Genomic DNA, 69,256 nt, shown 5'->3' on the forward strand with positions numbered 1-69,256 from the left:
CTGTCTTGATAGTCGCAGCAGGAGTCCTCAAGTCATTTTGTAGGGCAGTTGAGGTTGTATATGTGTGTGTGTCTTTGACACAAACTGCAAACCTCCAGTTCACCCCTGGGTCTCCCGGAGTCAAAAATTCATGAAGGCCATTGAGCCGCAGAGCCTGGAGCAACAAGAAATTTCTTTACCAAGAGGAAATGTTATTTTAGAAAGAAATCCCAGCCAAGGCTGCCAGGAGCTGTGGAACACAAACCCATAAAACCAAGGTCCTTAGAGCACTTAACAAGATTTCCACCTGATGATAGGAAAACAATGATTTTATTGAGATTTCCCCAGGAAACTGGTTTTTCCCAATCTAGCTGAAAGGCTGAGATCATTTTAGTAATAATAGTGAGGATCAGAAGCAATGCTGCATCTCCTGTGCATATTAATTAACTCATCAATTTCCTTCCCAAGGGCAGGGCAATATGAGCTGCTCAGAGGCAAGTCTTGCAGGCCTTCCTGTCTCAAGAATGCCAAGAACTCACTGGTATCCTCTCTTAAATGATTTGCCCCCTGGATAAATGAACCGATCACTTCTGCAGGCTGCTTTCAGTTGCCGCCTCTGGCATTTTCCACTAAAAGGCTCCTGTGATAGTCCAGGAGACTGCCAAAGGAGTGATTTATGCTCACCATTAAACCCAGGACCTTCTCACCCACCTCCCTGGGCAAAACGCCTTTATATGCACTGCTTAGAACACCCTGGGGAAACATGAAGGGGAAATTGAGTATCGTCTCTTTATCTGCAATCTAATTCAAAATTAGTGCGTGATCTAGTTGTAAATCTCAGATTAAGCCGTTCTTAGCTCATTATGTTTTCGCCATTTCATTTTATGTGATAACAATAGTATCAGCATTAAGCAGAATTTATAGTTTTCAAAGTGCTCTCTTGTGTGTGAGCATATTTGATGCTTACCGAAACACTACTGAAAAAAAAAGAAGGGTCACCAGTCCTATTTGAGTAGAGAACCTGTGACACAGAGGTTAAAGGGCTCCCTGTGGTCAAACATCAATTCCTACCATCAAACAACCCTGTGCAAGGGTTGTTATTTATTTATTTTATAAATAAATTATTCAATATTACAAAGATATGTTAAATATAGAAAATATAAATCATGCTGTCTCCCAGTTTCAGCAACTGTTAACATATTTCCTTCAGATGCTTTTAAATAAGAAATAAAATGATACGGATAGTTAGCATCACTCCACTTCCTCTCTTTCTTGCTAGAGGTACAGGTTTTCTAGATGTCCAAGCTGACTAATGCAGAGCTACAAGTTAATTGATCTCTGTATTTGTTCACTCAAGTATAGTATTTCATTGCATGAATAGACCACAATTTACCCATCCTCCTACTGAATGATATTCAAGCTGCTTGCATGTCTAACTATTTTCAAACAGTGCTGCAGTGGACACTTTTGCTCATTCTTCCTGGCGACCACATATGAGAACTTCTTTAGAGTATGTATCTAGAAAGAGGGTTGCTGGGTTGAAGGATATACCACCTTCAGATTTATTAGATGTTGTCAAATTATTCTTCAAAGGGACTACAGCAATTTATACTTCTAATGACAATGTCTAAGAATTCCTGTTTCCCCATATCTTCACCAACACTGGGATTATTAATCCAGTTAACTTTCCAATTTGATGGGTGTGATTGCTGTCATAATTGTTTTAATTACATTGTCCTCATGACTGGTCAGTTTGGCCATCTATCCTAAGTTTATTGGCCATCTGAGTGCCCTTTTCTGTGTATTGCCTGGTGATACCTTTTCCTCAATTTTCAAGATTTTTGTCCTTTTTTTTATTGATTTATACAAGTTTGTTAGGGGCTCTAGATATTAATTCCTTGTTTATGATATGCATTGCAAATATCTTTTTCCAGTTTTTAGCTTGATTTTAACTTAGCTTATGTCACTTGCCTCCACTGATATTTTAAAGTTTAATGTTATTGAAATTATCTTTTTATTTGTGCTTTTTGTGTGTTGTTTAAGAAATCATTCACTGTTCTGAGGACATAAAGATATTCTCCTCTACATTTTCTTGTCTATTGTTTTTACAAGTTTTTCACATTTTTGGTTTTAATCCTAAATGCAAATCATTTCTGTATGTGGTATGACGTTAGAAATTAATTTTATTTTATTTTCCTTATTAATGTTTTCATACATATGTTCCAGTTGTCAAATGCCGAGACATCCATGGTTCTATTTCTGGGCTCTCTAGTTGACTCTCTCAGCATATTTGAACATCTCTATGGCTATCCCACACAGTAGTAATTACCAAAGCTTCAAGATAAACTTTGATATTTCATAGGGAAGTCTCCTTCCTTAATCCTCATAATTCTCTTGAGTATTCCTGGCTTTTGTCTTTCATATAAACTTTAAGATCAGTTTGCTAAGTTCACATGAGAAAATCCCCTGGCTTTTTATTAGAATTGCCATAAATTTATAAATTAACTTTGGAAAGTTAACATTATAATCTTTCACCATTAAGTATAATGTCAGCTGTGAGTTTTTTGGTAGACACCTTTTGACAGTTTGAGAAAGATCCTTTCTACTCCTAGTACGTTGGGAGTGATCATCATGAGAGGGTGTAGAATTTTGTCAAAGCTTTTTGTTACCTATCAAATTGACCTTGTGGGTTTCTTTCCATTATTCTATTAATATGGGATATTACATTGGTTAATTTCTAGATTTTAAATCAATCTTGCATTCCTGGAATATATCCCTCTTTGCCATGGTGTATAATCCTTTTAGCACACTTCTGGCTTGGGGTTTCCTTTTTTGTTGTTGAGGATTTTTGCATCTATATTCATAAGGACTGTTGGTCTGTAGTTTTCTTTTCTATAATATCTCTGTCTGGTTAGGGTTAGGGTTAGGTTTAGGGTTAGGGTTAGTTGCATTCACAAAAATTTTTTTTTCACAGCTATATTTAAACTACCAGGCAGAAAATGTAAAACATTGTTATGTTTAGGTGGTAACTGGTTAAATTTTCTTCTTCTCCCTATTTTTCTATATATTTATGCATTTTGAAATATGGAAATGGAAGAAAACCCCAGTCTTACTAGCAGGAAACATCCTGCTGCGTGTTATCTGTGTGGGTAGCACAGATGTCTGTGTCAGTCAAAGGTGTGACCTGCCTGGCACCAAGCAGCCAGTAATGAAGTAAAAATTTCAGCTTGAGTGAAGTCATTACCAGTTCCTGTCAGACACAGGGGGGCAGAAAGCTCCCATAACTGCAGGGCCTAACAGGTGACATTAAGGAAGTAAGCAGGTGAGCTGGGTACAAAAATATTTCACTTTCCTCTTTCCTATTAAAAAAAGATAGGGTTGATGATAAAGGGCCTTGATGACACTTACCAAAAGGAGAGGTAGGCCTAGGTTGGACTGGACCCAGCCCTTCCTACAGGGGTCAGTGCTTTTCAATGGTGTGCACGCTGGCCCGGTGTTCAAGAGGCAGGGAAATCCCAGATTTCTATGTGAATATTTTCAGTCTTGTAGACAAGTACTTCAAAATTTTAAAATTCTGTGAGAGCCCAGTTAACACTTCTGTGCCCCCATTTGGTCCCCTGGCCACCAGTTTGCAAACCCTAGTTCCATGGTTATTTTCTCAGCAATTTTGGCTGTTTTCTGAAGCAATAGGGTAAGGTTGGAGCCTCAGTCTACCCGTGTATACAAGGAGGATTCCTGCAGGTAGTTCTATGTGGGCGCTAATGCACAGTGAGTCCCTGAAGAGTGAGCCTTTGCCTCCTTGAATTCAGGGAGAACAACTCTGCGTGGTCAGGTGACTGGGGTCTGATCTGCCAAAACACAAGCTATAGGAAATGTCACTGTGAAAATGAGGGCTTCTGCGTGATCACCATTTGTGTCCTTTGGGTCAGGCAGCCCCTCTTGTGCCCTGCTCAGCCAGAGCAGTGGGACAAGGACCAGGACAGAGAAGTGGACCCGGGTCTAGCTCTTAGTGCCTCACCCCGCACGGGTAAGGCTGGCTTGGGCACTAATACCGGGCCCTACCCCAGCACTGAACACCACGGGGGCTTGGGATCCCGGAGCCCAAGCATGCAGCAGGAGAGGGAAAAGACAGCGAGCTCCTGGACTGCCAACCTCCACAAGCTGTTGCCATGGCCACAGGGGACTTTTGATGTGAAGTACTGTGACCCCCCTCCATTTCCCTTCTCTGCTATCCTTCTGAATGACGTCATGGACGTCCGTGGCCCTGACAGGCCACCTGTGGGTTGGTCTCGGCTTAAAAGCAGCTGTTCTCCACTGGCCCCCGCAGCAGGGGCGATTGTGTCAGCACCGGGAGGACCATGCTGGGACTCTGAACCCGCCTCTCGCCCTGGAGGAACGGCCACCGCTCCGGACAATACTGATTACCCGAGAGAGGCAAGTAAGTATTCAAGGGGTGCTTCACAAATTATCTTCCTTAAACCCCAACCCCCTCCCACCCCAAGCCAACACCCCCGCTTCTGGTCTGCAGCTCTTGAGGGACAAGCGACAAGCTGGCGGCAAGGTGGTGAGGGAACTTTCTTCCAGAATGAAGTGGAAAGCAGTGGTCTTTCTTCCTGGCTGTGGCGACCCATGCCAGGTAAAACCCCAACCAGGGTCCCTCGTCCAATTCTCTGTCCCAGGTAAAGGGGTCGGGATTGGAGGAGAAGCCTATTGGAACCGAGGTTCGCTGAGCCTGGGGCTGCTTCGGAGGGCCGTAGGAGCGGGTAATAGGGCTTGGAATCTGCCAAAGGTTCCGAGCCCGCCGCCAAATTCACGAAGAAGAAAGGAGGCAGTGAGGGCGCCTGGAAAGCGGCAAGCGGCTTCTCAGCCCGGAACCTGAGAGCTCCTAAGGGGTACTCGACCAGCTCGAGCTGTAGGGGCGTCTAGTTTTCGTACCTACCCGCGGGGCGACGCCGAAACCCAGCTTGCAGTTTATCTGGCTCGGTCTGACGCCGCGTCGGAGGTGGGCAGCATCACAGATTTGAGAGTGCGCGCTCTCCGGACCCAGCCTCTCCAAGCCCACCACCGCCGCCTCGTCTCCCGCACTGCTCTCCCTTCAGACTCTGGATGCCGCCGACGAGTTGCATGCAGAAAAGCGGCGGGGTTAGGTGTTCCAGACCTCTCCTCTCTGATTTGTCCGCCACAAGATCCTGAGCGCCAGGAGTCCTGGGATTCTGCCTGCAGAAGACCAGAGAGCTCAGTGCCGAAAGATAAAATCTGAAAAGTGCCGGGAGGCAGCTGGGTAACCATCCCAGTGCAAAGGGCTCTGCGTACCCGCTGCAATTGAGGCAAATAACCCCACTAATCCGGGAAGGAAAAGGAGAGGCTACGATGATTGCGCCCAGGAGGGAGCCAGGTGCGCTGGCAAAGCGCATCTGGTGCAGACACGTCCTTGTCTCGCCTTTTACCCTGGCGGATGAAGCGCCTGTACTTCAGGGCCCTACCTCGGGATTAGAATCAGGCTGCTGAAGGTCCCCAGAGCCCCTCCACGGCGAGTCCGAGACTCCAGCTTCAGCACTAGAGGCTGGACAGCGCCCTGGTCCGAGAGCGCCCAGGGTGGGTTACCGCGCGCTACTTGGCCTCCTCGCCCGACGACGCTCGCAGGCCCTCAGGTCCCACGCGGAGGAGGCTAGAGTTCACTAAGAAAGGAGATATTCATCTTCCCCATTTCTCCAGGAGTTTGGGTATCAGATTCTAGGAGGGCATTCTATCTCCCCTTCGCAAAAAGCGGTTGAAATAACTTGGTCCTAAATGCTGGCAGGTTGCCGAAGAGAAAAGAGGCGCACCTGTGAGTGATGATCTTAGGGGCCAGCGGGGCAGTGGTTCTACCGGGAACCCCAGGCACAGGTGAACTGTGAAAGAGCGCCACTTCCAAGTCGTGTTCTCTCTCGCGACCGCGGCCCCATCTCCCCTTCTTTCTCTTTCCACAATCTCCATACGCCTTATCGCCAGTGAATGAAGGGAAAAGCGTGGGATGGTGGGAGAAGATATTGAGATATTGAGGCTGAGGATAAAGAGCACATTTTATCAAGGTTGTAATATGTCCAAAACGAACATCAAGGTCCGCATTTTTAGCCAAAAGAGCCTAAACTGATCCTTTGTATGAGGAGCAGAATGACTGTTTTGATGGGAAGGAAAAAAGTCACAGAAGGGAAGACGTTATCACAAAAAGGCTAGCAGGGATGGGGGAGGAGAAGAGGGGGACAGGACCCCCGCACTAGAGTGTGATTACCAGGCAACCAGCCCCAGCCTCTTGTTGCCTTGGTTACACTGAGTGGAGGGGCTCCAGTTATTGATTATCCGTGAGCACCTTTATTCTTTAAAATAGCTTCTAGAGAGCCTGGGCCTTCCCAGGTCTCGATGGGTGTCAACAGCCGCTCCTGCAAAATCCCTCGGGGTTAAGAAGAAATCCTGGAATGTGAATTTTTCCTTTTAAGTCAAGGTGAAAGGCGAAGTAGCTACCTTTCCACCATCGCAGTCCTTCCCACCCTGTCCCCGGCCCCCTTCAGAGAGGCAATCATATCCTATTCTGTTCTTTCTCTGGGATTTACGATTAAGGCTTTTCCCCCCATGTGGTTCTTTAGACAGAAGGTCTGATTCTTACCTCCATCCCTCACTTTTTCCTCTAATGAGAAAGACATATTTGTTCTTCATGGATGAACCAGAGAGAGGAAATTATCTAAAGGTGTCTCCAGTTAAAAAAAAAAAAAAGGCTTTCTCCTTGGTTTGGCAGTGTTTTCTCCCTCCCTAAACACCCCCCTCATGTTGGAAAGGCTGAATTCTAGATCATCCCTTCTTTTCACCTCTTCGCACAGACCACACAGAAAACACATGTACGTAGAAATGGGATTCTCTTAGCAAAAACCACTAGCATCACCAGTATCTGATTCCTCAGAATTCTTTTATCTTTTCTTCCTCTTCAGCTCTGCCTTCAAAATTAGTAAATGCAGCACTTAAAGGTCCTAATCCTCTGAACTTTTCCATTTCCCTTGATTGACAAATGTTGAGTCCACTTTTCACTTGTCAGATTTGTCTGCCTGCATTCATTTGTAGTATCTGGGTAGAAAATAATTTTACCCATAATTTTCCAAAGACAGCTGTAACATTCTCAGAATGATTTACGGGAAAATCACTAATAAGTTAAACGAGTAACCTGTGTTCTGTGCACTGTTTCATCTAGAACACTTCTTAAGAGCCATGAGCTTTCTCTTTCCAAAGCAAAACCTTGTTTTAAACAAGCTCTTACTTGACAACAGAGGAAGGGAAGAAAAGTCCATTATAGGCAGTAACTGTCATATTTTTATCTTTGTTGCCCTGCATCAACAAACACACATATCTCTCCTTTTCTCTTCTTCAATTTTTCCTTCACTCATTGCTAATGTAAAACTTTTTAAAAATATTATTATTATTTCAGGTTAAGTTAAAGGCCAAAATTATCCTGCATGGGCTGGACAGATATAGTTTTAGAGACATTTACATTAAAATGCTTTTCCTGCACGTTATTATAAAAACTTTTTTTTAAGCCCAAACTAGACAGCTGGTCTGCTTTTTGTACTTTTTTCTTTGGTGCCTTCCTTTATGAATTCTCTGGGGCAGCTATCATCACATCAATAATGTCCCATAGCAACAATATGGTTTTTTAAACATTATTATTCCCTTTCTTTTCATTTTCTTTATGGACAAAGGGTCTACTTTCCTTTCAAGAAGAGAACTGAGATCTTATTGACAAAAAAGGAAGATGCATCCTTTCATTGGTTGGTATGTATTGCCTTGTTAACCAATCAGAGGATGCCATTTATTCTTTTCTGACTAGCTAAGTGAGCAGGGTGCCCAGAATGATTGAATCTGCCTTAGTTCCATCAAGTAGCAAAGGATGAACTCAGAGTTCTGAGACCCAGGATTTGCTATTTGCTTTGGCTAATCCAGATTGTATTTGACTTGTAAGGATGAATTTAGCTACCTAATTATTTTTAGCTTACTTGAACACATCTGGATTACACATTATTCTATGAATTTTTTTCATTTAAAAATATATTATGATTATCTTTCCAAGTCAGTGCAGATTATTGGTATCAGCACACCAATGGTCCAGGGATCTTTGTGATTTCCTGTAAAAGTATAGAATTGGTCCCCACCCTTAAAGATTTAGTGAAAACTTGGGGGGATAAGGATTGGAAGGTAGAAGAGTGAAGAGCTATGTTACCCTTGATGAACAAATATTTCAGCTTTTGGATTCATTCTGTCCAACTTTGGTGTCCCTGGTAGTTTTGTCTGTTTCTCTATTTTGATTCTTCACAGCTGCCCTTCTGGCCCACATTTTCAGTGACAAGTAGAAAAGCTGGATGGATGGAGACAATGCCCTCTAATTCCGTGTAAGAGAAGACCCATAACTTCCCAGGAAGGCTGTGCCGGTAGGTGGCGGTGATCCCTGGAACTAGGGATTACCCTAGTGTGTCGTGGCACTCGGGTTGGACATGTCTTTTTTTTTTTTTTTCTTTCTCCCTCCACCAAATAGTCCTATTTAGGGATGCTGGCACTAGTCTCCACGCCTCTAAAAGGAAGAGGGCATCAAAGTTCCTTCCCTCTTATAACAGAAAACATCTGACCACAGCCTGAGAAAATGTAACATAAATACAGACCCTCTTGGCCAGTCTTTTCTTGTTCTTGGCTGGAGGGGATGCTGCAAGGGGACGGATGCTTGACTGTGATGGTGCTATCAAGATCCACCTCCTTCAGTGACCCCATCTGTGCCAGGATTTGAGTGGACTGTGAGCCCCAGTGTTAGACTATAAGCCCTTCAATATTAGGGGCAATGTCGTGTACACTAGTAACTTCCTGAAGCTTAACGTCAGGGCTCAGCAAATATTTGAACTGAATCCTACAGGCTAGCATTAAGACAATTCCCTTAACTTCCTTTTTATGACAATGACAGCTCTAGCCCTGCCCCCTCCCCCACCTCTCTCTTCCAAAAGCTTCATATTCCCTAGCTCTCTTCACAAAAGATAAATGAAGGCTCAGTTAATTGTTACCATGGTTACATGGAGTGGCCATACTGAGGATCCCTATCACCCCTTACTGTCAGAAGGAAAAAGAGAGGAGGGGTTTGGGGATCTTTGTCACAGAGGGAACCATGGAAACAAGCGTTGCTAGGGGGATGGCTCTAAATTCAGGGGAAAGAAACTACAAGTGGGGAGAGGGAGTTGGTGGGCTCAAGGGCAGGTCATTTTTTCAAGGTACATTTCTCTGAGACTAGAGCAGCCTCTTTCACTTCTTGCATCCTCCCCCAACCCAGATAGAGCCCAGAGTTAAAGAATTTTAGAAAATTGGGGCCACTGTGAGGTTCAAATCCATCTTCATTGGTCCTGCAAGGGAAAAGCCAATGAAAATGGACTTCTTTTGTTCACATCCCAAGATTATACTCTACCTCTGAACTCTGCCTCTTTTCCAATCAGTTTTATGTACTATAAGCCAGGCTCTGTGCTAGGCACTGGGATATAATAGTCAGCAAAAGAGTCCCTGCTCTCACGGTGAGCTGATAGCAGGACAGCCACTTGGCTTGAAGGCCAGAGTTGCTCATATAGGCTAGATTGGACAGTCCTGCAGGGCAGTGTCCAGAGGGCTGCCAGGAGTCTCTCCAAACTCTCTTTGTAATACCTTTTAGCTTATCTATTACCACCTGAAGTTTACCTGAGAGCTTGCTGATAAAGGCCTGTTTTCCATGGGAACACCTAGAGTTCTAACCCCTCGGGTGAACACTTTGAATATACCTTTGGTAGTCTTGTCCTGTAAAATTACACTGACATCTTTTTCTCTGAAACAGTACACCAAGGATCACGAACTAGTCCTTTCTGAAAAGTGCCAAAGAGATGAAGGGTTGTTATTATTTTTTTTTATTTTACAAGAAATTAAAGACAACAAATCCCTCTCTCTTCCTTGATGGGTTAGGTGGGGGCTGAGTTATGTTCCAAGGTAGAGTATGATCATGGGGTGTGAACACAGTAAGTCCATTTTCATTGGCTTTCATTCCCTGAAGCTTGGAGTTGCACTCTGTTGGGGAGTGGAGAGGGGTACCCTGAAGAGGGATACCCCTCTCTTACATCCTCCCAGAAGCAGCTGTCTGAGGCCTACCTGTCCAGCTGACAGCTGGGAAGGGGTTGGGCCTTGGAGCTGGGCTCTGCCAGGCTTCTCCAAGATCCCTCTCTAACCTTCAGTTTCTCTGGGCCAGCTCTTCCCCACTCTGGGTGGAGAGGTCTGGCCCAAGGATGGAGGGCTGGGCTACAGAGGAGGAGTTTGTAATTAAAAAGAAAAAGAATTAAAAGCAGCACCAAAAGGGAAGGGTAATTATCCTTCAGCTGCTGCAGAAATACAATTAGGGCCATGCTCTCTGAGCCGCCAGGATATTGTGGCTTTTGCTAATTAAGAAGCGGATATGCCCTGCCAAGCGCAATTAGAGGCCGGCCGGGCAGCGAGGGCCATGCCTCTCCTCCACCAGTGCCTAGGCCTGGGGAAATTAACCCGTGAGCCCAGCGCTGGGCCAGGCTGGGGGTGGGGGGTGGGGGGTGGGGCAGGAGCAGGACTCCACGCTCCCCCTGCCCACAAACCTTTCCCTTTTTCCTTTCCTCTCCATTCTGCTTACACCAGCACCCCCACCTCCACTGCATTCTAAGCTGTGGCACTGGGAGGATTTTTCACCCTGGGCCTGGACTGTGAACTCTGGGGCGCGGGCGACCTGGTAAAGAGGGGTCACCATAACCTGGAGCTCTTCCTTTTTCCCTTCCCCATGATAGTCCAGGGCTTTAGGATGCCTGGAGAAAGGCGGAGAAATGAGCCGCCCGCTGCTTCTCTTTAAAAATAAGATCCTCTTATTATTAAAGGAGGTATGTTCGCTATAGAAAATTGAACACTCCGAAGAAAAAGAAAATAAGGAAATAATCCCCACCCCCGTCTGCACCCCCCATACTGAGTGGAGGTTCGGGACCATGCTGGGGTCGGGGAGGGGCGGCCGGAGGAGACGGGCCGGGAGGTGGGGCGCAGACAGAAGCCGCCCGGCAGGACCCTGGGGCTGGCTGACCGCCGGGTGGACCTGAGGTCACGCACCGCCTGGCGGCAGCGGCCCGGGCGCAGACGTGGACCAGCCAGCCCCATCTGGAAGACTAGTGATTTTGTTGTTGTCTCACTGCGCTCAACAACAAGTCCCAGTCTGCCGCATGGTGCCGGCTACCGCAGCCTGGGAGCGGGACTGGGGCTGGCTCTGCCCGTGCGCCCTTTGGGGCTCTCCTTCCCGAGTGCCTTTCTGTGCTTTCTCTGTCCTCTAGAAAGCACCCCTGGAAACTATCCTGAACAGCTCCCTGGGCAGCACACCTCAGGCAAACTCTTGCAGAAACAAGGACAGACTACAGTGTGGAGGGGGGGAGCATGAGGGTGGGAGGGGTGGACAGGGTCTCAGTCCTCCGGGAGCGGTGGGCTGCTTCCATACCACTAACAATGAGGTGGGGGGCGGGAGAGAGAATCCCTCTCACTGTCACTCACCGACTCACCCAACAGGCTTTTCTGATTGGGTTCCCTAAGTCCGCAGTACCTCCCACCCCGGGACCTGAGGTTTGATTGTTTTTGGCAGGAGACAGCCAGGGTGTGTGCCAGGCTAGGGGTTGGGGGTGGGGCAGGAAGGGGCATGCGTCCATGACCACGGTGCCTGCCATGCTTGGTGCCCTGGCAGCCACCTGAGGACATGCCTGATTCTGGGCAGCCTGGACCTTGCCTCGCCGACCCCAAGGTTGAGAGAGTGGACTTGACTGTATAGAACTTCTTCGTGGCCCCAGAATCTGCCAGTCAGTGCTGCTGGGCCCAGCGGTGTCACCAAAACTGGGCTGAGGAAGCCCAGTCCTCCAACTGACCTTGGGGCCACCCCACCAAGATGGCAGAAGCACTGATCTTGAAAACCACTTCCCAGCCTGCCTCCATGCCTCTGGGGGGCGGGGGGCACTTTGCCCTAGCATGGTCTCCAAGTCCCAATGATGAGACCCTCAGTGGAGACAAATTTTTCAAGCAACAAACTCGAATGCTCTCCCCAGTGTTTTCTACTGTATTCCCACCCTGGAGAAGGAGGCATTCCTGGGACCCTTGCACCACAGAAGGGAAGGGTTGGTCAGCCGCCTTGGGAGGCAGAAAAGACTGGGAAAGTCTTTTTTCTTCTTTAGAATACTAAAACATCTCACTAAGTTTGGTTGGGAATTTTACTCCTTTAGGGAGCCCTAAAAAAACGCAACCATTGCTGAGCTCACCCTGCCTCTTCCGCTTGCTGGCTGTGTGACCTTTGGCAAGGTACTTAACCTCTCTGATCCAATCAGTCATTCACTTCCATTCAGAGGCTGCTTCTATCACTGTTTCAGCTGCTCTTTCAGCTCCTCCAAACTGATTCTCTTCTTCCCCATTTCCTGCTTCTTAAATTTCTCTTTACTCCAATTCTGCCTAAAGCCAGTGGGCAGCCAGTCCTACTAGAAATCTCATTTTCACTTGAGAAGGCTGCAAATTGGTGTCACTCAGCAGGTGCTGGCCCTTCACTGGAGGAAAGGGGCCTGGATTGGGCCAGAAGGGTCAGCACTGGGGAACAACGGGAGGGAAGGGGAGTCAAATCTCTCCTAGACAGTCTTCAGTATCCAGGGCTGCTGCGGAGACAGAAGGGAAAGAGATCTTGCCTAAGTGAAATAAACATCTGGGGAGTGGGGAGGGATTCCTGGCTTTGAAGTCAGACATATCCCAGTTCCAATCCTGGCTGCATCACTTACTAGCTGTGTGACTTTGAGGCAGTTACTTAACATCTCTGAGCCTCAGATTCCTTTTTCATAAAATGGAATTGATCACATCTACCTTGCTAGGTTGCTAAGATAATTAATCAAAAGTGTCATAATATATAATGGCACATGTAAACACTCAGTTGTAATATCTTGGGCCTCCTCTTTCATAGTTTTTCTCTTCCCTGATCTGGGGCACCCACATGTCCTCTTCCCTGAAGACGGAACAAATGAGAACCACCTTCTCTCTATCAGTCTCTCTCATCACATAGAAGTTTTATCCCATTTAAATGTTTATCCTTCCCCTCCCAGATCAATATCTTGTCCATTTCAAGAGGCTCCATATATATTTAAAGAATGACTATAGATCAAGTCTTCCCCTCCTACCCCCTCGTACCTCCCCTTTTTAAAAATTCAGAAACCAAGTCTTATGTTGTATGATCTACCTCTAAGTCACTCAGCAAGATAGACTGCTTACTACTTGTTAAGGTAACTTTCTAGGATCCCCAGAACACAAAAGGGTTGGTGATCCAAGGGTCAGCCATCTGAGTCCCCCTACCTTAACTGCATGTCCCAGTTTATGCAGCCAGCAGCCAGGCTTCTTGCGTCCACGTCTCCCCTGATGAACAGGGAGGCAGCGCCCTCTGCTGGATCCTCTAGGTAGCTGCTCTCTAGCGCCCGTTCTCAGGCCTCCCTACCAGCTAGAATCACCTGGTGAGCTTTATGTAACTCTATGTTCAGGTCACACTGCAGACCAGTTAAACCAGAAATCTTGGGGTGTGACCCGAGTGTCAGTATTTTTTAAATCTCTGCAGGCGATTCCAATGTTCAGCCAAGATGGAGGAATAATTGCAGATTAATTTTCTATGTGAAGAAACTGTAGTCTAGAATGGAAAAAGTAACAGAGTAGAATGAAATTCCCCTGGATCAAATCTGGCCAGTTTTCCGTACAAAATTAGTCATGTGAGACTTGACATGGGTCTAAAAGCCCTGGAAAATCTCAGGAGTTGGGGGAAGGTTTAAAAGTATCATAAATGTCATGGCGATAGGCTGTGTCCAGGTAGGTCCAAAGTCAGTGTTGGATCAAGGGCGCTAATAGAGGGGGAATCTCCTTGAATATAATGAGTAAATCATCTACCTTGGCTCCCAGAATTGCGTCATCTTCACACCTTATAATACATCAGATTTTAAACTTGAGAGTGCATCAAGAAGCTGTTACTTAGCTTATTAAAACAGAGATTGCCAGGCCCCACCCACCCCTGAGTTTCTGAGTCAGTAGGTCCAACACATTTCCAGGGGATGCCTAGGCTGCTGGTTTAGGACCACACTTAGGGAAGCGCTGCTATAAAAAATGACCAAAAATGATCAGTATCTGCCTTTATTTCTGTACCTGGTCCAGCAGCATGGGAATCCCCACAGCATCCCAAATAGTCCTCAAAACAGGCACACCAGGAAGGCAGAATGGTGCCTGGAACGTGGCATAATGATTTTAAGTGCAAGCACATGTCAAGTCCTCTGTACTCAAGTGCTTCCGGATTGACAATGTGGAGGGAGAAAGGGTGGGGTCCCTGGAGGCCGGGCTTGGATCATGGGCTTTCCCTCACCAAGCCCCAGCTTCAAGGGATCTGTTATAGAGAAGCACCAGTCTTTGTGGAAGAAGATAGTTTCACTTCAGGCATCAGAAGTTGAGGTCCCTAAAGCTTGAGGTTGGAGCTACTGCAATTCACAAGTGAAGATGCCAACATTGGGTTATCCATATTGCGTACGTGTGGACCTTCAACTTTTTTGCTTGATCATATTTTTTATCATAAGTCTCAATAGTTACAAAGGATATATTGTAAATACCAACGTCCTTAAAAATAAATGTACCCGAGGTGGGTGAGGAAGAAAAAAAATGTGTCCATAAATGAATGCAGTGGAGTCTAAATATCCTAGCAATTTGATAACAACATTAGCCATTTTTAAAGTACATGAAACAACTATTACTGACAATGTTAAATTTTACCTGCACCCTGTGCACTTGGAAAAGAGGAATGGTGAACAAATTTCCCCCATTATTTTGTGTTTCAGAAGCAACTTACTGCGAAGAAACACCCTGCCCCATAAGACCAAGAAAAGACACCTGGGTTCCCCCATTGTGTATCTTTGATGAGGTATGGACATTCCAAATTCCCATTCTTTGCTTCTTTGGTGATTAGCTGAACTGGTGGGCTCACAGATCAATTGGAATAAAATGCTGTTTAACCAAACTTTGGTTAAGCTTTTTTCTTCCCCCTGGTCCCTGAACTATGGCCCACCCTCAACCAGAGCCAGTTTACAATCCTTCCTTAATGACCTCTCCAGGGAACAGGCTGGCCTCAGGGTAAAACAATCTCCATATCTAATATCTGATCTGATCACTTGGCTTCCACATCCTAGCCTTTATAGCCTTGATTACTCCCCCCTATAAAAGAAAACCTTTTCTGCTAGCTACCTTTGAGAACTAAAAGAGCATTCTCCATACTGCAATAAATCTGCCTCCTCCCACCCAGTCCTTTCAAATAAAATCTCTGCTTACTAAATCTGGATTTATTTTTCATTGACATTATTTGTTTTTATTTACATTTCACATTACATTTACATGCAATATTCTTTTTACTTTTTGAACTTACATTTTCATTCAGCTTCTGCTATGGAGCTTTATCCTAGCATAATATATCTTCCTGCTTGGCAATATTTGCTGCAGAATCCAATCCTACATCTTTTTTCATCAAATAATTCTTTGCAGTTTTTTTTGTGTGTGGGGGGTAATTAGGTTTATTTATATGTTTGTTTGTTTGTTTGTTTTAATGGAGATGCTGGGGATCGAACCCAGGACCTGATGTATGCTAAGCATGTGCTCTGCCACTGAGCTATACCCTCCCCCTGTCATACTTTTTTGTCACCAAATTTTACACATATATATATATATAATTTAACTTGTTCACTCTAGAAAAATGTCCTGGGACCCATAAGGCTCCAAGTATTATTTTTTTTGCCTTCTGGATTAAGATATTGTTATAATTATTTGTATTACATGTGAGCAAACAATAAACACACAGCATTTCATTATATGAGCACTAACCTTTAAGCATAAAAAATAAATTTTCATTAGAAGTGCCATTGAAATTATGTCTCTTCTGGAGATAGATTAAGCCAGTTACTTTTCTATTAAGTTTATAAATCTGGGGACGAATATCACTTTTTGCAAGAATGAGACAGAGTTGGGCCTTCTGCTTTGTTTTATGGGTGTGAGCACTGATAAACATTGTTCACATAAAAAACAGAAGTGGAAGGAGGTTTATTCTGGCAATGTCTCTCAGTTCTTCTAATTTCTGATAATTGTCTAGTCTCAAAAAAAATTTTAATGACCTATTAGCTGACAAAATGATTAAATCCTCCTTGAGTCATAGTGAAAGCAAAGAACTAGAAACTAGACTTGTAGAAGGATTTCTTGCCCAGTTCTCAATAACAACCCATATTTTGAACAGCCTTATTTTCCTTCTTCTCTGGAGACTATTTTTATTTCCCAGGGTAATGCAACAAAGCAAGATTTAGAATGGTTGTGTGTGTGTAACTTTCCTTTGTAAAATGGGAGACAGCTGATTGTAAAAGAGGAGAGGGCAGTTGGACCCCAAGGACTCGAGGCACATTCCCAGGTCTAGTCCTACGGGAGAGGACAATCTGATTATTGGCTCTCTTAAAAACCCTCTTTGCCCCCAGAGTTACCTCTCACAGAGTCTCCAGATCTGAATACAGCTGCTCTCCATTCTCTTCCCTTCTGCTCTCTTTCCCTCAGCGTTTCCTCCTAAGAAGCTCTGGAATCTGTCCCAAGCTCTTTATCCTCTCCACCACTCTGGCCACCAGGATCTTATCCTGCCTGAATGTCCACAATCACTCCCCTCCACCCTTCTTTCTCCTGGGGGGATCGTTCCTCTGTTACTGCAGCCAGAGTGAACTCCTCCCAGTGCAAATCGCTGGTGAACCAGCTCTGGCTTCAACTCTTTCCAGCTTCCCCAAACTTTCAGGAGTCTGAGTAGAAGGACTGATTTTCTCTAGTGGCTTTATCCTTTGTCCTATTACCCTCAAATCTGTACCCTGGTCAGAAATAGCCTATTTCTGGACACACATACCCCTGGTCTTCTGAGTACTTTTGAGATGCCACTACTGCTTGCAAAATGGAGCTAGAAGGAAACTGACTGCCTCGATAAGGGTCTTTGGATCCTAGCTATTTCTCCTTAATTTTTTTAAATGTCAATTTCTTTCATTGTAAAACAGGAATAATAACGGTACATATCTCAAAGTATTCGTCTGATTAAATGGTTATGTTGCCCAGCATACTGTTAGTACTCATATAATAAATGCGAACTGTTTATTATTTTTTGTTGTTATTCACGTTGCACTAAGTTGTCTGTTAGTCTCTGTTACTGTGCAGACCATGAGCAATCAAGGTCCCCAGTGATTGTGCTTATTCTGTGTATCCCAATGCCGAGCCCATAATAGGAAGCTATTTTTTATGAGTAAAGTATTGCAAAAGGATAAATGAAAAAATAGCGCCGAAGGAGCAAACTTGACTTAAAAAAAAAATCTTTCTTTAGTGCCCATCATGTATATTATTTCACTGAAATCCCCTCGACCCTCCAGGAGGTAGGGGGTATTATTTCCATTCTACAAATGTGGGTGTGTACGCTGTAAGTCATTCTGCCTTTAGGGCACGGAGCTCACAGGAGCCCACATCCCGACCCAGGGAGCGGGATGGACTGGAACCTGGGGACACAGATGAGAGCCGAACCGGGAGAGAGGAGGCCAAGCGCCTCACCAGTCTCTTTAACATTTCCCGCGGGCTTGGAGGTCCTGTGGCACCAACCACGCCCCTTTGGGAGTCCCCGCCCCCCTACTCCCAAGCGCCAACCGGCAGCTAGCCAGGCTCCCGGCCAATCAGAAGAGGTCCTAGGCGGGCGCTGCCATTCAGCGAGCCAATAGGCGGGCGACCGGAGCGGGGCTTGCCCGGGCATGTGGGAGCTGCGGGCTGCCTGGACGCCACGTGCGAGCGTGAGGAGAATCGCGGGGCTTCAGGTGATCTCGGGGACCCTGCTGGGGATCGCGGGGTCGGGCGGGCTGACGCGATGAGTCCCTGGCCGCGGGGCCCTGCGCCTTGTGTCCGCCCCCGGCCTGCGCGGCGGACGCCCCGGCCGGGCCGATCCGGCTCCCGGGATCCGCGGTGTGCAGGCCTGGCCTCAGGCGCAGCCTGGTCCCGGCCTCACCCGCTCCGGGGTCTCGGGCCTGAGAGGCGGCTCTGGGCGATGAGGCTCGGCCTGGTGGGCGTCTGCTGGGCGCCAAGAACAGGGAGTGACCAACGCCCCAGTCCTTGCCGGGGTGAGGCCAGGCCTCCCACACGTCACTTCTCGGAGAACGCCGGCGGCTGGGGGAGACAGTGCGGGGCTTTCCTCGGACTTTTCTTGTCTCGTGAACTTCCTGGTAGCATAGGGGACTTTATAGAGCCAACCTTTCTCAATTTCGGGCGATTATTAGTATCATGGCTGGGGGTGGGGCGCTCTTTAAAATGCAGATTCTCAGGCCCTGTTTCCCCAAATGGCAGTTAAGAAGGTGTGGGGGTAGACCTAGAAATCGGCCTTTTAAAAGATGTCTTAACTGATTCTGGTAATGAACTGCTTTTGGGAAGCCCTTAACCTAGTTGGATGCTCCGGTTAAATAAACCCTCGTTTTCTGTTAGGAGACTCTGTCTTGGTCCAGTTCATCTAGCTCTGGTTCTGGGCTGGAGAGAGATATGTTCGCCTTCACTGAAAGAGTTGTTATTAGAGCAAAACTTTTCCCCAGCCCTACTGAGCTCCATGTGGGGGCCCAGGATGAGGGAGGCGTGCCCTTCCTGATTAATTGTTGGTTCTGATGCGTCAGCTAGGTCAGGGCGTGTAGAAAGGACTGTTTTCCTCTTGGAACACAAGGCCACAGAGACCTTGTTTCTTAGGGATCCTAACTTGTGCGGCCTTTGGAACCTTGCCAGTAGTGTCAGGGAGCTACCGACCAACTGTAGCCCGGCCTCAGCTCCTGACCCGGAGGAGAAAAGAAAGGGCCCTCCTCTCCAACGGAAGTCATTTATTAGTGGGATCAGTCTCTGTCTTCTTAGTCCTCATTCTCCCTATTGCTGGGCTGAGGCAAACTGAGGTTCTGTATTTGTCAGCCCGAATATGTGGCTTGTTAATATGAGGAAGCTGATTATAGTTAAAGAGCCTCTTTAACAAGGAGAAGGCTTCTTGGGGAAGGAATAAGCAAGCAGAGGGATGAGTCAGAATGGGTCACCTGTCCCAAAACTCTAGGGAGATTGATGGCTCCCATCTATCTCTGGATTTTAGGGTGGGAGGGGCGAGGGGAGATAATTAGTTTTGTTTGTTTATTTATTAATGGAAGTACTGGGGATTGAACCCAGGACCTCAAGCAAGCTAAGCATGCACCCTACCTCTGAGCAGTTAAGTGCATCCCCACCTTCCCCCGCATCCGTCTCTGGATTAAACTCAAACTTTTGCCACGGTCCAGGGACAATTCTCTCTGACTGTCCCCACTCCACTTATCACCTCATCCCCTACCTTCTTGCTTTCCAATTGCTGCACCAAACTCCTTGCCTTCCCACAGTGGATGTGCTTTGCCTCTTGGACTTTGTCTGTCTGGATGCCCTTCCCTTCCTGGGCTGCCTGGGAGACCTTTCTGAAACCCTTCAAAGTGCTTCTCTTTCCCCCCAGCTCCCACCAACTGCCAGGCCTTCTCTGAACCAGCGTTTCTGCTTGTTCAAATACCCGGCTTGGTGAGTCAGGCCTGAGTCCTTAGTCCATGGCTCCCATCCTGAGCACACCCTTGTAAGTTTCTGACTGTCTCTCACTTTCCCTGCCTAGAGTTCCTGAAGATGTTCCTCCAGCTCTGTAGTCCCCATAGGTTGGCAGAGAGCAGGCCTGGTGTCAGCTCCGTTCACACACTTCTGGGGGAAGATCTGCTCCATGCCAAGTCACAGGCTGGCTGTTGGAGAAGGGACAGAGACAAACAAGGCTCTATCCCTGCCTTCAGAGTGCTCTGAGGCAGACTGTAATTACTGACTTTGAAGGGTGTAGTAAATTCTCTGATTGTGCTGTCAGAGCACAGAGGGGTGAACTTCTTTGCTCCCCAGCTAGACTGTAAATGTCTGGGGTCAGGGCTACTGCTCCATATTTCAGTGACCTCCTGAGGTGCCTCTGGGGCTCCCTCACTTGGCCAGCAGAGACCAGTTGGGGACATTAATTGAGGGTAGGAACAGCTTGGGGAAAAGCCACCAGTGTACTGGACTTCCTAGAGTTGGGGCAGAAGGTTAAGTGGTAAAAAGCGGAGAAGAGCAGTTCCTGCAGCCAGGCCCACCTTGTGCCTCACGGCCAAATGGCATCAGGGTGCTGGTGGGCCCCTCTTCCTCCATCGTGGGGTACTTCTCTTTTCCCCTGATGTGGCCACTCATTCCTCTCCCTTCCACCTGGAGGGATGCTATTCCACCTTCACCCAGACTTGACTTCCTCCCCTGGCACTTCACACGCAGCCCTTCACACACTTTCTGCTTCATTTCTGTCTCTGCAGTGACACTGAACTCCTTGGAGTCCAGGATTCATTTTTGTAACTCTCTGCCCAGCACTTGGCCCAGTTGGGACCCCAGAGGCCTCTGTGGCATTGGCCTGTGCAACCCAGAGGCATAAAGGGTTGTTCCTGAAGGGCTTCCTGGAGGACACAGAAAGGGTACGAGGGATGTGAGTGGGAAGGGAGGCAGGAGGAAGGCCTGTGGGAGGGGCCAGTGAGTCCTGGCTGAGGCAGCTCTGGCCTGGGAAGAGCTGGTAACCAACCATGAGCTGGAGTCCTCAGCTCTCGGGGCAGAGTGGGTGGAGGAGGGAGCATGTAGTTAGTTATTGAGCCCCTGCTGCATGTAATATACACAGATCCCAGCACACATAGATTGGGCCATTTCCTCTTCCCGTGGGAAGGGTAGTCGGGCCATTTTACATGCAAAGTATCTGACACTCAGTGGTTAGGTAACATACAGAGCTGAGTTAGCCCCTGCTTTGCCTACTTCAAAGCCCTGGTTTTCTGGTGTTTTAAAAATGTGCCAGCTGACTTAGCACAGCAAACAAGAGGAAACTTTCCCAGCTACATCTGCTGTTGGGAAGATGCTGGCCTTATTGCATGGGATTTGCAAACCCATGTGAACATCAAACCTTTCCTGTGGCAGTGGTTTGCAACAGCATCTCTTCTCAGGGATGGAGAACTTGGAGGGTACCACAGAAATCTGCAGCACTACAGAGCAGGGTTTTTTTCTGTTTCTCTTTAAGATTTGAGCTGGTTTACCAGCACACCAGTGCCTATAGGCTTCAGTGATAAAACTACACATCCAACTATTTTAAAATGTTTGTAGACATTGTCGTGAATGAATTAGAAAGTCATTTAGTGGATTACATCATTTTTGTTAACACAGACCCAAAAACAACTATTGTGAGCTTCCTGTGAAATATTTTCTCCAGGTTCTGCTGTGGAAATGTGCCTTCACATTTCATGAAGATTTTTGGTTTTGTTTTTAATGGGACTTCATATATATACCTTTTGTGTAACCTTTATTTTCCCGTAACTATACCTTTCTAAAATTTTTGATACTAACATTGCAGGTAAGCTACGGCTTGGAGGTTGAGAGCGTGGATTCTGAGTTTACATCAGCCTTTGTTACTAATTGAACAAGTTTCTTAACTTCTATGCCTCAGGTTTTTTTGAAGATTTAAAATTTTTGTTGAAATATCTTTTATTTAAATTTTTATTTAGCTATTTTAAAATTAAATTATAGTTGATCAACAATGTTGTGTTAGTTTCAGATGTACAGCAAAGTGATTCAATTATATATACATATATATATATATATTCTTTTTCAGATTCTTTTTCATTATAGGTTATAGGCCTCAGCTTCTGTACCTGTATATGAGGATAATGATACTTTGTTCAAGTTTTTGGGAAGACTGAGTGATTCCATGTGTGATTCCGCATGTGGGATTGACTGTGTGAGTGCGATTATTATTAAAATAGGTCTGTGACTCCACTTGGGATCCTGAGACAAAGTATAGGGCTCTAGGGCAGCCCGGCAGTAAACACTGCAGGGAGGAAGTGGGGGATGGAGGGGCGGGGCTGGCCTGGCACCCTCCTCACCCAGCCCCTCTGCCCTCTGTGTTCTCTCCCCAGGTTGTTGCCTCACTGGCAGGTTACCTCCCAGGCCTCCGTTGCCCTGAGCGGTGAGCTGATTGGGATGGTACCCCGGGAAGCTCCTGAGTCTGCCCAGTGCCTGTGTCCTTCCCTGGCCAGCCTGAATGCCAAGGATGTGCTTCGGAGGAAGCACAAGAGGAGGAGCCGACAGCACCAGCGGTTCATGGCCCGGAAGGCTTTGCTTCAGGAGCAGGGGCTGCTGAGCACACCCCCAGAACCGGGATCCTCCCCACTGCACATGTGGTGGGGGGCACCGCCTGGCAGGGAAGCCGCCAGCAGGGCGAGGCAGCATCCAAAGGCTGCATCTGGAAATGCCTCTGCCAGCAGAAAGTCCACCCCCAGGGAATTTGCTGGTCCCATGCCCACCAGGTGCGTGGCTATCGACTGTGAGATGGTGGGCACGGGACCCCGAGGGCGAGTGAGTGAGCTGGCCCGCTGCTCTGTGGTGAGTTACCATGGCGACGTCCTCTACGACAAGTACATCCGGCCTGAGATGCCCATCGTGGACTACCGTACTCGCTGGAGCGGCATCACTCGGCAGCACATGCGCAAGGCCATCCCCTTCCAGGTGGCCCAGAAGGAGGTGAGGGCAGGGCTGGGGGCTTGTCTGGGTCGGTGTGATGGGCTGGGAAGAGCAGTCCCTGGTCTGAGTCAACACTTAGCCAGCCTCTGGAAGCGAGAGACCTCAGGAAACTTACTTCTCCAAACAGTGGGTTTTTTCTCCATAGAAAAGGGTGAATAGAAATCTGCCCTTCCTGCATGGAAGGACTGCTGGGGTGTTCGCAATCGTTTTTGTGGAAAGGCTGTGCGGACTGTAAGGTTTGAAATAGCTTACGCTCTGCATTTGCTTTTCTGTTATAAAAGTGTTACATGTCTGCATAAAATTTGTAAGGCCCATGGTGGTATCACCTTCAGGTGTTTTTTCATTGCTTTGAAAAAAATTAATTAGTGGTTGGGACCACACTAACATGCCAGGAATGTCCCAAACATCCTTGAGCATGGGAGATGCCTAAATCCTTATTAACAATGCTGGATCCTTGTCCCCAGACCCCTCCGTAGAGATTCTAATCCAGCAGGTCTCTAAGCCTTGGGAGGGTTCCTAAAAGCCATCACGCTGTTCAAACTTGCACAGTAAAAAACTTAGAGCTAATAGGGAAATGGGGTTAGGGACACGGCCCTCAGAAAACTTCATCAGTGACAGCCAAAAATAAAAAGATAGAAACTTAGTAATAGCGGTAGCGCCATTTTGCATAGGTTCAGTGGTTAAGAAATGCGTAAATACACCAGTAAGTGTGGCACTTTGCCTTGAAAAAGACCTGGAACTCTCAGGGAAGTGGGTGTCAGGAGGGTGGCGGCCAGCACTATGGTGGAGGGGTGGAGGGAGTTACCAGAAGTCAGGAAGTGGGGACACCAGGTGCAGGCAGCCATGGCTCAGCAGGCAGGTGAATTAAGCTGGCTGGTAGGTGTTGGAAGCATGGGCACTTTGTGGATTCCCTGGTGGCTCAGTGCAGCTGGGTGCGGTCCCTGCATTCACCGGGTGTTTCTCAAGGGCGAAATTTGCATTATTCTCAAATCAAGTCCTAATACATTAACCACTGTTGGACCATTTTGCATTTTCAAAACAAGGGTTGTAGCAGAACTACGTAACATTTCTGGGTTATTTGTGGGATTAGGTAAATTTAGGAGATACCTGTATAAGTCATCTTGTGTCTTCCTTTTTCACATAAGATACAGCCAACGCATATCTTTCAAAAGGTTGTTTATCAAGCAGACTGATCAGGAGTGGGAGGAACAGGAAAGGAGGGCTGTGGAGAACCCTCTAGCTCTTTGGTGCTTCCCTCGACCTGCCAAGAGCAGGACCACTTTTGATCTGCCCAGACTCTGAGCCAGTGTGGAATGCGCTACATGGCTTGTGTGTGTGTGTGAGGGGTGACTGGGGTGGGTGGCACTCCCCTACCATAGAAGTCTAAACGCACCTTACCCATATGCTGTGAGAGCTGAGTTTAGCAATAACCCACACTTGGCGCCAGCAGAGGCAGGCCGTGGGAGGCCAGCGGCGGGAGATAAGGAGATCCAAGCCCAGTAAAGAGGGTGTTGCAGGCCCATGGCTCTGGTCGTGGCCTGCCCGGGGCCTGAGGAGGGTGGAAGGCGGGAAAGAGAGGAACACATTGTGCCGATGGTCAGAGCTGAGCCGGAGGGCAGATTTCGAGGGTGAGAAATGGGAGTCGTGTACAGCAGAGGGGCAAAGGGACGGAATCCTGAAGGGAGGGACTGTTCTGTTAATAGTATAGAAGCTGCTGTTGGTGATAATGTCTCCAGTGCCCTGCCCAGTTCTGTGACTTCACCCGGTGGGTCTCCACTGAGCACCCACTGTGTGCTGAGCTTTCGTTGATCATCACTAGTCCAGGAAAACATGGTCCCTGCATGTTACAATGAGCTTACAGTAGGGGGAGTTGGACAGACCCTGCTGGAGCTAAACATGTCCTTAGAAAATGTGTGAATCCCCCTAAGGAGGGAACAGGGGAGGCCTCCCAACCTGCAAGCTGAGACCTGCTGGGTGGGGCGGGAGGGCTGGTGAGGGCTTCCAGGCTGAGAGAGAAGGGCCTGTGCCAGCAGGGAGGAGTGCTTGTATCGGGTGACCTACCGCCCTAGAGCTCCCTGATGCTCAGGACCACCCCGTCAGGGCTGTTGGCAGCTTTCCTGTTTTGCAGGTGCGGGGGATGCTTATGCACACCCCTGGGTATGGTGAGTAGTGAGTAGATGGTCTGGATTCAAACTTGGGCAGCCTGGTTGAGGGGGGAACCCATGGTCTCCCCTCTCCGTGCTGCCTCCCTCCAAAGGGGTCCCCGCACCCCTGATCAGGGTGTCGGGATGTGTCTTGTGCCCACCTGATGGTGGGGCCCTCCTGACTCCTGCTTACAGATCCTGAAGCTCCTGAAGGGCAAGGTGGTGGTGGGCCACGCGCTGCACAACGACTTCCAGGCTCTCAAGTACGTCCACCCTCGGGGCCAGACCCGGGATACCACTTATGTCCCGAACCTCCTCAGCCAGCCGGGCCTCCACACCCGGACCCGGGTCTCTCTCAAGGACCTGGCTCTGCAGCTGCTGCACAAGAAAATCCAGGTACGTGGTGCAGGAGCATTGGGCAGAGGGTGTGGGGAGAAGGCCTGGCCTCCATGCCCTTTGGACCACGGACAGGCCATGCCTCCAGCCTCCCAGTCAGGTCCCGGGGCTCCCGCGTGTAGCCCTGGGGGTTTTCCCTCCACAGTCCTCCTTCCCCAGTGCAGTGTGACAGCCAGCCACATCCCCCAGGCTGATCTCTTTCAGACCTGTCTCCTGCCCAGTTCCTGGCTCTGTCCCTGTGTTTTCATGTAGAACCTCATCTCCTGCAACCAGAGTGGAGCCTTCAGCCGGGACCCCGAGTAACTTGCTCCTGCTGCACCTCGTGTTCCTTATTCCATCTGCTTTATGAGCCTTTGAAGCAGGGATTTTTTTTTTCCATCATGTTTTATATTTGAAGAAACAGGCTTAGAGAAGCCAGCTGGCTTGTGGCACGGCTGAGATTCCAGCACTTTGCTGGGTGACTAGGACCCATGCCTTTTTCACTGTACCAGGCAGTGCACCCCCATTCTGAGAATAAGCACCCCTTGGCTTGTCCACAGAGTCCGGAGGGCCAGGCCTCCCGCCGGGACTGCGGGCAGTGATGGGTGGGCTGTCATCCTCAGGTGGGCCAGCACGGGCACTCGTCGGTAGAAGACGCCATGACGGCCATGGAGCTCTACCGGCTGGTGGAGGTGCGGTGGGAAGAGCAGGAGGCCAGCAGCCTCCAGACGCACGCTGAGGACAGAGACCCCGACAGCAGCACGGACATGGAGCAGTATATGGAGGACCAGTACTGGCCTGAGGACCTGGCCCAGGGCACCAGCAGAGGAACGGGGGAGGTGCAGGGCAGGAGGGAGTGAGGGAGGAGAGGCTCCCGTGGAGAGTGGGGTCAGGAGAGCACTAGGGCGTCATCCTGGCTGGGGCAGGATGCTGCCAGCTGCCCCAAGAGTCAGTGGAGTTGGGACCATCTGTCCTCTGAGCTCCCTTTGCCCCCAGCCCTCCCCTCTCCAGGGCTATGGTCTGCTTTTTCCCCCTGACTCCTGTGGTTTTGCTAATGGCTCTTCACAGACACCAGGAAAATGTCAGGCGGACCAGCTGCTGGAGCCCAGCAGGAGTAGGGAAGGTGCCCACAGACAGCCCCGGGCTGTCATGCCTTCCCGCCCCCAAGCTGTGCTCTCTCCAGGGGTAATGTCTCCTCTGGGGCTGGTGGGGGGGAGGGGTCAATGCCCTGGACCTCCCTTGGCTCAGCTCAGTGGCCTGGGGTAAGGTTTTCTTCTGTTGTTGCCATCTACCTCTTCCTCCACAGTCATTTTCAGGTTCGGAATAAAGATGCCCTGAAGCTGTAGAGATAAGGCCATCTCTCTGTAGACTTCAGGGACGTTTCTTCCCCCTCTCTCAGGACTGGCACTCTGGCTGAGCCATTGTAGGAACTACTAGGCTACAATGGAAGAGCAGAGCCCACAGGCCCGTGGGGAGCTGGTCCTCACAGCTGCCAGACATCACTATTCTGGGAGGAGGGGAACAGATAGGCTTTGGGTAGAGACCAGCATGTTTATTTTGACCCAAATCAGGCATTCCTCCTGCCCACCCAGCACGAGGCTCTCTTAAGCGAAAGCCTGAGAAGCAAGACAGCAGTTTGAATTCTGGGACCCCGGCGCAGAATTGCCCACAAGGAACCTTTATTTATTGCGGGCAGGGCGGCGGGGCTGTAGAGGAGCAGAGGGCAGGTCCGCTGGGGCCGGGCTGGGCCTTGATGGCCATGCAGCTGTGCCTGCACTCGGGTGGGTGCCCCTAGTCACCATGGTGCTTGAGTTGTCTCCAGTTTTCTAAAAATGTTCTCTGTCAGGATTTCATCCCCCAGCCCTCTTTCCTTCTTTCTTCCTAAGGGGCAATTTGGGGTACTGGCATAACCAAGAGCTCAGGTCACACAGGACCGTTGAACGCCATCTTTGCTTGCCACTTAGTGGCTTGGAGACTTAGGCAAGTGCGTGACCTCTCTTGAGTCTGTTACCTCATCTGTAAAACAAGGATAGTGATACAACCTACCTCACAGGGTTACGAGGATGAAGCGCTAACTCCTTGGCACGGTGCTCGGCACATAGTGAGCTGAGGTCAGTGTGAGCAGCTCTTTTTCTTTAAGGATTGGTGTCAGCCTCTTCTGGATAACCCTTGAACATGCCCTCGGGTTGAGTGGCCTTGGCCCAGGCAGAACGGTCCTTGTGGCTGTTGCAGCAGGTGGGGCCCAGGTCGGTGAGGACACAAGGTGGAAGTTCCGGCTCTCACCGTGCCCTGTGCTGCATGACCTGTCTTCACTCAGCGTCCCTCCACTGCAGGCAGGAAGTGACAATGGATTTCATGTCAGTGTGAGCAAGTTTCCCGGACCAGGAAGGAAGAGACACTACTGAAACCACACTACTGTGAACTCGAGACCACAGGTTGTTCTGGGAGCTGACTGAGTCACTGTCTGCTGCTGGCCTGGCTCCAGGACTTAAAGTGTAGCTGACGCCACACTCACAGCCAAGCTATAGCTTCAGTTCTTTGGTCTGCTGGTTGAGGGAGGATGGAGCAGTGGGGAAACATACTGGGTTTAAAATTGGCTTTGTAAAACCATTTGTTCTGGAATAAAACTCAATTGGAAAACTGGGTGAATTGGCCTTTTCTCTGAATTCTTCTACTAGGGTGGGAGGCTGGCTTGGTGGAGGGTTTGGGGGCTACTGGGACACTGAATCTTGCTCACAGCTTTCGCCTTTGAGGTGGGTGGTTTTCAAGATGATGCTATGGGATGTGGCAAGAAAATACTAGAACCGCAGAATTTATGTTTCTTTTTTAATTTTGTAACTGCCCTGTTATATAGAGCACAATTTTATTAAACTTGTTTCTCTGAAGGTATGTACTCACTTTTTTCTCTTAAGATTTTTTTAGTTTTAAATGAAAATAGATACTGTAAAATTTACCATCTTCACCACTTTTAAGTGTAGAGTTAAGTTTGTTAAATGTATTCACTTTGTTGTGCAACTAAGTCTCCAGAACTGTTTCATCTTGCAAAACTGAAACTCTACTCAGTAAACAATAACCCCTCATTTCCTCCTCCCTTCAGCTCCTGGCAACTACGGTTCTACTTTCTGTTTCTATGGATTTGAGTAGATATTTCCTATAAGTGGAATCCTGTAGTATTTGCCTTTTTGCATCTGGCTTATTTCAGTTAACATAATGTCCTCAGAGTTCATCTCTGAGGTTGCAGTGTGTGTCAGAATTTCCTTCTGTTTTAAGGCTGACTAATCATTTGGAGGGACCTGCCACCTTCTGTTTAACCATCCATCCACTGGCATTTGGGTTATGTCCCTGTCCCGGGCTATTGTGAATAATGCTGCTATATCTTCAGGGCCCTGCTTGCCGTTCTTTTGGGTGTATACTCGGAAGTGGGATTGCTGGATCACGGTAATTCTGTGTTCAGTTTTTTAAGGACTACAATTGTGTTTTTGAGGAACACAATTTTTTGTGTTCATTTTGCACAGTGGCTGCACACTTTTACTTTCCCACTAACAGTGCACAAGGGTTCCAATTTCTCCACATCCTCTCTGACAATTTGTTATTTGTGGTCTTTTTAAGAACAGCCATTCTGACAGACGTGGGGTGATAATCTTGTTTTGATTTGCATGTCCCTGGTAGTGATGCTAAGCATCTTTTTCACATGTTTATTGGTATATAGTTTATTTTTAATTCATTCTTTTTATATCTGTCTTAAGAAAATTATTCCTTTGGTACAGTTTGACCTGTTTTAAGTTGAACCACATACAATTGCTGGTATTTGACTGCAATGGTTCCATCTGTGGTATATAACTTAGAAATTTACATACATACTTTAGGGGTACGTGTCTGGCTGAGGTTGGAGAAGGCTGCGCTGGATTTCCAAGGGCAGGTTGCCTGTGGGGAAAGGTATCTGGCCCATTGCTATGAATCATCTGCCTGGCCTGCGCCCTGTACTCTGCTGGGGCTTCAGAGAAGGCCACACAGTGGTAACCTTTGTACCTGCTACAGGCACGAGAGGTGGGCCAACTGTGGCAAAATGTGTGTCTTGTAAGGCTGAGAGGTTTGCTCTGAGTGACTCACTTTCCTGCTGTCCCCTGAACCACTGAGATTCGTGGACTTGGTCTGGCCGATGAGGGACACCAGGTAAAACTGGGACACATCATCACTAGGAAATTCTCAGCCCACCTTCCTGGCTGGGGTCAGGGATTCCTCCCCTAGGCACTGCTCGCCAGTGCCTGGGTCCATCCTCAGAGCACACAGACAATACACTTGAAAACAGTCAGCATGATCCACGCAGGATTCCAGGTGCTGGGGGCCCTCACAGCAAACCAAACAAATGGGAGGGGGAAAGTTAAGTGAACAAGTAAACTTTGCGTTATTTCAGGGGATGCGAATTTCTATGCAAGAGACCCGGGGAAGAGGATAGGAGGTGCAGTTTAAGATAGAGGCCAGGAAGGCCTTGGTGAGAGAAGGGAGGGAAAGGGAACAAACCAGAGAGATAACCTGCAGGAAGCTTTCCAGACTAGGGACAGCACATGTCCAGGCTCTGGGGACAGAAAAGGCCAGTGGTGGGAAAGGAGGTGAGAAGGGGGTGTGGGTAAAGGTGTAGGAGAGGGGCTGACCTTTGTCTCCTCCACCTGAAGGCGGAGGTCTGTCCTCCCCTACCATGTGGTGAATGAATTAAGGAATGACACACCTCTGAAGGAGAGAGGCTGGTGGTACAGCTCAGTGGTAGAGCGTGTGCTTAGCAAGCACAACGTCCCGGCTTCAATCCCCAGTACCTCTGCCAAGGTAAATAAACCTAGTTATTTATTAATTAGATATTAATTAAATTAATTTATTAATTAGACATTACTCAATTATTAACATCTAATTATTTATTTAAAAAAATAAGCCTAATTACCTCCCCTCCCTCACAAAAAATTAAATTAAAAATTAAAAAATTTTTAAAAAGTAAAGGAGGCAGGATGACGTATTGAAGCACTGGGAAGAGTCACCATTTTGACAACGTGGAGACAGTGGTCCAAGATGAGATTGGAAAGACAGGTACGATGCATGCAAGAGGGTCTTGGGAACTGTGTGGGAGTTGAGGTTTGAATTTTGATTTTTGTTTCTGATTTGACAACACTAAGTTCTTGAGCAAAGTGCTGTGACAAACAATGCAAGATATTAGGTTTTGGGAAAATTAATCTGGTAAGATTTGAAGGACAATTGAGAGCAGGGCATGAAGGAGGTGGGGAGACCCCGGTGCCAGCTGGGGCAGGTGAGGACTGGGGCAGGGCCATGCGTAGAAAAGAGAAACGCAGGGAAGACTTGAAGGTGCTGATTTGGACCTGACCACGGAGCAGGACCACAACGACCATGGGGAAAAGAATCGGAGGGGCAGGAATGTGTTCCGAGTCCCAGGGAGGCCAGTGGAGGTGAGGGGGTGAGGCCTGCAGTGGGGACGTTGATGTGTGCGGTTCACCAGAGGGATGTGGGGTCCTATGGGGATTGTAGAAACAGAAACCTTCAACTGGATCTTTAGGGGGTTACTTTTTCAATGCACAATCATTTAAAGTAACAGGAATTTTACTTCATCTCCCCATAAATCAGAGTAACAAGCCTTTATGCATCTGAGAAACAAAAAGTTCCCAGTCTGAATTCAAGCAAAAGTTGCTCATTCAAAAATGGGAACCAAACACAACTCCTAACTCAAATTTGAACCAGTTGAACAACAAACAAGAACAATGCCTTATCCTTTAAACATATTTCAGTATCTGGTTTTATTTTTGAGATATGTTAAATGAAGTTGGGTGTCACTCGGTGAAAACACCAAGTACCTGGGGAAATTTCTTTCTAAGCCACAAATCTTTGTGACAACTGCGGACAATCAGATCCAACTGCTCAAAGCTTGTCCTCTATGGATCTGGGGAAGGAGGGAAGATGGGGGGCTCCCAACTCATCATTCAATCTCATCTGATGAATGATTTCTTCATTAAAGCTGATACTGTTTTTGCCCCAGTTATAACTCACTCATTTATTCAGTAAATACTGAGTGCTCCCTACGTTCAGGCACTGTTATAAGGGGGTCAAAGTTCTAGCCTGGGAGAGAGTAGCCCCTAGGAAATATGGTGGGGCTGGTGGGAGCTCCCTCCACAGCTGCTTCTTTGTCCTCAAGTGTCAGCCCAATCAGAGGCAGAGAGCGTTGAGGGCAGACAGATGGCCATTTCTGAGGCACCCCTGAACCAGTGGGGGCTATGAGGCGCCCTCACTGCCTGCTGGCCTTTGCTGGGCCTTTGCCGGCCCTTCCCAAATAATAGCCTCAGTGTCCCAAGAGCCAGCTCTCCCTGCCCCTGTAAAAGACCTCACAGAGTGTCAGATCAGTGGCTGCCCGGAAGTTGTGGGACATTCCCTGGGCTCAAGTCCTGGGGATGTTTATTCTCCGGGCAGAGGGTAAGAAAGGAAAGACAGCTGTTGCAATGCACTCCATCCACTCAGCTGCGTCATCTGAGGTGGGGGAGGGCTTGAGCGGTTAGGGGGAGGGCAGGGGACCAGGGGGGACACCCAGACAGGGGGCGTGCCAGCTTCATCAGTCCTGACTTAGGCCTCCGAGCTCCCCACCTGCCGGCAGCCAGAGGAAATGGAGCAGCCCAGCCCATGTGCCCGGCCTCCCACCCCTGACTTCACTTGATAACGAACCAGAAACTGAAACGGTCAGGATTCCCGGCTTGAAGTCAGAGATGAGTCACTGCTAAGAGCAACTGCAGTAGTCGAGGAGTGACACCCGAGAAGCAGACAGGTGAGAACGGGAGACAGGATGGAGGGTTCAAGGCATTTCTCCCGAGTAGCGGCCAGAGGAGGTGGTGGGAGGGGACCTCCTGTTCCTAAGGCTGCCAGGCAGGACCAGAGAGAGACCCCGGGACGGCTGTGCTGAAGAATTCAGCTGGGGTGGCAAGAGGCCAACTTCCTTCTGTGCCAGGTGGTGTTTGTGACAAAGGGCAGGGCAGAGGGTGTAGGCTGGCTGGGAGGTGGCTGAGGACACCTGGGGCCTCGGCTGGCCCTCAAGTGATGCCTCTCCTGCCGCCCCCTCTCCAGCACATCTGAGGGTCCTGGTGGAACATGGCGAGAGGCATGGATGTGGTGGCCATGGACTGCGAGATGGTGGGGCTGGGGCCCTTTCGGGAGAGCGGCTTGGCTCGTTGCAGCCTCGTGGACATCCACGGAACCGTGCTCTACGACAAGTTCATCCGGCCCGAGGGGGAGATCACTGATTACAGAACCCCTGTCAGCGGGATCACCGCTCAGAGCATGGAGGGGGCTGTCCCTTTCGCCGTGGCCAGGCTGGAGGTAAGTGAAGGGCCATGTGCCAGCTAGGCCAATGAAAGATGCAGACAATCCCCTAGACCGCCCACATTTCCCTGGCACCTTCCTCGGTTGCCAAATCTGTGACCTGTGACCCCAGCCACCCCTGTGTGGGGAGAAGCCCGTTGGTGTGTCTGTCCCTGAGAAGGCTTCCTGCCGTCAGACAGCCTTAGACTCACATCTGGGAGCAGCCTTCAGGGCATCTGGTCTACTTTACTGGTCTTGTGATGGGGAAACAGAGTCCTGCCTGATGTTCCCTGCATAATGATTTGGGGGCTAATTCCCCATTCTTTCCTCTTCACCTGGCTGTCCCTGGGGAGCCCTGTGGGGAGATGATGGACAGGTCACTGGCTGGGCCCTTGGCAGGGGGCCTTCCTGATCTTGGAGGACAGGCCAGAACCCCCTGGGCTGAGTGAGGGGAAGCTCATTCCCAGACCTGCAGCAGGCCGTCCACTTACAGAAGTCAGTATGCCACCCCAAGATCTTCACCCTCTTGCCCTCCAGCTTATTGTAACATCTTCTCAAGTTTACTTTCTGTTTCTCTGAATCACTAGGTGAAAAGGAAACTTAATCACTGTAAAAGTGGCACCAGGGTTCGTCATTTCTGGGAAGGTGAACTCATCTGGGGGAAGTTCAGGTAGAACCCAGGGAGCTGAGGTTCGCCGCAATCCCACACTGTGCGTGCCAGGCTCCAGGCGCTGGAGACACGGCCACAACAATGGCCACTGTTTCCTGAGCACCGGTCACTCACCCGCTGTTCTCCTGAGCACTTGCCACCCAGGAGCCATTCACCAAACAGCCCGCCAGGAGCTGTTAGCACAGAGCTAAGAAGGCCAGGTTTGAATCTTGGCTTTGTTCCTCAACTGCTAAGTTACCTTGGGCAAGTTCCTCACCCTCTCTGTACCCCATTTCTCCACCTGGAAACAAAAATGAGGGTGATAATGGTAGCAATTTCATAGGGTTATTGAGAGGAAGGAGGAAGTGCCTGGAGAGAGGGCATGTGTAAGTCCTCAGAAACTGTTAGCTGCTGTGATTGTTTCTTAATGGTCCTCACATCCCAGATGAGGAAACTGAGGAAACCAAACATTGGTTTGCTAGGGCTGCTGTAAAAAAGTACCACAAATGGGTGGCTTAGACAACGGAAATGTCTTGTCTCACGGTTCTGGAGGCTAGAAGTCCGAGATCAAGGTGTCTGCAGAGCCGGTTCCTTCTGAGGGCTGCGAGGGAGAACCTGCCTGTGTCTCTCTCTCAGCTTCTGACAATTTGCTGGCCATCTTTGGTTCCTTGACTTGGAGAAATGTGGCCCAATCTCCACCTTCATGCTCACATGGCATTCTCCCTGTGCGCTTGTCTCTGTACTCAAATTTCCCCTTTTTGTAAGGACCCCGGTCATATCGGCTAGGGACCCAACCTACTCCAGTATGACCTCATCCTAACAATAATATCTTCAATGACCCTATTTCCAAATAAGTCACATTTTGAGGTACTGAGGGTTAGGATTTCAACAAATGAATTGGAGAGGGGAACACAATTCAACCCATACTAGTAAATATTTCACATATGTTCAGATGATAGAATGAGGAAGGCTCCAATCCTCTAGAGCTGTGTGTCCAGCAGGGGGCCACCGGTCACATGTGGTGGGTGGACACCTGAAAAGTGGCTGGTCTGAACTGAGATTTGCTGTAAGTATAAAATACACACTGGATTTCAAAGACTTGTATAAAAAAAGCAGAAATTACCTCAATAATTTTTTACATAAACTGTTTACTGAAATAGTAATATTTTTGATATATTAGGTTAAATAAAACACAGTAAAACTGATTTCACCTATTTCTTTTTACCTTTTTAAATCTGGCTGTTGGATGATCTAAGGTTACATACGTGGCTCACATTATATATTTTTCTATTGGACAACACTGTTCTAGAAGTACTAAGGGGATACTGAGGAGCCCTGAGGGCAGGGCACAGTACATCAGGGTGGTTCTGGAAAGACTCCATGAGGCTGGTGCTATTTGCAAGGGATGGGAGGAATCTGTGTGTGCAACTCAGTGGGCCGTCGAGAGCCATGGAAGATTCTTGAGCAAGAGCATGGCAGGATCAAAACCAGTGTCAAGAAAACCTCAACGGGGCTGCTGGGGAGGATGGATGGGAGTGAGGCGAGAGTTGACAGCAGAGAGAAGAGTCAGGGCCCCCGAGGAGCAGTTGCAAGGGCTTTGGTCATTAGTCATCCCAGACGATGGGAAAGAAGGAAGCATTAGGACAGAGGAGAACAACGGTGAGCCACTGGGAAGGGGTGCAATGTAAAGAAGAGGAGGGTCTGTTCAGGTGCTGATGGGAGGCCCAGGGACACTGCTTGGAGTTGCCCACAGTCAGATCCCCACTGAGCAGTCAGGCGGGCTTCACGGACCCATGCCTTCTCCTCCTCCACAGCCTCCCTTCCCATTATGGGGCAGAAAGAGCAGAAGAGCCCAGAGCAGGGGGAGAGGAGGCAGCGGAGAAATGCAGTTCCATGGACGCCCACGGCACTGGCCTGGGAGTCGGGACTCCTCGGTCCTCATCCAGACTTGGTGCCAGAATGCTTTTGTTTCTCAGTTGGAGATGTTGCCAGGCCCTTACAGTGAGTAACACGGAGCACTGCCCAGAGTGGATACTTAGCCATTCGGGGGGGAGGCAGGGATCTGAAGACCAGGCAGCTCTTTGGAACCACATCTGGGGTGCATATTTCCTGCTCCATTACTTACTGGTTCTGTGACCTTTGCAATTTATTGAATCTTTTTGAGCCTCAGTTTTCTCATCATGAAAAAGGAGTCTAGTGCCTCCTCCCTGGCCTCCTGTAGGTTGGGAATAGGGACATGGCTGGTAGCCCTAAGGATAGTGCCCAGTTCATTGCTGATGTTCACTGTGTGCCTGTGAGAGAATAGGGCGGAAACCCAGATAATACACCCAGGACCCTTCTCCAACTTCCCTGGAGAGCCATGGTCTTAGGTTCTGGCCCTCCAGACAGGCTCGTTGCCAGTGTCTCCTACCCTGCTGCCCAAGAAACTTCCCCAGACCTGGCTCAGATCATAGCCCTCGTCCCCATCGCCACCCCCCTGTTCAAATACCGCTAAGACTCCCCATTGCCAAAGGTTCTCCAGCCCAACGTCCATGGTCCTCCACACCCCACCTACCTGCCTTTTCTGCCTTCTCTCAGCTCAGTCATTGCCCTCCTGTGGTTCAGCCCAACCCTGCTCTCCCCTGTCCCTTATCCATTCCCTTAGAAATACTGACATTCTGGCCGGTCCAGGCCAGAGGAGTCCTGAGTGATGCCCTTCCCCACCCCCTCCCCCTCCCCACCCAACACCACCCCCGGGAGGTCTTGCCCTCCTTGCCACATACAGGTACAGCTCACACACTTTAAAGCTTGCCTAGCCACCACACAGGCCTGCCTAGCTCCACAGCTCCTGCCCTGTACTTCCTCTGCCCCCAGTTGGATGTTGTGCTTGGCACACAGAAGTTGCCCTGAGAATGTTTCTGTGATTGGAGTTGAACTGATTTATACAATGCAGGAGTTCTGGCAGCCGCATGGAACAGAATCGCCTCTGCCCTCGCGTTGGCCTTTGCTGTCAAGGTGCAGCTATACACATCTAGCCCAGGGGGCAGAGAGCAAGCTCACTGCCTTTAGACTTGGCTGGATGTGGGTCCAATCTGAGCTCTGTCATCTGATTTTCCTGTGTCCTCTGGCTTGTTGCTAAACCTCTCTGTGCCCTGCAGTAGGCCCCTCTGTAACACAGGGGAGATGAAGTAGCACAGGGGTATCCAGCATCATGTCCAGGCCTTGTTCTAAGCACTTTTAACACACCATTGCCTTTACTCCCACTGCAACCCATTTTATAGATGAGCAAACTGAGGCACAAGGCTGAGCAAACTGTGCAAGGAAGGGGTGGAGCAGAGACAAATTCTGGCCCCAGGGCTTGCTCTGTAATGTTCTGATCCCATGATGAAAGTGTGTAAATGCGCTCTGTGAACACTAAGGGCAGTGTCGGCGCAGTGTGGTGGGGGGATGTGGTACAAAGCAGCCGCCATCATTGGTTTTCATGAATGAAGACAAGGAGGCAGCTGGATCCCACTCATCACCCACAGTGTTTTAACCCCAAAGATCAGGCTCACAGGCCTCAAGATGTGCTGGGGTCGCCCAAAGGGCAGAAGCCTATCAGCCATTTATCAGTCCCCTCAGGCCAGGTGACACCTCTTAGGTGAGTCTAGGGCTCACCAGGCATTGGTGTCACACAGTTATTTCTCAAAGGCTGCTCACCAACCGGTCTCTCCCTCCCACAGGAGCGGTGAGTGGGCCTGGCTAGCGGCGAGCCACAGACTAGGCCATAGGAGCCAGGAGGGCTCTGGGGAGACACTGAGCCCCCAGTTCCACCGAGGAACGGTGCTGCCACCAGGCACTGAGATTTTGAGTGGGTTCCCCTCACCTACTTCTCTTTCTTATTTTTATTTTTTTCGTAATCTGATTACATCGCTTTTACAACGCAAGGTAATTGCCTCGTTATCTTCTGACACCTGTAGGTCTGTCTTCTAGAGCAGTGGTTCTCAACGCACTGTGATGTTGCCCCCAGGGGGACACGTAGCAGTACCTGGAGACATTTTTGTTTGGCATAAGTGAGGCGGGGAGCTGATTCTTTCATCCAGTGGATTGAGGCCAGGGATGATGGTGAACATCGTACAGTGCACAGGCTAAACATTCATACCAAAGAAGCATCTGGCCCCAAATGCTAATAATGCCAAGGTTGGGAACCCTGGTCTACAGAGAGCCCCACGAATCAGACTGTCAGCACAGGAGGGAACCCTGAGGAGACCGAGGTCCAGAGAAGGGTGGTGATGTGCTCAGGACCACACAGCAAGCTGGGATACAACTCAGTGCTCAGATTCAGGGCTCTCACCTGGCAGGTTCATGCTTTTTTAATTAATTTTTCAATCTAACAGTAATTGTCAATTGCTTGTAACTCACTCTTGTAACTAAATGCTCTTTTAATGTTAACCCAGTATGGCAGTAGCATCCACCCCGTGACTTAGGTCGGGGAATGACAATGACTGTTAGTTGTAAATAAAGAAACTGAATCTTGGGTGGCATCGTGGTTTAGGTGGGAAACAGGAGGTGACAGTGGCTTGTGAACAGGGAGTGACTGCAGCTGTACCCGCGGGTAGCCCTTGCCTGCGTCGGAGTGCCTCGTCGGGCCTCTCTGGGGCTCAGCCAGATGGACGAGGGTAAACCTCGTCATCCAGGTTTACCCCAGGTAAGCTGCCTTGTGGGAAGCAGACACAAGCTGGGGACAGGGGCACCTGGAGAGCTTGGCAGGGGACAGGAGGAAAGAGGGGGACCAGAGCCACTCCTGAAGATGACATTAGGGGACCCGGGCCTCCACAAGGGCAATGCTCTTCAGAGGCCCTTAGAATCACGTCTCCTGGCAGCCAGGAATGGATGAATGGATGCATGAACCAGTAGAAAGATGGAAAGACGGAGGCACAGTGGAGGTGGCGGGCTCTGAGCTGCTGGACAGGCTTCTGTGCAGGGATTTCCAAAGTTGGCAGTTGGGAAGAACACCCTGGAACCTTTGCTAATGTCCCTCTCCTGGTACTGTTGACTCAGTAGGTGAAGAGTAGGGTCCTGTCCTCTGGATTTTTCATGAGGTCCCCTAGGTGATTTTTTGATCAGGACCATCTGGGAAATACTTGCACTAGAGGGGAAACACAGTGGGGAGAGAATGCAGGCGGACTGGGCCTGTCGCCCCCCACCCCCCGCATGTGATGTGGATACACACCACTCTGCATCTCCCCTTCCCTGTTGATAAGATGATATGATAATCCCTGCCTTATAGGGGCCATATTCCCAGTTCAAGAAATCTTCATTGAGTGCTGTCAAGGCCCAGCAGTGCTCTGCACTCTGAAATTAATAACGCTAACAGAGCCCCACAGTTCCCGGGAGGTGGTAATAACAACAACTATAATAATAGTGACAGGGTCAGGCAGATCTGGACACTGCATCTTGGCAATCAACTATGCGACCTGGGCAAGCCTCTCACCCTCTCTGATCCCCAGCCTCCTTCACCATAAAATCAAAGGAAGATTATTCTTGCTGAAGGTCTCATGATGAAGCGAGGAAAGTACCTGGCACAGTGTCAGGGGATGAGAGCAGATGGATGAATGTCCCTTTCCCCTGCCCGCTCCAGTTCTTTCCAGGAATCTGAGCCGCCCCTGCGTTTGACACACCAGCCTCATGACACTGATTCAGGGCAGGTCGGCTGCCAGCAGGTCACAGAGCCCTGAGGCTCTGCCAGCTGGCCCCTCTCCCTTTCCTGGGTTTCCCTCCCAGCCTGACCTCAGAAAGTCTGTGGAACCTCACCTTACCAGGCCCTCCCCTTACAAATGGGGAAACTGAAGCCCAGAGGTGGTCGTCAACCTCCCTGAGACCACACAGCAAGTCCCAGTAGCCTTTCCTACCAGGTGCCCAGCATCTTCATTCTGAAGAGCTGGCGTCTCTCTGCCCGATAAACTCTTCTCTTTACCCTACGTCTTCTTCCTTCCTTCTGCTTGTCCACCCCCTCTTATTTTATTTGTCTCATGATGAGTCTCATGGTCCTGAATGTAGCCCCTTTGGGGGCCCTTGGGCTCAGGAAGTGATGAATTTCTCAGGAAACCACCTCATGATGACTTGGCCCTTTTACGCCTGGGACTGGCTGCGGCCGACTCTGGGATGCGTGGACAGTCCCCTCAGAGCTTTGTGTAAACTGGGCCTGAGCCAGCCCCTAGACCGGGAAAACAGACCACGTTGTTCAGAAACATAAAGATGTCAGCAAGGAAAGGCATGTGGCCCACAGCCGGCCTGCGCCTCTACCCCTGCCCTGTGTGCCAGCCGGAGCGCTTTCCCCCACGCGGAGGAGTCCCCTGGAGCCGCCGCTCTGAGGTCGTGCGCCCTGGTCACCCAGACCAGCAGCATGGGCACTACCTGTTAGAAAAGCAGCATCCGAGTCCAAGTGCCTCCTAAGCTCAAGTGTGACAAATGCTGGTGTCTCTCAGGGGGCGGCCTAGCTTCATTCTTCGAGCGCGCTTTCCCCAGTCCCCAGGCTGGGCGGGGGCTCTGTCCAGAGGTGCCCCCAGCAGAACCATGGTAATGGCGGGGCAGGCTGGTGAGGCCGCCTGTTGCCCTAGCAGGACAGACCCTGCCTCCAGTGCCTTCAGAGCCTCGGCCTCCTCTTCTGCAAAGTGGCCACAAGGGGGAGCATATCAAAGGCCCCGCATGGTAGTGGTGGGGGTGGGGGACACCAGCAGCAGGAACAGGACACGGGAGGGTGTGAGCCATCCAGAAGGCTCCTTGCCAGGCACAGGGGAAGAGATGAAGGCTGCCAGAAAGCTGTCCAAGGTGGGCTTGAGACAGCGTGAGCTGCTCTTCAGCCGGGGCCTGTTACAGCTGGCCCAAGGCTCCCCTTCCATCCTCCCCAGGGGCAGCCAAGGGACGGAAAGGTGACCCACCTGTGTGGCCAAGATTGAGGCTCTCCATGGGGCCACCATGGGAGAGGAGGTGGGAATGGAGGCACATGTGCAGGGCACAGGGCTGGGGCACTCTTGGGGTGTCCTCCGCAGCTTGGCCACTGGGTTGGTGGAAGCCTGGAGCAGGCTGGCTCCTTCTGCATAACATGGTGGGTGACACGCGGGCACCGGAGCCAGCCCGCTGGCTTAGAGGCCTGGCTCTGTCACTACGCAGCTGTGTGACTGTCCCAGGTATCTCATGTGCTTAGCAAGTCACCCCAAAAGCCCATGCTCCAAACAATGTCAATATTTACGTCACTCAAACATCTGCAGTCTGGGCAGGGCTCGGCAGAGGGGCACAGCGGGTTGGCTGAGGCGTCTGGCAGGATAAGGATTGGAATCATGGGATGGTTTGCTTACCCACCTGTCCTGGTGTTCTCGGGCACATCTCCCTACCTCCGGGTGGTCTCTCCAGAATGGTGGCTTCAGGTCACTCAGGGCTGCCGGGATACTGGCCCCATAGAGAGGTCAGAAGTTACACAGCCCAGGCCATATTTAAGGTGAGGGGAGTTAGACTCCATCTTTTGTGAGAGGAGTGTCAAGGAAAACCTGAAAATTTGTTTATAACCATCAGAGTCACCTTGAGTAAATTACTGCACTTGTCAGGGCTTCAGTTTTTTCATCTATAAAATTCAGTTAAACGCAGCCTGACCCCTGCCACCTGCCCCATAGCTGTATGAGTTTTCTATGCCTGCTGTAACAAAACCATAGACCCAGTGGCTTAAAACAACGCAAATGTATTGTCTTACAGTTCTGTGGTCCAGAGTCCCACGCAGGTCTCCCTGGGCTGAGACTGAGGTCTTGGCGGGGGGCGGGGGCTGTTCCTCTCTGGAGCCTCTGCAAGAGGATCTGTTCCCTTGTCCTTTCCAGCTGCAAAGGCTGCCGGCCTTCCTGACTCCCGGCCCTTCCCTCACCTTCCCAGCCAGCGACAGCCCATCAAGTTCTCACGTCAGAGCTCTCTGATCTCCACATATAAGGTCCCTTGGGGTGATGTTGAGTTTACCTGGATAATCCAGAAATTCTGCCTATTATCAGATCATCTGATTAGCAACCTAAAGTCCACCTGCAACTTTAATTTCCCTTTGCCAAGTAATGTGTTCACAGGTCCTGGGGATTAGGGTGTGGGCCTCTTTGGGAGGTGGTTATTCCACCTGCCACCATAGGGTTGTTGAAAGGATTAGATGACGTAATGTATGTGACATACTTCGAGGCGTGCCTGGCCCATGGGGCATGCTCAGTAAGTTCTAGCCATTGCTATGACACACAGGAACCACGGAAGGTGTGGGGATGGGCCTTCTGCACAGAAGGAAACTGTTGAGGGTGAGGAGGGGCCTGGACCAGTCTCCTCTTTTTATCGATGATGTATGTTTGAAGCCCAGAGAGGGATGGTGATTTGCTCATAGTCACACAGCATCTTAAGGAGGGGCTGCTCTCTGCCAGCCTCCATGATGGCACCAAGTTGCCCCACACCCACCTAGAGGACCCTGAGTGATGTGTGGGGTGCATGTCTTCCTGGCCAGATCCTGCAGCTCCTGAAAGGCAAGCTGGTGGTGGGTCACGACCTGAAGCATGACTTCAAGGCACTGAAGGAGAACATGAGCAACTACGCCATCTATGACACAGCCGCCGACAAGCTGCTGTGGCGCGAGGCCAACCTGCAGTACTGCAGACGCGTGTCCCTCCGCGTGCTGAGCCAGCGCCTCCTCGGGCGCCACATCCAGGTGAGGACCACCACCTTCCCAGGCTGGGGCTGCACCCGGCTCTGGGAGCCTGGCCTTCCCTCCAGGACTCTAAAATCTAGGACTCAAAAGGGCACAGCCTGGCTCTCAGGATGCTGGACTTCGTGGCGGCCACGCCTGGGCCTAGTGCTAATGGTGAGGCCAGGCCTGCTCTAGCCACCTGCCGAGTCCAGGGTGTCGGAGGCCTGGGGAGACTCACCCACTGACCCACGTCAGGCCCTGGAAGCCAGGTGTGAGCAGGGGAGGCCCGGTCCCACGGGGCACCTGGATGCAGCCCCGCCCCATTTCCCCACTCTGTGCCTGTGTCTGCAGGACAGCCGGTTGGGACACAACTCCGTGGAGGACGCCAGGGCCACGATGGAGCTCTACCGAATCTCCCGGCGAATTCGAGAGCAGTGAGGGCTCCGCCTGGTGGTAACCAGCCCCCTCCCCATGGACTAGAGACCTTCGTCTATGGGACAAAATCTCCCTTGCTTTTGGAAAATGCATCGTTAGCAGTAAAATGGCTTTATATTTTCTTTACTCCTTTGGATCCTCTTCTTGGCTTTTTCTTTCTTCTCTCAGAGCTGGGAAATGGTGGACAGGACCCAGCACCGAGAGGGCAACAAACATTTGAGCCGGGATGGCTGCTAGTGACAATTTCCTTAACACCTTGAATCCTGTGAATACCAGGAGAAGTCCGTGTGACTTAATTCACATTCCTGTCTCTGCCTCCCCTTTCCAGCTACATTTCTGCCCAGAAAGGTGGCATTATTTCCTGGGGGTGGCATCTGGCTCAGAGGCCCATTCATCCCATCTTGAAGTTGGTGCCACGGTACTGATGAGCTTCAAGGCAAAGGTACAGGAACTGTGATGGGTGCCACCCTTGGTGACCTTCAGCAAGTCATCCCTCCTCTTATTTGTAAAACAAGGAAGCAAAAGTAGGGGACTCTGGAGTCTGAGGGAACTAGGCTGGAATCCAGGATCTGCCACTTAGTAGCTGTGTGCCCTAAGGCGAGTTACTTAACCTCTCTGTGCCTCAGTTTCTCCATCTATAAAACAGGGAACTCTAACAATTCATAGGGTTCTTGAGATGTTGATACAAAGCCCCCAGCACCAGGCCTGTAGTAGCTCAAGCAGCCACCAGATGTCAATAACTGATGATTATTCTCTGCACCACCCGCCGATCTAGGAGAGAAGTTGCTCTCTGCTGCCGGGCCCCCCCTCTGAAGGAAGGGCATGCGTAGTGTATGGGGAGAAGGGTCCAAAACCAGAGCAGTGACTGCTGATTAGAATCAGCTGCAGACTTATTTTAATCCACACCTGGATCCCACTTCAGATTTACTGACGCAGAATCACTAGGGGTGGGGTGTAGGGTAGGGGAGTAGGGGCGGGGCAGGCACCTGTGAATATTTTGACCTCCACAGGTGATTCTGATGCCTAAGACACTGGACTAACCCGAGGTGCTTTTTCAGCACCCCCCACTACTGAAGCACCGGGTTCTCACACTGGACCCGACATTGGCATCACCTGGAGGCTGCTGGGCCCCAGCCCAGAGTTTCTAATTTAGCACGTCTTGGGTGGAAGCCAAGAATCTGAATTCCCAACAAGTTCCCCATTGATGTTATGCTGCTGGTCCAGGGACCGGCTTTGAGAAGCACTGCCTGACATCAGGTGACTGATGTGCAGCCACCTTTGAACCACTGGCCTGTGGGTTGAGCGCTAGCAGGTGGATTCCTGTCACCAGTCCAGCCTTGTCCCTTCCATCTCCTTTGGATGCCTGTTCATGCAGAGAGAGGGTCACAGCCTTGCAGAACATGTCCTAAATAGCCCACTGCAGGGATGAGGGACTGGAGGCGAGGTTAAAGAACACAAGAGATTCAAATCCAGGCCCATCAGACCCCAAACTTGAGTGGTTTTCACTCAGACTGCTTTACATTGGTAGTGCCTCCCTTTTGCACCACTGACCTCTGGGAACCTGATCTAGGAGGGCGGGGAGGTGCAGCTCCGTCTTGGGGTTCTCTCCTGCCCTGTCTCCCCCGTTGCAGGGTCTTGATCTTTGCTGTTATGTGGAAGCTTCTGGGTGCAGCTGTATGTCTGACTGCAACTGGTCACCAGGGGGAGCACTAGGGCCGTTTATCCACCAAGCTGCCTTGCAGGCAGAGCAGCCTGAGGGACACTGGCATGAGGTGTCAGGGGCCTGGGCCTTAAGTCTCAGGGGGCTATTCCTGGGACTCTCTAGATGCCCTGACTCAGCCACTGAGCTGAGGCTCGGAGGGGCCAGGGCAGTGGTGCAGCCTGGCCTGGAAGGTGACCCCAGGCTCCCTGACTCCCAGGGGCCCAACATTCCTTCTAGGGCTTCAGGCTTCCTTGAAAGGGCAGGAACCAGAGTCCCAGAGGAAAAGCGTTCCCAAAGGAAATCTCTAACCCAACTTCCTGCTTCCGGCTCTAGGCCCGGATGCCCCCAGGGGAGAGAAAGCTGGGGTGTGCCCCCTACATCCCAGGTGGAACCCAAGGTGGGGTCAGGACCCCAGAGGGCAGCCTGTGCTGTGCTCCAGCCCCACCCCGGGCTCCCTGCCTCCTGCACAGACAGCTTCTCAGGGAGTGAGGCACACAGTCTCGTGGCAGCACAGAGACTGGGGGCTCTAGGGGGACCACCAGCTGCAGCCAGCCCACCTGGCTTGAGTGGCTCCCTCTGTGAGGCACAGGGGCCCTGAGCATCAGAGGGGCTGGAGGGGATTGAGATCTCATAGGCGGGGTGCCCAGGGCTGGGCTGGGGGTGGTGGGGACCCACAGACAGCACCGTCACCACTGAGCCTAATCGAAGTGGGGAGCTGCCCCTGCTGCCCCTCTAGACCCGGCCTGCCTGAGTCCCGACACAGCTGGACTGATGTCTGCAAATGTTGGTTGTATTCACTGAGGTTGTAAGGATGGAGGATGGGAAGGTGCTGTCTTGTGACTAGTTCTGTGCTCGGGGGCTTCACACACGTCATCTTACACAGTCCTCCGGTGCCCCTGCCTGGGGTGGGGGGAGTTATTTCCTGCCTTACCAACTAGGAAACCAAGCTTGGCTTCTCAGCCCAAGCTCTGTCATCCCCAGCAGACCCTCTCCCGGTGGCCTGGAGCAGCTTCTCAGAAAGCAGAGCTGGAAAACACCCAGGAGCCCTCTGTTACCTAGCGACCCCACTCATCCCTGGCAATTCCTGCCTCAGGCTTCAACTCTGTAAAATGGGGGTATTAGTCCCAACTCTCACAGCTACCATGGAAACTTATGGGACCACGATGACACCTGCCCAGCCTGCTCAGGCATCAGGTGGAAACTCTCTCTCCACGGAGGCCTCTCCTTCCTGGTCTTCTACCCTCAGTTCTGGAAAGTGCAAGTCAGGGTCCACCGCAGGCCCACGGGGACAAGGCAGAGCAGGGCAGCTCAGCACCACCGGGCCCTCCAGCCTCTTCTTCCCGAGCTGTTCAGCTGCCCCGCTGTGCTTCCCAGGTTAGTGTCCAGCCCCCTTTCCCCCTAGTCCACCCCCCACCTCTCCGCAGACCCACTGCTGCCTGCGTCCTCCCTGGGCCGTCCTCCTGGACCAGGGGGCAGGCGCACGTCCTCACCTCGTCCCTCGTCTCAACTCCCATGTACCTGCCCTGGTGCCCTTCCTGGGCCCTCAGCACCCAGGGGATGGTCTCTGCTTCAGGACAGGAGGCCCGGTGAGTGACTCTGTTGACCTGGGTGGGAAGAACTGGTCCCTGGAGACCAAAAGAGACCTGGGCAGGATGGCAGGGTGAGGAGGTGGAGGAGGAGCAGGCAGGGGGCTGGTCTCCAGCCGGGTGGGGTCTATCCAGCATCGCAGCCGTGGCAGGACACTCACGCCCTGTGCTCTCACCTGAGCCCATGGGAACATACTGCCGCCGCCTCCTCCTGCCCCAGGTGGGCCTGCGGGTGACCCGAGATGGGGAGAAGGTGACAAGTGCGGGCAGGGCCTCTGCTCCAAGGTTCACAGTGTCAATGCCTAAGAAGGTCTTCAAGATATGTTTAAGTTCCCAACACTAGATCCCTCAGCATAATTCACCTGACTCAGAGACTCTTCTCTGGAGTGATTCTCCTCCTCCTGCTCAGTCGCTCCTCTGTCTCTCTCTCCCACCTCCTCCTCTCCCATTGTCCGAGTGTTTCAAGCCCTCAGGACGTGGGCCTCGACCACCTCTTCTCTGTGCTCCTTCTCTTCCTCATCCAGTCTGTTGGCTTTAAGTTTCCATTTAGCTGACAAATACTTGTGCACTGAGTGTGTGCCAGTGACTGTTCTAGGCACGGGACAGAGAGCAGAGAACAAAACCAATAGATCTACCTTCATGGAGCTTACACTCTAGTGCAGGAGATGGATAATGTGCAAATCAATATATAACATAACATCATGTCAGCTGGTGACAAAGGCCAGGACAAAAGTAAAACAGGTGAAAAAAAGAGTGATAGGAGTGGAGGGCTGGGTGAGGCTCCTATTCTGGGTGGGAGGACAGGGTACCTGCTCTATTGATGTGACACTTAGCAAGATACTGAGTGAAGTGAATAGGCTGCATGATGACAGCTCCCCAGTTTGTGCCTCCAGAGCTGAACTTTACTGAGACCAAGTCACGTCCAGCTGCCGCCTGGTATCTCCCTCCCCATGTCTCGTGACGCCTCACTCTCAGCGTGTCCAACCCCATCTCCTGAATCCTCCACCCCAACACACTGATCCTTCGTTATCTATTGTGAATAAGAGCACTTAAAAGGAGTATTTAAAGAACAAAAAGACTTCCTCACAATTAAAAATATCATTGCATAAATTATAAATCCAATAAAAAATTGGAAAATGAAGTTTGTCACTCTTTCAGAAAATAGACCGAAATATTAAGAGAGAGAAAAGAGGACAGAAGAGATAAGAGAATTAGAGGCTCCATTTGGACCTTAATACCTAACAAATAGGATTTTAGAGAGAGAGAAGAAAGAAAACAGAGAGGAGGGAAATGTCTTGGAGTTGAAGGATATGAATTTCCTAAGACGAAGGGCTCACTGGATGCTTGGCAAGAGGACTAGAGGCAGACCCAGTCGAAGGCACATCACTGTGGAAGTTAAATCCCTGGGGCTAACAAGCAGACCCAGAAGGCTCCAGAGAGGAGAAACAAGGTTCATGTCAGAGACCAGGAGTCAGAAAGACATCAGACTTCTTAACACTAGAAACTTGAAGACGATGGTGTCATAACCTCAGAATTCTTCCATCCTTAAGTGCTATGCCTTACCAAACTCCAGATCAAACATGAAGACAAAATAAAGGTAGTGTAAGAAATCTACACTTTTAAGCATTTACCTGTCATATCCTTTTAAAAAGAAGCTTCTGGAGGATGTGCTCCACCGAAACGCAGGAGGAAAGCAGGGAGAGGCAAAGGGTGCTCCAGGGGGGATGAGGACGGGATGCCTCCAGGTGGCAGTGTGTGTCAAGCCCAGAGAAGAGGCAACTCAGACCGCAGCAGGATTGCAGGGAGTCCTGGATAGCTCTACGTAAAGAAGGGACTCATTCCAAGAGGAGAGCTGTCGTTCTATTGGTTGCTTAACAACAGGCACACAGAAAACTAAGCAAAAGAAAATTGGGGAGGATTATTAATGCCAAGAAACAAAAAATGTGCAAGAATAGTAGAAACATTGCCCTTTTATCAATATTTGTGTAGTCTTACTAATAGAAACATTGAATATTGATTTAACCCTCCAAAACCATGAAATAACTATTTTGGGAGGATGGGCAGAGGGTGTGAGTGTGTGCATGCCTATTACCTTTACGTTTCATAGGAAGGAGTCAATAAATGATGTTCCGAATAGGAAAACAAATAACCACCAGTGTAAGCATGCAATTTTGAAATAAAGAGGTAACTACCAGAAAACAGTATTGAATGAATTGAAGATGTTTACATTTGGGTAGCAGTTATTTGGGACAAAGTGGGTGGTTGGCCAGAGAACTACAGGGTTTTTTTTATTATTGTTATAAGCCCTGGTATATTATTTACTTTAAACAACTTTGGGAATTTTGGGGGGTATTTACTTTGGGTATTATTTTTAGAATAAGACGTGAAATAAAATGTGATGGGAGAAATAGGTAAATTGAATTGGAAAGAGTTACATGGGGGCTCCAACTCTATTAATATTTTTTAGGCGATAGGTGCACAGGTGTTTGTTACATTATTAATATGCCTCTCAATACCTAAAGTATTTTATAATTCTTTTTAAACTGCAACCGCAAGGCAATGCTATTCAGAGAGGGCAACTGAAGGTCCAGGGTTATGGAGCGTAGGTGTTGGGACAGAGCGTAAACACAGAAGTTAGCCATGGACAGGAGGAAGGACAGTTCTGACTGTGAAGAAGAGAGGTTAGAGAAGGTTTTGAATTACAGTTGGGAGAAGTTGAGAAATTATAAACCCAGTGCAGGAGATGGAGTCGTAGTTCTGGTTTTCAGCTGAAGACAGAGGAGCTAAGGGAGTGTATTAGTCTCCTAGGGCTGCTGTAACCAATGACCACAACCTGCATGGCTGAAAATACCAGAAAGTTATTCTCTCACAGCTCTGGAGGCCAGAGGTCTGAACTCAGGCTGTGAGCACGGCCATGCTCCTCTGGAGGCCTGAGGATGAATCTATTCCTTCTCTTCTAACCTCTGGTAGCTGCTAGCATTCCATGTGTTCCAGGACTTGTGGCAGCCTCACTCCAATCCCTGCCTCCATCTTCACACAACATTCTCCTTCTGTGTGTTGGTCTATAATCTTCTGTCTGTCTTTGATAAGAACACTGGTTGTGGCATTCAGGGCCCGCGCATATAATCCAGGATCAGCGCCTCTTCTCAAGATCTCAACTTAGTCACACCTGCAAAGGTATTTTTTTCCCAAATAAAATAACATTTACAGGGTGCAGGGACTTGACATGGAGATCTCCTGGGGTATACTTTTCAGCCTCCCAGAGGGAGGAATTGAATTTAAGGAAATCAGAATTTGGGGGCTATTCCCCATGAGACATCCAGTAAGGACTCAACAAGAGTAGAAAAGAAATTACTGAATAACAGGGAAAATGAAACTGACCTGAATCAACCAATGTGAATTTTGGGGTGGACTTTTTCAACAAAGCTGCTAGGCTCAATTTTGTGTCAAAGAATCTTATTTTCTGTGATTCCCTTTCTGTGATTCACTCTGACTAGCCAAAAAACTGAAATACTGGTGTAGATTGTGTAAATTTCAGGTGTGGTAGGAAATAAAACAGTGTGATGAAAGATACTTTGGATAAATGTAAATCAACTAAAGCCTGTGTTACAAATTCAAATTCTGGCAAATAGAATTTGATGTACCAAACATCGTAAGAGACGAAAAGACGTTTTATAAATTGAGAAAATGAACCTACATCAAGAAGACGTACCAAACAGAATCACATATACATCTAACAAAATAGCTCTGGAATATATAAAGCAGAGCAGTCCAACAGAGCTTTCTGCCATAAAAGAAATGCTCTGTGCCTGCAGTGTCCAGTACAGTAGCCACTCATGACACGTGGTTACAGAGCACTTGAAATGTGGTGGGTGGAACTGAGAGGTTGAATTGTAAATTCTATTTCATTCTAATTAGTGAAAAATTAAATAGCCGCAAGTATCTACTGGCTGCTATGCTAGACAGTGCAGATAAAACTATAACTGAAAGAATTAGGAGGAGGAATAGAGCAGTGCTAGTAGCTGGAAATATTCATGTGCTCCTCTCAGAACCAGGCTGATGATACAATCAAGAAAGATGACCCTGAGGCAGTAGCAAGCAGCAGTTCTCTCCGCAATAAAAACCTTTACCATCTTTGCTTTTATGTCGTGTTTTGAACCAAAAAGAATCGAACTGTTCACACTGTTAACAAATAGACAGATTCACTATTTATATAATTGATTTCGTCCACTGTCATCATGATTTATGTTTTATCATGTTTTTGGCATTAAAAGATATTTTCCATTTGGACCGTGGGTCAATATTTGGATGTTCCATTGGGTTGAAGTTAAGCAATAGTAACCAGCCTTCTGCAAACTTATCAGCCAGGTTTCTTTGACGCCTGGCTCCTCTCCAGCTCCTGCCATCTCTCCCCTTCCCCTCACAGCCAGTAGTTGCCCCAGGAGAAGCCTATATTTGTCTTCCCTTCTCCTTTTCCCTCTCCAGTGCGCTGGCTTCTGTCCTGAGGACTTGACTGAAAATGCTCTAACCAAGACTCTCAATGACCTTCAAATGGTCAAATCTCATGGACACTTTTCTTTTTCTTTTCTTTTTTTTTTTTAACACCTTTACTGTGGTACAGTAAACGACACATATTTCAGATGTACAGTTTGATGAATTCTGATAGATGTACACACCTATGCAACCACCACTACTATCCAGTGGACATTTTTCAGTGCTTATTCTCTGTGACTCCCCTGCAGCATTTAACATTGTTGACCACACCCTCCCGGAACTCTCTTCTCTATTATTTTTTTTAATGACATGAGCCTCTCCTGGTTCCTTCCATTTCATAACCTATTTCTTTGCAGATTCCTCTTTTGCTTACCATTTAAACATCAGTGTTTACTCAACTCTTTCTTTTCAGTCTCTGCCTCTCACTCTCTGGGAAATTTTACTTATGTTCATAACTTCAATTATCCCTTCAAGTGATGACTCACCAGTTTCTTTCTTAAGCTTTAAACCTGTCCAATTAATTAGACTATCCACAGACACTTCAAAGTCAGCATGTCTCAGAATTCTATCTCGCACCATCATTCCCATTTTACTTTCCTCATGTATTTCTCTCTTGATTTCATGAATTCATCCATCCAACCAGTCACTTAAGCCAGAAATAAGGGCTTTCCTTAGCTCCTCCTTCTCTCTTTCACTTCCCATATCCAGTCGTCCTCCAAATACCTCCTGCATTTACCCTAATCTTCATTGCCTTAGCCCACGACCTCATCATCACGCTCCTAGATTATTTAAACTTTCTTCCACTGGCCCCTTATCTACAATCTTGCTTTCTTTCATTCCTTATTGCATGTTGACTTCCTAAAAGTCAAAAACTTGTTATTCTTCTGCCCAGAATATATTTTATAGTCAAGTTTAGTGGATATTTATAACACAGTATTAATTTCTTCTTTTGGAAGTAACACTTCGTTATTTCTTTGAGAGCTACTCCTCTACAGTACACACACCCGATGGGCTCACAAATCATGAGTCTTGGCCTTCCCAGATGACTGGATAAAGAAGTTGTGATATACTTATACAATGGAATACTACTCTGCCATAAAAAAGAATAAAATAATGCAATTTGCAGCAACACAGATGGACCTAGAGATCATCATTCTAAGTGAAGTAAGCCAGAAAGAGAAAGAAAAATACAGTATGATATCACTCATATGTGGAATCTGAAAAAGAAAAAAGAAGAAGAACACTATGAACTCACCTACAAAACAGAAGCAGACACTCAGACTTAGTAAACAATCTTATGGTTACCGGGGAAAAGGAGGGAGGGGATAAATTTGGGAGTTTGATATTTACAAATGTTAGCAACTATATATAAAAATAGATTTTAAAAAAGAGTCTTGGCCTTCCCAAGCAAGACCCATTGGTCTCTGTATCCAAGAGCTTTGAATCTTGTATGGATTGATTCAAGGCTGCAAAAATATTGCTCATTTATTGCAGGAGCAGCAGCACTCTGACAAATCAGATGTTCTCACTGCCTAGACTCTTAGTACTTCCTCGGGTTACCAGATATTCTCGAAATAAACCCATTTTATGATGAAATTAGCCAAAATCTATTTTTGCTGCTTACTACTAGGTGGCCTGCTACAAAATCCAAACTCATTGGTAAGGCAGACCAGGTCCCTCAGTAAGTGGCCTCCACCATCTTCTCCTGCATCACCTCCTGTCGTGGTCCCCCTCCGCCATTCACTCCAGCCTCCAGAATAACACGTCACACCCCTAACACTCCACGCCTAGAATGTTCCTCCCCTACCTCCTTCAAATCTCAACTTATGCCACTTTCTCTGGGAAGCCCCACCACCACCTCCAGCCACTCCACCTTCCATGGCCCCTTGTATACACTGTTATTATGTTTTACTGAAACTTCCCCCTTATGTGTCTAACCTCACCCACTCCTGAACTGAAACCAGAGCACAGCCTGGCACGCAGCAGTACTGTGCTCAGTCAGTGCTGCTCTGAACCTCAGTTTCCTCAGCCAGAGAATGGAGATGATAGCATTTGCTTTGAGACATGAATTTCTTGATTAGACCCTGCAGAGAACATCTATGGCACTTAAGCCAAGAACAACTCTCCTAAAAGGATGCTGCGTAGCTTGGAGAATTATTAGGGAGGGACCAGGCATAGAACAGGATCAGACCAGGAAGGAAGGGTGATGGGCAGCGAGGGCACAATCAAGGGCAGCTGGTCCAGGCACCGTGGCCATTGGAAGCACACAGTGGATGCTACTGTAGCTCCAAGCTGAATGAATTCTGATTTGACCCTGTGTCTGTGTGTCACCTGCTCCTGAAGTGTGTGTCTGGGCCCCAGTTGTGGGTCAGGACAAATGTTTGCCTGACCTTTTAAACTTCTCATTGAGAGTGAGGTCCAGTTTCTCACCAAGACTCACACGATGGAGACATCCTCAAATACGGTGGGGAGTTCAGGTTCAAGGGTCTCCCTTCATGGAGAACAAGGCCTTGGGGTTGTTAGGAGGATTAAATGAGATAAAACATGACTCAGTCACTCTCAGACATTTCCCCTAAGACAGAAGAAGTGGAATGCATCCCAGGCACAAGGGCCAGCCTGGAGCCTGAGACTCTAAGCTTGTGTTGTATTCATTCAGCAAACACCTTGATGTGCCAGGCCCTCGTCTCAGCCCTGGGAATAAATACATCGGTGAACAAAGGGGAGGCTACTGCTTGATGCATCTGCATGCTAGTGATTATCTTTGAAGCCTCATGCTTGACTTGAAACGGAATGCGGAGTTTTTCATTCTCTTTTATAACAGACCACAGTAATATCCCAGGAACATAGCAGGGCTTGTTTCAATACAAGAGTAATGGCTTCCTACAAATGGTCTGGTGGATGCCCTGCCTGTTTGCCTGAAGATACAGAGAACTGTGTCTTTATGTGCCTATATTGGAGCAGGTTCCAGTTGCCACCAAGAGCAAAGCTCTACCAGTTTGTGGGAGGAGAGAAGAGACAGCCGGGATGCCCAGGCCCTTGGGAGTTGGGCAGAGGGTGAGAGAGATGATGGAGGACTCTCGGCCCTGCCAGCCTCTGCCAGGGTCCAGGAACAGATATTCTGGAAGTCCTTCCTTCTGCCTGAGGCACCAGAAAGAACCACACACTCTTTATTCTAAAGAACTTGCACAAGGAGAGGTCCCAGACTAGCAACAGGAGTGTTACTGGGGGGCAGTGGTCTGGGTTTATGGGCAGCTGGCCCCGGCTCAACATGGGCTTGGACCACTGTGGTCATCAGATGGCCCGAGGGAGGGTGCGCAGTTGCTGAGAATGTGGCACTGAACCTAAGGTTAGCCAGGAACAGTGTAGAGAGGGAAGGAGGCCCCGAGAGGACTGCCAACCCCATGAGCAGCTGGGTTGACCAGACAGGTTGGAGAATTTGTTGCGTGAGAATGTTCACAGTCCTTCCCAGGCAAACCCCTGGAGGGATCTGTGGGAAACAGATGCTGGTTGGAGTAGGGCTGAGCTTCCCCTGCCACGTCCCCACCCCTGGTTAGAAGCAGACCCAGAAAAGACCACCTCGGGCAAACCCTCACCAGCCCAGCCTGGCTTGGGGAGGGGCCTCAGATTACAGCTCACATGTGTCGTCAGCTAAGAAAGGTCCACGAGAACTGGGGCTGCAGACACAGCAATGACAGGAGGTGACACACACAGGGCCCACTGCACGCCCGGCACCACTCTAGACTCACTGGTCCCTCCCAGCAGCCCGGGAACTGCGTACTCACTGTCCCCGTGTTCACAGCACAGGGTGGTTAACTGGCCGACATCACATAGGGAGTAGGTGCAGAGCTGGGATCTGAACTCAGGCATTTGGCTTCAGGAACTTAAACTGTGCCTGGCATTCACCATGCACCTTCTACCCAAGAGGGAAAAAGTAGGCAATATTTTTTCAGCACCAGCTGTTTGATTAGATGACTTACTATCTCTATTTCATTTCATCTTCAGAGGTATTATTGTTGTCGCCCTGGTTTTATAGATGATGACACCGAGGCTCAGAGAGTCCATATGTCACTGCTCAAGGCTGAACAGTTACTCCCTGACAGCCTGGATTTTAATACAAGTCTGTCTCCCAGCAAAGCTCAGCACACAATAGTATCTCAGTAAATGCTGAGCCCCTTCCTTCTTTTCTTGGGTCCAGGAGTCATCCCTGGACACCTTTCTGTCCTGGTCTGACTGCAGTGCCCCACCCAGAGTTCCTGCACAGTGCCCCCATCTCAGCCAGACCACTTCCTGTTGGCAAGCCAGCCAGAAAATGCCAGCCAGAGTGTGGAGAGCTTAGAAAGGGAATAACTGGAACCTCTTCACCTTCTTTTGGCCCAGTCGTCTCCATACAGGGATCTTGGGACAGGAGTCAGCCACACAGATGAGGACCACGTGGATTGGCAGCTGGCACTGGCCCCAGAGGCAGGCAGGCAGTTGCCTGAAGCCACAGGAGAGAAGGGCCCCTCTTCCCTCCCCTCAAAGGTGCAGTGACGAAGGCTGGATCCATGATTTTTCCAAGAAGCTGATCCAGAGCCAGAGAATGGGACCATCTGTGCCTTGGGCTCTGTTCTGGACGCAGCTCAGGCCACCGTCTGGGGTGGTGTCAGCTGGAGTCATCCCTGCGTGGAGGAGGCCCTGGCTGGCTGGCTGATGAGGCACCTGCTGACCTTCCCACTAGAGACGGGGAGCCGGGGCCAGCAGGGGAGCAAGGGAAGGGCCTGAGGATTGGGCCCTGGGGATCTTCTCCATCAACTGTGTGTGCTAAAGGGCTAGGGGGAGGCCCCGGCCACTCAGGCTCTCCCTCCCCAGACCCCTGGACCCCAGGCACCTCCCTTCCCTCTGACGTGTAGACAGGCATTTGTGGGCATCTCTCGGCTCCTCCCCAGCCTGCCCATGCGGGCTGCAGGGAATGTGATCAGCTGGGAAACTAACCCTTCCCCTTCTTCTTCATTTGGTATATTTCTCAAACTTCAGTTTTACTTTCTAAAGCTGGTTTGAACATCTGCAGAGAGGGCTGTGTGATGCGGAGCTCAGCACCTCAGGAGGGAGGAAGTGGGGGTGGGCAGAGAAGGAAGACGTCTCAGGGACTTGACTGATCAAAGAAGGAAAATAGGAACAAGTGGACAGGAAACAGGCAGATGGAAAACAAAGGCGACCATGAAAGAGCCGAAGAGATAAATGGGGAAGGATATGAGAAGTGGGGAGAGGCGACAGGAAGAGGACAGCAGAAGACGGCAGAACTCAGTAAAGATACCTGTGGTTCGAAGAGGAACCAGGAGCCCCTCGGCCCATCCTTAGTCCCTACAAAAGCCTCTCGGGCCAAGTACACGGTGTCAGCCACGTAAAGCAGCAGGTTGATGGCTGTCAAGATGGTCACAGCCAGTTGTTGGTTCCAGATGCTCACCAGGGAGGTGAACTTATCGCTCTAGCTCACATCGCTGGACCTCTGGGGCTGGCCGCCCAACTCCTCATGGAACTGGTAGAGAGGCCAGAGGATCACAGAGCAGGTGTAGAGGGGGACGGAGAGCACGGTCTGCCCCACCAGGAGATGGGAAGGGGATGGGCAGCCTTTTGTCGTTGTCACAGTCAGACCCATTCACAGGAAGTTCACGGCCCCCAGGATGAAGCAGATGGAGTACACGGCCACACACCACACCAGGGCCTACTGGTCCTGGTACAGGTAGGGGCTGCTGATGAAGGCGAATATGACACAGGCCACATATTTCTCCAGCCTCCTGAGCATATCTGGCAAGATGGGCACAAAGCAGTATATATCTCCAGGCCGGAGACAGACCCAGGCCACTTCAGTGGCATAAAGCACAGAACTGATGTAGAAGAATGCGCTGGCGGCGATGGTGTGGTTCCGGGTGAGGCCCTGAGTCAAGAACTAGACGTAGGTAGGGCTGAAAATGATGGAGGCTGAGAGGCAGATGAAGGCAGAGTGAAAGGCGTAGGCATAGAGAAAGCCGTCCCAGGAGAAGGGGAGGTAGGACTGGCAGAAGCACCAGATGAACATGCACCAGTTAATTATGCCCCCCTTCAAAGTGTCCTCCCTGGCCACCAGTGACAAGGGCACGCAGCGGGAGAGCAGCTGCAGCAGGCAGAAGAAGAAGCCCATAATGGCCATGGATCCCAGGCCCGAGGACAGGCACATGGCGGTTGTGATGCGCAGGCAGGTCGCTGTCACCGGTGTTTGTTTTACAACCAAAGACTTGCCCATAGCTCAACACAGCCCCAGAGTTTGATGGACAGATTCTATTTGGCTTTGCCTGTTTTGCTCCAATTCTGTCTTCGATCTTGTTTTTCCAGGAATATCTGACCACTGACCCCTGGAACAGATGTGCTGATCTGCACAATGTGACGACCACACTTAAGTTTAAAAGACAGCCAGGCGCCTCGGGACTGACTTATGCGTCTGGGAAAATAGATCAGCCAGCTCCCTGCAGGGGGCCTGGAGCTGTTTCCTGCTTCACTTCTTACATAAATCCTGCCTGAAACTTGGGGAGTTGGAAGTTGCTTCTTTCACACAGTTGCCCACCTTCTCCCCAGATTGCCGGCTTCCTTAAGATAAAGCTACTTTCTTTTACCCAACACTTGTCTCTCAGGATTGCCTTCTTCAGTGATGAGCCGCCAAGCCTCAGCTGGGTGACAAGTGTTGGCCAGCCAGGCAGGAGTCAAATCCCAGAGGTTCCTGGCCCCTCCACCTCCTCTTGGGGTGAGGATGAGAGTGCGGCTGGGAAGGTCGGGGAGCCAGCTGCTCCGGGAGAGGATTTACAGGTATGTCCTAACAGCTGCTGAACTTGATAGTTTCCGGAACTTTCTCTGTCTCTCCCTACTCTTTGCCGACAGCTTACTTTCACTGTCTGTTGAAAGAAGGAAACTGGTCTCTGAAGAAGCAGATGTGCTCTGGACGAAGTCCCAGCGTGTGCACACCTAGAGCCTTCCCGTCCACCTATTTGGGCTTATTCTTTGGCCTTTGGACCTTTGGGGTCAATTTGGATACCACAGGAGTGGGATATGGCTCGTTTGCAACTCTGTACCAGTCTCTGTTCGAGGGAGAGTTTGTTTGTTTGAAACCTTCTCTGGGAGAGCAAGTGAAGAGGAAATGGCTGGGGGGGGGGGGTCTACATCCATCCATTCTAGGTGTCCACCAGGACGTAGCTTGGCAGATAGGCAAAACTAGCTATGACCCTAGGATCAAGAAAAGAATGGGCTTTTATTGTAATACAGCCTGGTCCATGTATGTTTTTGATTCTGAAGAACAGAATGGGTTTCTCAGGTACTCTACTATTTTGCAGTTAGAACTGTTCTGTCAGCGATCTGGGACAAATTCCACACGCACTAGTCTTCATGTTACTCTGTAATAAGGATACTTCCTATGCGGGCACTAAATTAATGGTACAAAAAGGGAAACCAGACTGTGAAAAGCCTACCGCTTTTACATATGAGTCTTTGCAGGCAAGGGAGGAAGAAGAGGGGGCGTCAGCTTCTTTGGGAATTCAATCTACCCCAGCCAGCAGTGGTTCCTATCCTGACGCCTAAAGCAGTGGCTAACCGGGGTCTGAGGCCTCTCTCGCCTCCATTCTCTGGAGGGCAGAGGACTTCAGGTGTACTGGGTGGAGCCTCAGCTCCCCCACAGTATGAGGAGGAAATGAAGTCTGAAATAGTCTCTCCCTTTAAGAGGTGGCGGGGCACTCAGTTTGTCCAGGGTGTGTCCCTCACCAGAAGGGGTAGGGCGAGTACAATTTCCACTAAGAGAATTCCCACCAGGAAGTTTCAATGCACAAGGACAGCCAGTTGGCTATTACTGGACTTACACTCCGTGTCCCACCTCAGCCCTACTAAACTGGAAAAACCCCAAACCTCCATGCTGAGATGATCCACAAAAAAATGGTGGAAATGTTCGTTAGTATTTTTTTCAACCTACCACCCAACATGGGCTGATGTACAAGGCTTGATGATGGTTATGTTGACAGCCGATGAATGGCACCTTGCTCCAGACAAAGCCAGGAAAGCAGCCAGATGCCTCCACCAGGAGGACCCGGCCAAAACCCCCCACCCAGCATTAGCAGTGCCATTAATAGAACCTGAAGGGGACCCCAGTGGGGACACATTTCTGCTGGAACATGACCATTGATGTGTTTTGGTATGTCTATGGAATGGAATCCCTAAGCAGCATAGTTTGAATAAAGTCCAAGAGATACAACTGGAGGCCAATGAAAACCCAGCCACTTGATTAGAAAGAGTGTATCAGGCATATAGAAAGTATTTAGATGTACACCCTGAGGCCCTGGAAAATCCTAGAAGGGTGAATGTGACATTTACAGGACAAAGTGCTCCTGATACCTAAAAGCAGCTCCCAAAGCTGGACGGAGAATTAGGGATGTACCCCTCCCAGCAGCTGGACATAGCTTAGCAGGTGTTCGATGCCCAGGAGACAAGTGGGGCAAAGCAAGGCACTATGTCTGTTGATAGGGTACAGAGAGGTAAGAGGAAGGCCCCCCTGGGAAGGCCCCTCGGGGAAATTGGGGATCTCTTGGGGAAGATCAGTGAACCTACTGTAAAGAAGAAGGCCATTGGAAAAAAGATGGCTCTAAGCACAAAGGGAACAAAGAAAGTAAGAGATAAAAAGGAAGTCAGGAGAAGCTTGCAAGACAAGTGTTGGAACAGGGCTATGATTCAGATAATAAGCGAACGTGCCCAGGGGCTCCCTTTGACCTGTCCAATCCAACACCTGCTTCCGCAGAGGAGCCCCGGGTAGAACCGATGGTGGGGAACAAGATAGTAGACTTTCTGGTGGATACTGGGGCCACTTCCCGTGTCCTGTTTCACCTGCCCGGAGACTCCCAGGATGCAGCTGCTGTAGTGGGGGTCTCCGGGAAACTGGGGCAACACCCCTTCCTCCAGCCTGTGGAATGTAACCTGGGCAATTTGTCAGTAAGTCATAGTTTTCTCTAATGCCAGACTGCCCAGTTCCTCTACTGGCTCAGGATTTGCTGTGTAAACTAAATGCTCAAGTCACTTCTAAAAAGCAAGGTCTTTAGATCCAAGTTCGCCCTGAGGGGGCCTTATGTCTGCAGACTGCTCTAGCCAACCCAAGAAAGAGAAGGAGGAGGTGTCCCCACCCCACCCAGACCTGTAACCAAATGGGCGGATGGAATACCAGGGCGGGCAAGAAATGCAACTCCTGTTCCCGTCAAGCTGAAAGAGTGGCTGCCAACCCCAAGAAGAAAACAACACCCACTGAAGAAGGAAGCTTCAGAGGGAATACATGCAATTTTTCACAAATGTTTGAAATATGGTGCTATCAGGGCATGCCAATCTCCATGCAATAAATCAGGCCATCCTGCTACCTGAGGACGTCCCCATTGTTCATTGCCCAGGGCGCCAGTGCACCAAGTCTCCTGTGACAAAAGGGAATCAAGTGGCCAAAGAGGCACCCGGCAGGCAGAGCAAGGATATGAAGGCGTGGCGGCCTTCATACCCTCGCCTCGCCGGACTTGTCCCGCTTTACGCCCATTTATAACGAGAAAGATAAAGGAAGGGCTCAAGAGTGGGGATTCACTAACACAGCCCTCACTCTTGTTGGAAGGTGAATGCCCACGACATGGTATTGTCACCGGAGGCCTCCGTGTACCCGGTGCTAGACATTTACAGGGAGGATCCCATTATGGCTGGGACGCCATATTCAACTTGATGTGGCCTTACGTCAAAGGGCCCGGTCTGCAGAAAACTGCTCAACGAAGGGCCGGCGGTTGCCTGATTTGTGCTAAGAACAATTCTCAAGCTGGAAAGCACCCTCCAAGGTCTGGAGCACAATATAAAGGACTTTGTCTCTTTGAAGACTGGTAGACAGACTTTCCCTGAAAGCCAGGAGCCTCAGGGAGCGTGAGATACCTGCTGGGTTTTGTAGACACATTTTCTGGATGGGTGGAGGCCTTTCCCAGAAGAACAGAGAGAGCATCGGAAGTGACTGGGGCTCTGTTAAAGGAGATTGTCCCTCCCTTGGGGCTGCCAAGTTCCATTCAGAGGGACAGAAGCAGGTGGCTTTGGGGTTATAGCTCAGGGGTAGAGCATTTGATTGCAGAGTGATAATGGCCCAGGTTTTGTGTCCAACACTGTTCAGAAGGTGGGTGAGATCTTGCAAATCAGGTGAAAACTTTGCACTGCTTGGAGACCCCAATCAACCAGGAAAACAGAGAAGATGAATCATACACTGAGAAAGACAACAGCCAGGGTAAGTGGAGAGAGAAATCTAAAATGGGATAAAGTCTTATCTGCTGCACTTCTCCTGGTAAGGGTGGCCCCCAGAAACAGGCTAAAATTAAGCCCTTTTGAAATTGTGTGTGGGAGACCCTTTCAGACCTCGGTAGTGGACATGTCATCTTATGTGATAGAACAGGAAGGCTTAGTAAAACAGTATGTCCAACATCGAAGCCAGATTTTAACCGCTCTTTACCAGTGCTCTTTCCAGGTCTACGTTTCCCTCGGATGAACTTCTGCATCTGTTTAACCTGGAGATCAGGTGCTTTTGAGGACCTGGAGGAATCAGGGAACTGATCAACAACTGGCAGATAGTGGGCAGGGCCCTAGGATGTACGGGAACCACCTGTACCTTCTTGAAGCTTGCAGGTGTAAAGCCTGGGGTCCATCACACTGGAATCAAGAAAGCACCTCCAGAGGATGAGGCCCCAGAACGGTGTGGGATGCCCCCCACGGGGAGCTCTTAAGCACCTCTTTACAAAAGGGCAAAGGGAGTCAGTGACTATTTAGAAAGATGATTTGATTACTAATCTTAGGCACTTTTAACCTTCCTTCTGATGTTTGGTTAGAGAATGCTTTAGCGAGGATACCTCAGTCTGCCACTTCTCCTGATCTTTCACAGGGCTGGATCTGTCATCCAAAACCCCGATTAGTTCATGAACCTTCTGATCCTTTAGTGTTGCCTCTAGACAACTTCTCTAATCAGATACATCTCTCCTCCAAGAAGAATGAGACTGGTTCTCAAATCTACTCCCCTGGACCCCTCAGGAATTATGGGTGAACGCCATATGCAGATCAACCGCCCAGAGAACTGGTACAGAGATGTCACTCTTAGATTCAGACTTCAAAATACTCAAAAGGAACTTTTTTTATACCATGTCCGGTCCTTCCATTCCAAGACCCTGTCACCACTGACTTTCAGCCTGAAGAAGTTACAGAAGGTGGACCTTGGCCCCTGTTCCAAAGAAATGGAAAGAAAAACTGGCAGTGAGGGCTTGGAACCGTGTCTGTTTTACAACCAACGGTTTGTTAATAGTTAACACTGTTCAGGGGTTTGATGGGCTGATTCTGTTTGGCTCTGTTTCTGTCTCTGTTCTTGTCCCTCCCACCCCAGAAATCCGTGACCATTAACTCCTAGAACAGACGTGCTGATGTGGACAGTGTAAGAGTCACACTCACCATCTCATGCCAGCAAGATGCCTCGTGATTAATGCACACATCTCTGAAAGAGAAGAGCAGGTCACCTCTAGCACATAGCCCGCAGCCCTGTCCTGCTTCCCTTCTTGCGTAGCTCCTGGCTAAAACTTGAGAAGTTGGGAGTTGGTTCTTAGGCACACTAGTTCACCTTCTCCCCAGGTTGCCGGCTTCCTTAAGATAAAGCTACTTTTCCGTTACCCAGCACTTGTCACTCAGCATTGCCTTCTTTAGCGGTGAGCCGCTGAGCCTGACTTTGGTAACACTGCCACAGTTAAGGGGGCCTCCAGGAGCTAAAAGATGCAAGGAAAGACCCTGTGCTGGAGTGGTCAGAGAGAGCACGGCCCTACTGACACCTTGACTCAGAATTCTGCTCTGGAACCATTAGAGAATACATTTCTATGGTTTTAAACCATCAAGCTTGTGATAATTTATTTTATTTTAAATTTTTTGGGGGTCTGTAATTAGGTTATTTATCTATTTTAATGGCAGTTCTGGGGATCAAACCCAGAACCTCATGAATGCTGAGCTCACACTCTACCACTGAGCTATCCCCTCCCCTGAGCTTGTGATAATTTGTTGCAGTAACTCTATGAAACCAAGATGAATTTCCAGAAATGATAAAGATAGTCATTGTCATATATAGTTTTTTAAGTTTCCAGAAAAGCTTGCTGACCTCTTGCTATAGAGCACTGTGGTCTCAGGGATCCAAGGGCCCCTTGTCACAATCCTGTGGCCCCCAGTGTCTGAGACTCACAGAGGGAGGATCCACTGATCTCGAGAAGGGTGGTCAGTCCAGTGTCCACAGGAGCTGGGAGGGAAGGGAATAAGCAAAGCGGACGGAGAGGACTGAGCCCCCTGGAGAGGACCAGCTGCATCTGTAGGGGGTGGTGGAAAAGCACGACTCAGTGTGCGTGACATAATCTCATGTTTATAAATGGGGGAAAAAGATAGAAATACCCTGACAAACACCTGTGCATCTAGGTACACACATGTCTAAATATAATTTCCGAGCGTGAGAAATGTGTTCAAGGCTGAATATTACGTGGATGCTCCCTGGAGGAGGAGGAGGAACCCGAGCACATGTGATATGATCACAGTCCTGCTTTATGTCAGTTATATACGTGAATAAGAAAAATACACAAAACTAAACAAAAATGAAGAAAGGAAAACAGTATAAATAAAGGGAGTACCAGCTGCTCAGCTCCAACACCCTCCCTAAGGGAATGAAGGCCGAGTGACGCCAGCTTCAAAAGGAGCTGGAATTCTGGAGTTTTATGTGCAATTAAAGCACTGTGCAGCTATGAAACACTTAAGGAAGAAGAAACACCAGTTCTATACCATCTTTCTCACAAAACGCTGTGAGGGAAAACAAACACATCTGCGAGCCACCTCCCGCACATTAGTGGTTTGCAACCCCTGATCTGGAGCAAATCCAGCTTGCATGTGCTTCTGTGCAGAGAGGGGCCAGGGCCTCTGCGCCCTCACTGAGGGGCGGGGGAGGGGAGCAGGTGGCTGGCATGTGCTGAGTGTGCCACATGCCCTGGCCTCTGCTAAGCCCTTCATGTGCTTTTATTCATTTAACTGACACAAAGTAGGTGTGAAGCCCATTGCATAGATGGGGAGACTGAGGCTCTGATGAGTAACTTGCCAGGATCATCCAGCTATGAAGTGTTCCCTCCACATCCCACAGCCTCCTATATCTGAGTGTCCATCTCAGCTCCTCCTTCTCTGCCCTTCTTGCACCTCCTCATTCCTTGCTTTGTCCCAACCATGACCTTCCAGGCTCACAAACTTCCAAGTCCAATGCACCCGGCTGCTGGGCAGGCAGGGCTCAGCCAAGTCTAGGAAGGGCTCTGACACTTCCCTGCTCACAGATTAGAATGGAAGAGGGGCTGTTGGAAAAATTCAGGCAAACATCTTGCTTTACAGGTGGGAGAAATGAGGCCCAGAGAGGGCACGTGCCTCACCCAGGGTCACACAGCTGGAGTCCCCAGGCCCTCCCCCTCTGGCATCAAATGGATCCAAAGTTGTCTTTTGGCCTTAGGTGGAAATCCCAGGCTGAGTTCGGGGAGGTTGGTGGGAACAACCTGGGGGACAGACAGTGTGACACCCCTAGCCCCCTCACAGCCAGTGTCCCCACCTCACCCCCTGCAGTGCCCACTGGAAGGCCAGCAGGCTCTGGGCTCCTTGGACAACCGGGGCTGAAGGAGCTCTGTGAGTCCAGGGAGATTCTTGGGGTTTGCTCTGTGTCTCTTTCCAGCCACAGCTGTTCCCAGGGTTGACTGTCAGCCAAGGTGACAAGGGCCCTCATGGCAGGAAGCTGGCTGCTGGCTTAGGGTGCTGGCCCTGAAGCCCTGGGGGTGCCTCTCAGTCAATAGCTCCTTTGAAACAGGGCAGCTGTCCCTGAGGAGGGAGCAGGCTGGGGACGAGCTCTCCGCCCGACACGTGGGGACCTCTTGGAGGAGGCCCCTGTGTGAGGTGGGACTGCAGCCCTGGCTGGAGGGACTGTCTTGGGCAGGCGACCTAGGCAATTCCTTGGTCTCCGTTGTCCCTGCCACTCTGGCCACGTGTCCCCTGTCACCTCTGAATCCGCTTTAGGCCCCTGTTCTTCCCTCTCAGTTTCACCCCAGGCCCCTCCTACATGGGGAAGGTGGCTCCATGCCTGTGTTCCTTCTGGATCAGGAGACTCCTCCTTGGCTGCCTCAGGGCCACTCGGACCGTGGGAGTCCCCCCAGCCATCTCCACTCTGCTGCGCCCTGCCCGGCCCCAACCAGGTGCTGCACCTCCCAGAAGTCCAGCAGGTACAGATCTCTCTCAGCTCCTGCCCTTAAAAGGGGGCCTATTACCGTCCATGCTCCACCCCTCCCCTGGGACGCCCTGAAGGCTCCACATCAGCACCCAGACACAACATCCCTGTTCATTTCCAATCCCTCTGCCCAGCTTGGAAGTTCTCACTAGTTTCCCACCCGAAAATCCTCGCTTAGGCAGCACCACTCCTAAATCTTTCCAGACTTGCACGTGGATGGCTGCTTTGGAGCTTAGAAGTTAAACATAATATTATGTTTTTCTGTGGTTCCTCCATGACGCTCCACCTTGGAGTAATGCTGGGTTGGTGTCTCCTCCCAAATGGACAAGAGTCACATGTTAAGGCAGAGTTGAGGGGAGAATTCAAACAGTTTCTGCTTCACGTATCATCTTGTCACCACTGCCTTGCTCTACCCCATGGCTTGTCCCTGTTCACATTTGAAGCTGCCCTTCCCGGGGCAGGGCTGTGTCACCGCAGATGGCAGCTCTTTCTAGTGATGGCTGCAGGAAGGACAGGACAGACACCTGTCTCTTCAGGTGGCCGTGGAAGGAGGCCATGGCCCTGAAAGCCTGTCCTGGGTTCCCAGAGCCCCGAGCTTGGGTGCTGGGCTCCCACCCACAGGCCCTGCTGAAATGCTGGGCTGTAGAGCAAAGGATTCACACCCACCGCTTTGGGATTTTTATCCGAGTTTCCCATTTCTTATCCATGCAACCTTAGGGGAGGTACTGGCTTCCCCCAGCATTGATTTTCTTATTTGTAAATCGGGGTTAGCAGTACCATCTGCAATCCCTTTTCAGAAAACCTTGGGGTCAGATGTGCTCCAGAATTCATAATTTTTCAGACCAGACATGTAACATGGTGCATACATGACATAACACCCCACTGGGCTCTGAAAACGCTTTGTAATCGAACACATTAGCGTTTCTGCAGCTGCACTTTTCAACATTCATAGTAAGTGACATGAATCAAGACCATAAATTGTCTCATGTCTGTTCAGATCAAATTTTGTTACCAAAAAAAATTTTTTTTTAATTCTTATTCAATTTTTAGGCCCTTGAAGGTTTGGGATTGCAGATAAGGACCATCCTAACTTGTGTCTCCGTAGATGATGGCACATAGTTCAGAGAGATGAAAAACATTCTTGGTTTGAGGCCAGACCACACCCAGCTGTGAGATTGGAGATAAGATTAGTCTCCTGCCAAGGCCAAGGTGAAGAGCGGGGAGAGTCATCCGAGGGCAGTTGTACTGTTACCCAGGTGTCTGAGTCATTGGTTCAAACTCCACATTCTGAGTCTCAGCCTTCACAGGCCGTTTAGCTGATTCCAGGTGCCTGACTTAGTCCAGAGCCGGATCTTTCTCTGGTGGGTCCTCAGCGAAGACCACTGCCAAGCAGGAACAGTGACCAGCATGACCACCACGGGAAACCAGTTCACTTCGTTGCGGAACTCAGACGTTGGCGTCTGGACCGGAAGGGGCTGCTGCCTCCGCTTGCTGCAGGTACTGTCCACCTGCATTGCACTCTCACTAGTGGCCAGCATGGGCACTTGGAGGGGCGACATAGGTAACTTCTCTTTGTTCATCTGGTGCTTCTGCTTTGCTATGACCCTCATCATCATCATAGTTGAGTGGTTTGGTCTCCAGCGCCGGTTCCCTTTCTTCTGGTACAACGTTCCCATCACTTTCGCCTGCTATTTTGCCCTCCTCTGCCTCTCGGCCTCCATCACCTACACAACCACCTTCGTCCAGTTCTTGCCTCTCAGCCCCAACCGAGACCGTGCCATCGCCGCCATCACATTCTCCTGCATTGCTTGTGTGCTTTATGGCATGGAAGTGGCCTGGATCTGGGACTGGTATGAGCTCGGCAGCAACCCCTGCTATGTGCACACTATACCTGGCCTGCTGAAGGTGCTGGAGACCCTCGTGGCCTGTGTCATCTTTGCCTTCATCAGCAACACCAACCTGTACCTGCACCAGCCGGCCCTGGTGTGGTGTGTGGTCGTCTACTCCATCTGCTTCATCCAGGCAGCCGTGGCCATCCTGCTGAAACTGTTCAAATTGAAATACACACTGCCCATCCCATTCCCCATTTTCCAGGTGGGGCTGACCCTGCTCTCCGTCATCTTCTACTCCAGTGCTATGGTTCTCTGGCCTCTCTACCAGTTTGACGAGAAGTTGGGTGGCCAGGCCCAGCGGTCCAGCGATGGGAGCTGCAGAGATGATCTCACATACTACGTGTGCGCCTGGGACCAACGACTGGCTGTGGCCATTTTGACAGCCATCAACCTGCTGGCTTACATGGCTGACCTGGTGTACTGGGCTCGCCAGGTTTTTGTCAAGGACTGAGGGTCTGCCGAGGGTCTCCCAATTCCCTTTGCAAATAGAGTTCTGATGTCCTTTGCTGCCCTCTTACTGGACCCCTGACTCCCCTCCTCATTCATCTCACTCTTCTCTGTTTCCTTCCCTCCTCTGCTCTGTCTCCCTTTCTGTTTTCCTTGGGTGCCCACATCCTGTTTTGCCTCTTTCTCTTTCCACTCTCTCCTTTTCTACTTTTTCTGCTTTTTGCTCTTTCGGACATTCTTTGCTTTCTCATCCGCTTGTGTCCTGACCACCTCATCCCATTTTTCTTCTTCTGATCATTCAGAAGTCTGAGACGTCTTCCTTCTCTGCCCACTGCCCCCTCCCTGCTCCTAAGGTGCTGAACTCCACATCACACAGCCCTCTCTGCAGATGCTCACACTCTGGAGGGGCCTCACTGCCAGAGCAAGCCTGTCCCCTGGCTGTGCCTTAGTTGGTGTATGCGTGGCGGTTTTGGGGATTGTGGGTGGGTAGCTAGGGACTGGGACCGCTTTTTCCTAGTGGAGTAGGATGTACTGTGCGCATCGCTTTAAGTTAGACAAAAATCTCTGGAGACCAATAATTTCCAGTGGGCGGGAGGCTGAAAGCAGAGACCTTGAATCCTGAGGCCCCACCTGGTGCTCAGCCCCACCAAGACTGGCTCCAGAACTTTCGCAGACTCAATAAAGCCCACTGCCTAGAGGCCACCTTAGAGGAAGCACGGGGTGGATGCCTTCCAGCCCAACTACTCTCTGGAGAATCAGAAAAGGAGCTGGCGAAGAACCACGTACTCTTGAAGACAACTGTCTGAAGTGTTTGTGGGGGGCAGCGATGTGGGCCTCCTGCCTCAGTGTCCAAAGTGACATGTCCTGCCTTTGCACGGACAAGACCATGGCCACTGCCGGCCTTAAAGGTCATGTTAGCCTGGGGTTCTTTCCTTTTCTTTTCTCTGGTCAGGGCATCAGAAATTGCTGCATGGTCCTATTCTTAACGAAGTTGCCTTTCAAATTTTTCTGGGGCCGTGTGCTGTTGGGTAAGAATTGCCACTGCCACAGTATAAGAAACTGCATTGCTTGACTGTGCGGCGCGCACACACGCGCTCCTGCACGGCAGTTCCCTTTTGCTGCAGCTTCCTGCCTCTCTGGGACTCACGCATAATGTGATCTATTTAAGTATGCATACATGTATAAAAAATGTCGCCCCAAGCCTTCTTCCTGTCTTGCTGTCAGCCACAAAGGCCCAGAGCCCGGCATCCTCTGTGTCACCAGGGCCAGAGGGGCCAGGCAAGCAGAGCTGTGGGGGAGGGGCAGGGAAGGACCCGCACTGCTGCCACTCATTCCTGTCCTGGGATGAAGCACATGTTCTTCACCCAGTGTCAGACTGGGTGGATGGGGAGGGCTCCCAGAAGATGGTCCCCGTGGCAGGAAAACCTTAAGAAATAGTTTAATAAAATTCTCATTTTAAGGTAAGACAAGAAAAATTTAAACAAAACTTTTCTCTGCCTGTGTAGGCCTCCTCCCTCCCCTCTAGTGTGCATTGTGCATCTGAATTATTTTTAACCAGCCCTCCCCAAGGGCAGAAATACCTGCTTCTCCATAAAGATCAATTTTTCTTCTGGTTCTAGTCATGCTACTCCTTGGAAAATACCACTGCTTGCTTGTAACCTGATTGATGTCACCAGCTACATGACTTGTATTCTGCTCATTTTACAAGATTGTTTCTTGCATTAACAAACGTGTGATAAAAAACAATGAAGACTATGTGACCTGAAATGACTGATATGATAAATAGTTCTATAAAATTAATGACTGTAACAGTGTGACTCTAGGTATGGGAAGAAGCAACAAGTGGAACTCATACCCTGGACAGGACAGACTAGCAAGACAGGTGGTGCTGAGGTTTTTGCTACTGTTGACAGGGCCTAGATGAGTAATAGCCCTTGAGTGGCCTCTCAGGGAACCCCTTGCCTGGTTTGGGAATGATATTCTTAGCACCCTGGAACAAGTCAGTCAAAAATGCCTCCCAAATCTTAGTCTAAATTAAGACTAAAAAGGAGAAGATTGTGTGATAAAGAATGTTGTCACCATCCAGTCCTGCAAGAATAAAGTCATCAGTCACTACAGTCACTGATCTACAATACATCGTGAAAGGAATTCCCAGGGCGAAGATCAGGATGAGGCATTCTGTGCTCTGGGAAAAGCGCCAGAACCAGCCCTCAGATAGCTAGATATTTTAGGGAGAAATTTTTATGAACCCAGTTTCTTGTATCTTCCCATAATCCGAAAGGCAGTAAAACCATTAACTGAGATAACTGTTCTTCACAAAGAGCACTCATCTTCTACCAGACTGTGTGCTTGACTGCATCTACCCCTCCCTGCAAATCGCGTGCATCCTGGCCTCCCCTGTTACCTCTTTGGAACAGTTCGCAGAGCTTTCTGAAAGTCTGTCTCCCAGCTTATAATCTTCAAGTTGGTTCGAATTTTCCGTTTATTTCTTGGATTGATTGTTGATTAATATTCATGAATAAAAACAAGTATGAATTGACCTCCTCAAGTCTGGGT

At 49.6% G+C, this 69,256-nt stretch overlaps 3 protein-coding genes and 1 long non-coding RNA gene across 7 annotated transcripts in view; 3 read left to right on the plus strand and 1 right to left on the minus strand.

Annotated features, from left to right (window-relative positions):
* Nucleotides 1–9,078, minus strand: part of LOC140689712 (uncharacterized) — a 9,128-nt gene extending 50 nt beyond the window's left edge. Inside the window, exons 1-4 of one of the 2 annotated variants that reach the window (XR_012064769.1) lie at nucleotides 9,048–9,078; nucleotides 8,658–8,763; nucleotides 4,919–5,196; nucleotides 1–154 (exon numbers count right to left, since the gene is read on the minus strand). The exon at nucleotides 1–154 is cut by the window's left edge and continues 50 nt beyond it. This is a non-coding gene — a long non-coding RNA (uncharacterized lncRNA). Of the gene's footprint in view, nucleotides 155–4,918; nucleotides 5,197–8,657; nucleotides 9,025–9,047 lie in introns of those variants that run through there. The other variant, XR_012064768.1, reaches the window with a different exon arrangement.
* Nucleotides 9,079–17,808: 8,730 nt separating this feature from the next.
* Nucleotides 17,809–27,842, plus strand: AEN (apoptosis enhancing nuclease). Of its 3 annotated transcripts, XM_072950754.1 has the most exons (5): nucleotides 17,843–17,903; nucleotides 20,436–20,591; nucleotides 22,071–22,674; nucleotides 25,014–25,214; nucleotides 25,817–27,842. In XM_072950754.1, exons 3-5 carry the CDS (start codon nucleotides 22,135–22,137, stop codon nucleotides 26,051–26,053), a joined length of 978 nt encoding a protein of 325 aa, XP_072806855.1. In that variant the 5' UTR covers nucleotides 17,843–17,903; nucleotides 20,436–20,591; nucleotides 22,071–22,134; the 3' UTR covers nucleotides 26,054–27,842. The 3 variants fall into 3 exon arrangements, with proteins under 3 accessions (XP_072806854.1, XP_072806855.1, XP_006198619.1); XM_072950753.1 differs by lacking the exon at nucleotides 20,436–20,591 and having other exon boundaries at nucleotides 17,809–17,903; XM_006198557.4 differs by lacking the exons at nucleotides 17,843–17,903; nucleotides 20,436–20,591 and adding an exon at nucleotides 21,786–21,892.
* A 4,003-nt stretch (nucleotides 27,843–31,845) lies between these two features.
* Nucleotides 31,846–42,397, plus strand: ISG20 (interferon stimulated exonuclease gene 20). The gene is made up of 4 exons (XM_006198556.4): nucleotides 31,846–32,004; nucleotides 32,301–32,552; nucleotides 41,660–41,860; nucleotides 42,191–42,397. Exons 2-4 carry the CDS (start codon nucleotides 32,325–32,327, stop codon nucleotides 42,275–42,277), a joined length of 516 nt encoding a protein of 171 aa, XP_006198618.2. The 5' UTR covers nucleotides 31,846–32,004; nucleotides 32,301–32,324; the 3' UTR covers nucleotides 42,278–42,397.
* A 21,831-nt stretch (nucleotides 42,398–64,228) lies between these two features.
* LOC140689713 (myeloid-associated differentiation marker-like) overlaps nucleotides 64,229–69,256 on the plus strand; it is a 5,714-nt gene continuing 686 nt past the window's right edge. The window contains exons 1-2 of the mRNA XM_072950755.1: nucleotides 64,229–64,356; nucleotides 65,669–69,256. The exon at nucleotides 65,669–69,256 is cut by the window's right edge and continues 686 nt beyond it. Coding sequence (XP_072806856.1) covers nucleotides 65,769–66,704 — 936 coding nt within the window. The 5' untranslated portion in view covers nucleotides 64,229–64,356; nucleotides 65,669–65,768 and the 3' untranslated portion in view covers nucleotides 66,705–69,256. The remainder of the gene's footprint in view (nucleotides 64,357–65,668) is intronic.

This window comes from Vicugna pacos, chromosome 27, assembly GCF_048564905.1.
Source record: "Vicugna pacos chromosome 27, VicPac4, whole genome shotgun sequence".
NCBI classification, from domain to species: Eukaryota; Metazoa; Chordata; class Mammalia; order Artiodactyla; family Camelidae; genus Vicugna; species Vicugna pacos.

Coding starts and splice junctions, on each gene's coding strand:
- AEN (XM_072950753.1), top strand. CDS start 22,135: ATGGTACCCCGGGAAGCTCCTGAGTCTGCCCAGTGCCTGTGTCCTTCC. Junction 22,675..25,013: donor TCCAGGTGGCCCAGAAGGAG/GTGAGGGCAGGG, acceptor TCCTGCTTACAG/ATCCTGAAGCTCCTGAAGGG. Junction 25,215..25,816: donor TGCTGCACAAGAAAATCCAG/GTACGTGGTGCA, acceptor TGTCATCCTCAG/GTGGGCCAGCACGGGCACTC.
- ISG20 (XM_006198556.4), top strand. CDS start 32,325: ATGGCGAGAGGCATGGATGTGGTGGCCATGGACTGCGAGATGGTGGGG. Junction 32,553..41,659: donor TCGCCGTGGCCAGGCTGGAG/GTAAGTGAAGGG, acceptor CTTCCTGGCCAG/ATCCTGCAGCTCCTGAAAGG. Junction 41,861..42,190: donor TCCTCGGGCGCCACATCCAG/GTGAGGACCACC, acceptor CTGTGTCTGCAG/GACAGCCGGTTGGGACACAA.